The 72,089-nt window shown below is 44.4% G+C and overlaps 1 protein-coding gene and 1 long non-coding RNA gene across 2 annotated transcripts; both read left to right on the top strand.

Moving 5' to 3' along the window:
- Positions 1 to 36,068: 36,068 nt before the first annotated feature.
- Positions 36,069 to 44,504, top strand: LOC146172740 (ras-related and estrogen-regulated growth inhibitor-like). The gene is made up of 3 exons (XM_084583374.1): positions 36,069 to 36,389; positions 42,403 to 42,536; positions 43,234 to 44,504. Exons 1-3 carry the CDS (start codon positions 36,296 to 36,298, stop codon positions 43,666 to 43,668), a joined length of 663 nt encoding a protein of 220 aa, XP_084439500.1. The 5' UTR covers positions 36,069 to 36,295; the 3' UTR covers positions 43,669 to 44,504.
- A 12,848-nt stretch (positions 44,505 to 57,352) lies between these two features.
- Positions 57,353 to 60,627, top strand: LOC146172739 (uncharacterized). Its single transcript, XR_014701974.1, has 3 exons — positions 57,353 to 57,559; positions 60,190 to 60,270; positions 60,339 to 60,627. It is a non-coding gene; the product is annotated as an uncharacterized LOC146172739 (long non-coding RNA).
- The last annotated feature ends 11,462 nt before the right edge of the window (positions 60,628 to 72,089 follow it).

Below are 72,089 nucleotides of genomic sequence, written 5' to 3'. Positions count from 1 at the left end.
TTCATTCCAATCCCGGTGAAACTAAACTTCTCCGAAATTTACATTTTACGTACCCTGTATCAAACACGAAGGCTCTGAGTTTTGTAGTTTTGCGGACCTCATATTTCACTCGAAAGGGGGAAATGTCACGATAAGAAATCCCAGCGCGAACAGGTAACATACGTGTGGATCGAGAAACGAGTGAATGAGAGCTGGGCAGGGCAAAGCTTATTGCTCGACTTGCAGCAGCTCTCGATGCTCCCTAGCGGCATTGGGGCGCGAATCAGTCACGCTTGGAGGAAAGGGAGCGCCGCGGTTGTTACATTTCTCCATTCTAGCCACCTCAGCCTTGCTCTGTGGAAAATAGAAATCATAGATGCCATGGTTCTTATATAATTTCTTAAAATGCCAAATATAATCTATGAGATTTTTTTTTTTACTCATTGGTTATGTTTTGTTTTGTTTTGTCTTGGTGAAACTTACTTTGACCGTGTCCATCCTTCTGCCATTGATGTGTGACCCGGGGTGAGGCCTCGTCAGGAAGAATGCCATCAGCTTCTTCCTTTTGCCTCTTCCCGTGGGCATGTTCTGTGTACATGTTTCATGTCCGAATAAACTTATTATTATTATTATTATTATTATTATTATTATTATTATTATTATTATTATTAACGCATTGCTCAGCGGGCTATGCGCACACTCGGATTCGTTTGCAGACTTTCGAGAGAGTTCCATACTCCACTTCCGTTCCTAAAACTGTACCTGTCCATATGCCTCCCGGTCTTGGAGTATGCGTCGGTTGTTTGGAATGGCACTTGCAAATCGAACTTGGACAAGGTTGACAGAGTACAAAAAAAATTTTTACGGATATTTCATTATCGCTTTCCTTTCGCAACTTCCCCCTCTCGCTCCACCAGGAGCGCCCAACTGAATCTTCCTTCCCTTCACTACCGTCGTATCAGACTTGATATCATATTTCTGTACAAACTCCTTCATGGCCACATTATGTGCCCTCAGCTCTTAGAGTACATCCTACTGCGCGTTCCGCGAAAGAGCATGAGGGAATTCAGACCATTTCAGGTTTCTCCTCTTCATTCCCACTCCCCTCTGGACAGGATGCAGTGGTTATTTAACTCTTTTTGTCCTCACCTTGACATCTTCCAAAACTCGCTCTGTTCATTTACATTGGATGTTCGTAGCGTTGTATTCTAAATAGTACTTTATCACATATAACTCCCACTTTCTAGCCTTAAATTGTATTTACTTCACTTTTTGCTTTTTCTCCTGTTCAATGCTGTCTGTATCTTGAACTACTTTTTATCCGTTTCTTGCTTATATTTCAACTTTAAACTTTATATTCGAATCTTACTGTCCCTTGTTCAATTTTACTTCTTTATTGTATTATTCTGTATTTCTAGCCTGTGTTTTAAGTACCATGCACTTGTCGCGCCTGGAATGGTTGTTTATTTTATGTATATTTCTATATTACTATAATCAATGTCAGTCATCTGTTTTTTTTTTTTTTTTTTCTCTTCTACCTACCGTTCTTTTTTTTTTTTCTCTTTATTTCCTGGTGTGCTAAAAAATTCTCTCACTGTGTATATAAGTGATGATACTCATTGTTTGCTTAATTTCCGTGATACTTTTCGTCTCAGTTTCATTTCATGTATTATTTATTTCTTTTTTTTGTGTTCTCTCTGTGTGTGTAAACATGTTTGTGCTTTTTCATTTTTTTTTTGTGCTGCAGCACAAAGACCACATGGTTGTTCCTGCGCACATTAAATAAAGATTGATTGATTGATTGATTGATTGATTGATTATTATTATTATTATTATTATTATTATTATTATTATTATTATTATTATTATTATTATTATTATTATTATTATTATTATTATTATTATTATTATTATTATTATTATTATTATTATTATTATTATTATTATTATTATTATTATTATTGGAAAGAACAGATGGAATAGAAAGACTATGAACCTTAGCTGCATGCCCCTGTACTAGTAAGACACCCAAGAAAGCAGCGGCGAATACCCATCAAAGGAAGTGAAGACCTCGAGCCAATGAATTGCGTTTACTTATTTTCGCTTCGCGGCGTTTGAACAGTTATCGCGAACTAACCGGTGTATACTATCCTTGCTTACAACATATTATGGCTCTACAGCGAAGGCTAGGCAGGGAAGTGAAAATGATGAGTGGTTCTCCCTGTCCCATTCCTTTGGTGAGCGGACTTATACGTCATTCAACTCGGTCTTCATCCGCCGCACCTTTACGACGAACAATACACGCCATGGTGCGGTGACATAAGTGTACCTTCTCTCTTCTGCCTTCGGAGCCACAAAAGCTGCCGCCAGATTACCCACGATCATCGCGGTTGATGCGAATCTCTCGATGGCCTCCTTTGAAGGGCATTTTGCCGCGATGTTCTTGGCTTGTATTCGACTATACCCGAATCATGCTCAACTCCACAAATATATTGCCACGACTTAAATAACCCTAATAAAATAAATACATACAGGAGCTGCCCTCTACACCTGGCGCCTAGCCAAGTTTCCGCCACGACCCCTACTGTGGGAAATAAAGTTTTACCAAACCAAACCAAACTTAAATAACCACAACGACCGAAGATGATAATCTTAACTAATCATGATGGAATGATTTACACGACAGACACTGTTAAAAACAAATACACAATAGAGATGAAATGATTTCCGGCGTGAACAGAAATAGCGCAAACAAAAAGTAAAGCGCAAAAACTAGTTCCAACACGATTGATTTCATTCGAAACTGCAGCAGCCAAAACACATTTCATCCAAACAAGGTTTTAAACCGCAGTCCAGCATACCGGTATTCATGACAATCAAGCTTAACACTGCTCGCGTTACGAATAAAATAATGACTTCTTTCTATTGCGTCTCAGATTGTCGCTCCTTGAACTACATACTTTGCAGTATTTACTTCCGTCCAGGCTATGATGTGAGGCTTTGACTTTTGTCTCAGCTGCAGCTTCAAAATGACTAAAGCTCACGAGTGGCTCCGGTCAGTAGATGTCAGTCAAACTATACGCCTATCCATTTATTCAAGAAAAATCAGTACTTAACCTTATACACAAGCGTCTATTTTTCATTGGAGGTGGTCTTCCCAACTATTATTATTTATAAAAGCTATTTTGCTACATCCTGCGCAGATAACTTGTTTAATCAGCTTGCTGAATGTTCCGCGTAAGCCCCTTGGCGGGTAGCAGCGTGTAAAATATTACTACCATCACTACGACGCGTAGAACTGTAATTTATTCCTAACTTCATAGATTAGATCCAAGCTTATGCGGCGAGCTGCAGCGTATAAGCTCGGACCCAATCTACGCCGATGGGAATAAATGACAGGCCCCGCCGGGGTGGTACAGTGGTAAGACGCCCGACCACTGTCCGGAATACCCAGGCTCGAACCCGACCTCAGCGGCTGCGTTTCGATGGGGGTGAAATGAAGAGGCGTCCGTGTGCTGTGTGATGTCAGCGCACGTTAAAGATCCCCAGGTGGTCGAAATTACTCCGTAGCCCTCCAATACGACTTCTCTCTCTCTCTTTCCACTTTAACTCTCACCTTCCTCCCTTCCCTTACGGCGCGGTTCAGGTGTCCACAGAAAACAAGCGAGACAGTTACCGCGCCTTTCCTTTCCTATGAACCAATTATTATTATTATTATTATTATTATTATTATTATTATTATTATTATTATTATTATTATTATTATTATTATTATTATTATTATTATTATTATTATTATTATTATTATTATTATTATTATTATTATTATTATAAATGACAGCTTCACATGCGGCGCATGAGGTGAGTTGGACAATAAACAAAACCTGTCTAATGATGCAGCTAGGTGTCGTAGTATAGGCTGGACATAAATGAAGGACATTCCTATATAAGAGAAAAAATATCAGTATATAGCGTTTGCCATTAATTACCAATGACTTGAACGTAATTTACTAGTATTTTCTTCTCCTTTGCAGAAGCCCGGCTTAATCTGTTATGTATGCGACGATGGAACTACCGCATGTTCTGCAACCGTGTTTTTTCGCGTCCCAATTACGTCATTGTTGACGGTTTTTGAGGTTCGGGATCGTTTTGTAAGGTACTCTAGAGTGCAACACAAGCCCTCCGTTGAAAGCCTCTATAGGTGAGTGCGCGAAATAACTGTGGGTTACTAGTGCATAGTGGTAATCGATAGGCTGAACTGATTCTCCTCTTCAGTCAGGTGGGCTCCACTGCTGGACCGCGGCTTCGCCCGTTCGCCAGCCATGGCGCCCTATTCCAGGGTATCTTCAGGTGCCATCTGTTTACCAGATTCGCGGTGTCTAACAAACGTTTTTTTTTAATTTCAATACATTTCCTTGTTTTCGATTAACGTTTCAGTTAAAGAATCTAAATCACCGAAGAGGCGGAAAAAACATAGTAGAAGATGCGGTACCATGTCCACAGGTTCTGTTTTAACTGGACTACATATGGGCACAGAAATTTTGACAGCCGTTTTATTTTTTTTTTTCTGATTGTTGCACTGAAAATGTGTGATTTATCTGAACTCTTAGATTTGCCAGTTAAAATTTTGTTGTAAACAAGATTCTTGCTTTTTTTAGTGGTTCACTTAGTGTTGGAGATGTGCGATGGCAAAACAAATATTTGCAGTGGGAGAAATTCTAAGCAAATTCTCTAAAGGACGCACTACTACTGCACACACGACTCACTATGCAGCCAAATGTTCTTTCAGACTTTCAGTGAGAAAGACATAGAGAAAAGGCCTACCACAGATTGGTAGATTCCTCGTCAGTGAATAGCATTGTTTTTCTTCCCATTTGGGCTAAAGCCCCCCTCTGTTCACAATAATAAGACTACGTTGTTAAGAGTAACAACGCTGCTCGTCATGACACCTTGTCATCACAACTTGAGACAGAGGAATCGGCCTAAATGCCCTTCTAGATCGATGCAACCAATAGTGGGCTTTAGAGATCGATTTTGATGCCACACTAAAATGGCACAGTGCCTGTTACTAGAAAGCCAAGAGCACTAAAATGGCGTTTAGCACTGGCTATGTGTCTACAGCTTATCGAAAAGAAAATACTTTCTAAATAAGCTAGCATTGCGCTCCTTATGTAGGTTAAAGGTGAAACATTAGGGAAAGTTTTAACATGTCTAAACCTTAATAGACGCAGAAAACGCACGATTCATCCATGGATGTATGCGAACTTCAAGGACATCACAGGCAATGTTGCATATTTGGGTAGATATGGGCCGAAGCGAATGAAGGTTGCCAGGTGTGTGAAGAGGGACAAGCAGGTGTGAGATGTAAAAGAAGCGAAGCATCAGCAGAGGAAGACACGAGTGTCGCCTTTAAGGAAATGACTCGATAGCCAAGGCTACCACCGCACATATGACACCGCGCTTTACCCAAACAGTATGAACATGCCTTGGCGTGAGTGTCAGGGTTCTGCAGGGTTATTCTGATATCACCCTCCCGTATGAAAGGAAAGGCTACCATACTGTCAGCCAGTGCGCGACCATGTCAGCTGCCTGCTACCGCCTTCCAGCGCCATTCTCGTGCATACGAAACATAAGCCGACCAAGCAGCGTCAAGGCCTCAGTAAAGCCTTTTCCGTAAGTGCTGCTGCGTACGGGCAAACTGGTGGACATCCCCAGCATGGCCGAAATTTAGGCTCAGCTCGGCGTTAAATTCACTCAGCCCTCTTCCCTGATTTGAAGACACTGCTATCATAGTATGATCTTGATCATTGTGTTTTTGTACGGCAGGGGAACTTTTTCTTCTCATTTATAGGTTTTCAAGGTCGTTATAGGGATTGCCACTTCGTACGATAAACGGAAATATATAGAAACTGATATGTGAATGCACCACTACACTCAACATTTAGTCGGCCATTTTTTTCCTTGAAATAAAAAATGCTGCCTTATAAAAAGCAGCCGTTCAACAAAGACACACACTGCAAAAAAGTGCTGTTTGGTGAAAGGCGCCGGCCAATGAAAGTTGGTAAATGTAGTCAGCACGTGATCTCTGTTGAACGTTTCTAGTAAATGAACGCTAGCGAATCCTGCCAAAGAGCGAAGAATAGCGGTGGTGGCAGCTAGGTTAATACTATAGTGAACACTACCATCAGATAAACGCTCTCAAACACCAGCAGTTAGTGAACGCTGGGGAAAGCTTCCTGGAATTAAAGGCTGGTGAATGTTCTTTACAGCATATGTGAATGCTGCTAACGCTATAATTATCGAAAACAGGGTGAACGCCAGTCTTTCCTCACACCGTATGACGTCGACAACTTTTATCCCTAAAGAATTTCCTCTGCAGCATGTGAATGCTGCTGACGCTGCCAGTAATGGAGACAGGATGAACGCCAGTCTTTCCTCACAACGTATGACGTCGACAAGTTTTACCCATGAAGAATTTAATAGACATCCGTGCTGAAAGCAGCGCTGCCTATGTCTCCCCCTAGGTAATGCGGCTGCTGGTGATGGCGGCTGGCAGTAAGCTGATAAGTAGGTCCCACGTACTACTAGCCAGCTGTAATCAGCCGCGTAAACAACCTGCGTACACGTAGGCGACCCGCGGTTTCGCGCCCAAAACGTGTCAGTAACATGAGCTGTTTGCTCCGGTGCTACCTCACTATAGTTAATCACTCTCCCCGCACCGCAGCCACACATGCGCGCGCACTAAACGCGGTCGTATATTTGTCGTCCGTTGTTTTTCCGCCCTGAACACATCCGCATCCGTCTCGGGCAGGCGCTCTCTCTCTTTTTGCTCGGTCTAGACACCACAACGTCGGGTTGGCGACTCCGACAACAACGAACAAGGGTTCTTAATGCGGAAAAAGGGAGAGCTTATGGGTCTCCACTCTCTCCACCAAAGCTCTTCCCAAGATTTGTCAAGCAGGGCAGCATGGAGAGAGTCGTCTTACCGTGCAAGGCATATAACCTCCGCGTTAAACGGAACGCGGTTCACTGGCCCTGACCCCGTAGCCCGAAGCCGTGGGGCTGTCGGCGGTGGCGACGTCGACGGCGACTGCGAGGCGCCTCTTCCTAGCTGTGCCCATGGCGACGAGTCTGGAAGCGGCAGCCAGAAAACACGGGCGAGCTTGTTTATGTCGCCACAGTATACGGAGGACAGCGAGTCGTTCGTGGATGACAGTTTGCTGTCGTGGTTGTATGCCCTGCGAAAATAAGGCAAACAGCACGCGGCGATGAAGGCGCATGTCACTGCACAGTGGATATTCAGTACTGTACTTTGTAAAAAGCATAGTGTTCTGCTTGTGTGTACGCTGAAGTATACGCGCAAAGCGGGGGAAAAAAAAAGAAAAGCAGACATGAATAAGAGTCGTGCGCTGGCATTCATAAAAACAGGGAGCGGGGGACCACTGCTAGGAACGTCGTAGTTATATGCTTTCATTTGTAATTCCCATGTTCAGAACGCAGCTAGGGTCGGCCCCGTGACGGACAGCGACCTTTCACGCTTCTGTGTACGTAAATTATAGTGTGACCATTTGCGTCTTTCTTGGCTTACCATGTTTCACTATAGGAACCAGTCGTGTCGGGAGCCAAGTCATGACTTTCAAGAAACGATCTCTTTTTCTCTTTATATATATATATTTTTTTGTTTTTGCGTTCAACACATCATTTGGAGACTTTATGAACCCACAAGACATGACAGTAAGTGGTATATACAGAGGATACATATGGACCATTTTGGTAATTCTCTTTTAGGATTGTGCATTGTACCCCCAGAAAGAACAAGATACATGTGCTGCATTTACAGTAGAAATACCGCTAGATGAGCAAAACGAGACTAGGAAGAACATGCAAAGAAAAAGAGAGATATATTTAATGGCAGTAATCTGAGCCTATTGCAAGCATTCGAGTGAGACGTGAAATATTCAAAAGTAACCGAAGTCGCATTTGTCATCCGGGAGGCGAATTTGTCAGTTGGTAATGGCTCAACGGTGCGCTAGTTTTGCGTTTTCTGCGATGGTGGAGATTTATACGAACAAAACCGGTAGAGACAGAACAACGAGAATGTGCGTGCTCCTCGTGGATGTTGGGGTGCACCCTGCCTTCCTTTCCAGTTTCTAGGGCTAAGCATAAAAAATGCGCTTCTTCCTCGCCATACGAGACTTTACTCCTGCGGAATACTAATACCTTCTCTGTGGTTTCAAATATAACACTCTTGTGCCCTACGCTAACAACTTGTGTAAGTGTTTCCTTTCTTGTTGACGAGCTTGCTAAACCATGTAAAACCTTGCAAGGACCTCATTGCTAATCGACTGAGGGTTTAATAATCACCACGTCTTTCAATATCCTCGGAAAGGGATTAATTCGAGCTCGTGCTGAATGCTGTCCGTAGGCGACAATTAAAATGAAACCACAGATCCAAATATGCTGCTTAAGTAATCTAGCTTCCTCTCTGAGGAGAACATACCGTAGTACTGTTTGAAGAGTTGGAGCAAAATAAAGTAAACACTCGGGCACAGTAAAATAAACAAAAAAGTGTGTGGTTTTCCACAATAAGCCACTTGACAGCTCTTATCCATTTCACTTGAAACGTCGGCCCCAACCACTGCTTCGTTTTTCTGTACTCCAAAATCGTGTGTTAAGTGCCAACGATAAATCAGCGAAAAATGTACTGATGTTCTTTTGCAGTCTAAATTGTACAATGCACGCTCATCCCGTGCCTATTTAATGTTAACGCCAATCACTTAGGGTGGGTAAGACCATGAAATATGATTAGATTTTTATAACAGTTTGGAAATAATATAACTAGTCCATGCGTTTCCTCCAGGTGTGGGAACAAGGCCACCGGAGTGAACTGTTTTGACCCGTTCTTCGCCGTATTTGGCTGCAATGAATAGCGCTAACAATAAACATTCCAAGGACGACACGATACTGCCTAAGAAATTAAAGCGAAGCTATTCAAACGTTTTGGCGATACATTGAGGCAAAGAATTTCAGAAATGCTTTTATATGGGTAAGTGCAGTTTCAAAGCTCTCTATTATTCTCACGAGCCAAAAAGAATTTGCCGGAAAAAAAAAACAACAACAACAAGAGCGACGAATTTTGCGCCGCTCTCAAGTGGCTGTGCTTCCTCTTCTGTGAAATCCTCTTTGGCTCGTCACTCTTTTTTGCTCAGTTACGTCGGCAACGGCACCAAGGGCGACGCAGATCGACTGCCGAATGGGCGCTCAAGAGCTGCGTTCTAATAGAAAATGCTAAATGCTCTCTGCACTTTCTTATAACAGTTGGGAAACGGGAGCTTCCCAGGCTAGCACCTAAATACTCAATTTCAAAATTCTCAGCTGATATTGGCGCCCTTTCATCGGCTTTCGAGAAGCTCCGTTATTTGAAGAGGCCTTGGTAACTCGAAGCACTTTATACTCTCCGTTTAATAGCGATATCAACGAGGTGGCCTTATTTTCGTGGGGTTTCGGGAGTTCGACAAACCCACTTTCACTTCTTTCTCCAACGACCACGATTAAGGGACGGTGAATAACCTTTCCTTCGCAATCGGTGAAGACCAATGAGCGGTACGCAAAACTCAGTATATTGCGTGTAACTGATTTCACAAGACACCTTTACTGTGCTCTATAGAGAGGGAGTGAACAAGAGCTGCCTCTTTTCGGGGCGAGGGCTACTTTTCCCGGGGTTTATATAACGCCTCCCTCGAAGAGGCGCTCAAGATTTAAGGAGGGCATATAGGGTTTCATTAAAGGCCGCCCACGATGTCGCTCGCTCCCCAAAGTGTGGAGTCTGCCGCTCTGTGGAAGTCAACGACGCCTTCCTCACCGAGTGCTCAGCGAAGGGTCAAGTGTTTACTGAGCGCCTTTCTTCGGCACACGAAGGTGGATGAACTCTTTGTGGCGGGGTTCAAATCGGTCGTCGAAAAAAACATCTCGGCATCTCGATGTCTTTTCGTTATAGCGAGAATTCTATATAGGTTGCTGTGCGGTCCATATTGCTATCTTCTCGATTACAACAGAAGAATTGAAGTTATCCGGGTATTTTTACAATTTAAGTATTTAATATCTTGCTATGAGGGGCTCCGTAATTTGCATAAAATTAGTTAATGACTTGAAATGACAAATGGCCTAAGATTTTAAATTACAATATTTATCTTTTTTTTTCCTTTGCCACCAAAGGTAGTTTTTCTGCTCAGTTCTGACGTGTTGGCTGCAGGAAGCGCTGGAAAAGAGTAAACTATCAAATAAATCATTCCTGGCACTTGCTAAGCTCTCGAAAAAGTTCACTGTGCCAATAAATAAAAAAAAAATAACTCCTTCAAACGATATCTATTTTTTAAACTTAGCCCAAGGTTTTTAAAGTATTTATTTCATGCCCGTTTTTTTCTGTGCCGAAAAAAGGAGTGGATTTTTTCTGCTTAAAACCGATGTGTGGTTGCGGGATAGGAACGAAAGGACTAAAATTTTAGGCAAATATATATAGCATGTACAAAACGAAACTCTTTCGAAACTTTCCTGTTTAGGTTCCCGAAGCGTTTGATGTTCAGCTAAAAAGGCCGGCCGAAGTTAGTTATAAGCTCCTGAAAATTCGTCCATAACATGTGGTCTCGTAAGTTGACAAAAGGCGTCAGCCAATTTTTGTTCTACCGTATATATATCGCCTCCTGAAAACTTGGGCAGCGTATACGCTACGGTCCTCGTGCTTGTCTCGCATAAATTTCTATTTGTCCTTTTTTCGCACTGTTATAAGAAATTGGGAGGAGGAGGGGGGTTTAAGCATAGTTTGGTGTCAGTGATAGAACGAAAGCTGAGTGTTGCAGCGAATTTTTCTGCGGACACCTGGGCCCGTATTCTGAGTTTGTGTCATTATCTCACGTGACCTCGAGTCGTCTGATTGGCAGAAACGTCGGAATGTGATGTTGCCATCTTTTCCGGTTCCGTAGTGGCCACACCCGGTTCCGGCATTTTGACCAATCAGATCATTCGAGGTCACGTGAGATAGCGACGCTTCGGTAACTATACGCAAACTAGGAATACAGGCCCTGCATTTAATGTGTCGCCGTCACAAAGTTCGAAGGAACTTTCTGTCAACTAGGTGTTGTCGTTCGCCCCTCCCAACTACCGAATTATCTGTCTTCTTCTTCCTCGTCTTCTTCTTCTAAAAACTCCTGGCGAGAATGCCTTCGGCAGGTGGTAGTTAGCAGGTGACATGAGCGGTCACTGGTTGGTAGACCGTAACATGACTAAGCACTTTACAGAGTAACGTGATGTAAGGTGTACAGTTTCTTCTAACACTACGCATAGTCATGACTCAGCAAATCCCAAAGTAATGGGAAGTGTTTAAATGCTTTCGCATGCATTCTCACGCATAATCAGTCCTAAGTGTGTCCGCCGAGTTATTAACCTCGTGATGAAAAATGGATGCTCCGAAGGCCATTTTTACATGTTTTTGAATATTCATCTGAAGTGACGTAGGCTATGAAATGTCGCCTAATATATAGTATACCTCGAACGAGGCCAACTGAAGCAGAAATATTCTGTCATTTTGTGTTGTTGCTGCAGAGCAGAACCCCAAATCATGCTTAGTTTAAGTGTCCAAGTACCCTACTTTTGTTTATGATTGACAGTCGTCGAAGGCAGATTCAGCGCTGCGCGGGTAAAGGAACAGCATCTGGACATCGCCTTGGCAATTCGTATGTCTTTCATCAGCAACTGTAGATAAACATTCCCACGGCATTATAAAAGCAGATGATGCCGGAATGCTGTCGGTAGATCTTGGCAGGGGGGGGGGGGGGGGGGGGGGAAGGAATTGTAGACTGACAAGAGAGTCACAGTCTGACAGCTCGTTGTATTTTTGAAAAGGCCGTACATGAAACTAAAGATAGAGTCACTTGAGGATGGCCGCTTTGTGGTGGTGAACTATAAGTGCTTTCTTCGCACCGCAAACTTAACCATCACTTAACCACGAAACTACATTTGGTTGCATGCGGTCACAGGCCTTATGTTATGCAGATAGCAGGGCTGGAATTATTTCGGGAATGCTTTCCTTTGAAGAGCAAAATGTATGTTAATATGACGCTAGAACACAATGCTAGCTGCTTACTTAGTCTAGTTGTCAGTGCAGTCAAACCATATTCCTCAAGTCTAACTTTCCTTGTTTTTTTCCCCGCAGGCAATAAATATTGTTCCCAGCTGCGCTTGTGCAAATAACCTGAGCTCGTGTATTGCCTTTGAAAGACACTTTCCACCTGCAGGCAGTTTTAGTTTTTCTCCACGCGTGCAGCCATCTCAAGCTGTCAGGGTGTAGGAATTATCAACGTACAATAAAAAACGCTGTGGAATAGCAAGTGAATCTCAGTCGCCTGTCTGATCTGCAAGTTGGCAGTTAGGTAAGCAGGTAGCATGAGGCGCGTTTAAAAATTGTTGAGGTACTTAAGACCCCTTAAGAGCGATAAGGCGAAAGTATTGGGACTGGTTCTATTGTAGTTTTTATTCGGCAGAAGCCCGCCTGATTTAACAGTGCAGTAAAGAGGCTTCTTCCATGCCGGATTCAAGATGAGTAGCTCCCCTCGACGGCGATGGCGCTAGCTCGTAGCGGCGCTTGGCCGCCATAGCTGGTAATGGCGTGCGTCACGCTCTCTCCTGGAGACTGGGGTCAAGGCATCGTTGCCGGGCCCCCTGCGTTGCCACAGGGATGGCGGCAACGCTAGAAAAGGAGAACTGAGATATGTTTCTCACATACAAGGCAGCATTTTTGGGAATCCGTGTGTAGTGTTACTCATGGTTTCAAAACACAATACCCAGTGCCTGAGTGGCTTTCGAGAATGGAAGCGCTTATACACATGCGCGAATTTGAATGAGTCACGCAGCCCGAAGCGGTAGGCTTTTTTAACCCATGTTGTATGTTTCGCGCGTATTATTCTGCGTTTGTACATAGAGTTTTTAAGTTAAGAATAAAGAACAAAGGGCCGTTCTGGCATAGCCGATTAAAACACTGGGCCTGTGATTGAAGGGGTAGGAGTTCAATTCCCGGTGGAAGGGGATTTTTCTTAAAGGTTAGAGTGAACTGCGCCGATATACGGCGGACATATTTTAAGGACCGATCTCGTTCAAGGGAGGTTTTGATTATAGCCAAAAAAGGCTCGCGCCATAAAATGAGGTCTTCATGTCGCCGTAGCTAAGATAATCGCATCTGTCTGTACGCATCAACTTCATTCAGTCTTCGTTACAAAGAACTCCACAAGGGGCAAAAGGCACATTGCCTAATGTCCACGCTTCCACGTGTTACACGTGCAGACTGGTTTCCTGGCACGAATAAAAGGGAACTGGGTATGGCCTTAGCTTAAGTCAGACACTCCCCCGGCGCGTGCTTTTGCGCACGCAGGGATCTCTCAAAGGGTTACGTCTGCCTGTCTGTACAAGGCATTTTTTTTTTTTTAGCCAAAGCCACTAGAGTCATGAATGCAGGCAAGGGTCACTCCTTAGCCACGCGCTACCTTCAAATTCCCGCACGCGCAAATAAAAGGCTCTTGCGTCATAATCTATTTCGTACTCTTAGCAATTACGGCTAACACAAAGTATTGCATCGTCGGCACTGACTGCGCCCTCTTCTGAGAGTGTCATCTGATCTTGTGCGTCGCAGGTCGTTTTTCATAACAAAAAGCTTGGGCGGAGTTCGGCTGTCCGCTGGCTGTAACTAGAGTGCATCTTGGGGTGGTGATCGGATCACCTGCTTCCTTGCTTGCCTCTTTTTTTTTTTTTTTTTATCACGGTTAGAAATGACGCAGTCCGCAAAGCAGGGACACCACGTCATCTCTCATCCTTCCCACTGTGGAAAATTTCCCGGAAACTTCCGCGATGCACGTGCCACCGCCCAACACGCGCCAGATGACCAGCCACCGAGTTTGTTTCTTGGGTCACCGTGCACGTGCCAGGGGCAGCGGGAGGGGGGCCGTCCCGTGCCTTTTCCCGCACTAGCTCCGCTTAGGCTTCTTCTCCGATCCCACAACGTCTTCCCTCGGTTTTTCAGCTCCCACAAGCCGCGGTCGACACAAGGGAGTGGCTAACGACTCGTTTCAAAAGCAGGGAGCTCAGAGGAGACGTTTCTTCCTCCCCTTGCTCTCTCCCCATCTCTTGGAACGTGGCGTGGCGCCCAACCCAGTGGCGCGTGGCAGCACATTTGCACGGGTCGGAAACCAGGGTGGTTTAGGAAGTGGGTGGAAGGGCGGCCGTCAATGAACAGACCTTAAACTGTCCTTCTTGTGAACGCTGCCGCGTGGACCGCCCAGCGGGAGAGGGCGTAAAGCGCGTGCCCTATTCTGTCGTTGTGCGTATATTTATGCGTACAAACAAACCACCTGGCGACGCGTGGGGGTGTCTTCGTCAATGTACACGCGCTGCGCTTCCTTCTTTCTCAGCGGCTCAAGCCCGTTTCTTTGGCTTCTTATCTTACACGAGAATGGGGAGAGGAGAGTACGAAGTGGAGAGACCGAGGGGAATAGGCGCGTGGCATCCAGGTGTCTCCAGAGGTTCGAGGGACACTAAGAATAGACAGGCCTGGGGATATTTCGGGAACACAGGGAAGAATTGCATCTAGAGAGGAGGCTTGAAAATATGCTCCCATAGAACTTGGAGCAGCAAGCAGCTGTGTTGTAATGTGTCATAACTACATATTGATATGCTACTTTTTCCGCATAGAAGATAATTCCAACATGCCGCGGGCAGCGCCGCTGTGACCAAAGCGATTATGGTGGTTGACTGCTGAATTCAAGGACCCGGGATCAAATCTCGGCTGCGGCTGTCGCCTAGCCCTGAGGGCCAAATGTAAGGCTCCTGTGCGCGAATTTTCGGAAGGCCTGCACTACGGTATTCATTATACCCTCAGTCGCGCTTGGGCGCTAGGCCCTAGAATTAAAAACCAACCGGATGCTGAACCTTGGAGGGATGTGTGCTGTGTAGTTGGTGGTGATGAGAATCTGGCGCCTGCAGTCACGTGATAAAGAAAGGCATATAGTCGGTGACTGCATAGAAAAGAATGCAGTTGCCTAAGGCCGTCGCTGTTTCTACTTCCGCATGCGAAAAATTTGCCAAATTTTCCTTCCTTGGCTTTGGCAGGCTTGAAATTGCGTTATATTATTTGAAAATAAAAATATTATTATTATTTGCCTTTCACGTGGTCAGCTTGCCCTCGCGCCGTGTTATTCGTGCGAAATAGTGCCATCACGAGACCATTATCACTGATGTCATTTCTATCAGTAGGTCATCATATGAAACATCAAATGCCTTTATAAAGAACCCGACTCGCAGCTGACTTCGAAACACTTGCCAGGCAACGGGGATGCCACTGGATATTTTTGTTGGAATGCAAACAGACTAGAAGATATATTTCATTTTAATGCTATCTTACCCTGACAGCTCAAACCGGTAGGGAAACCAGCCCCCTTACCCTGATGTGATCGAAATGGTATTGCATCTTTTGTTGCAAAGCTTGTCTGTTCATCCAGAATGCGATGTTTTAACTATGACTTTCTAATTTCGGCACTGTATGAATGACTGACAGCCTTCAGAAATGGGGCATATTTGAATCGAATGATCCACTTTTACAAGCTAGAACGTTCAGGGTGCGCGATGTGAACTCATTCACTTTACCGCTTCTTTAATAACGGACTCTGAGTGGCTACCTAACGGTTGACTGTTAATGGATGATGGATCTATGGCAACAGCCTAAATTATTTCTGGGACTATGGCCACTAAATCCCGCATTGCAGCTTAACTAGATATTTATATATTACCTTGCATCATTTTACCTCATGACACCTCAAGTGCAGAGAGATAAATTTTGAGGTCACTACTATTTTCGACAAGGTCACTACGGCGGTGCTTAAAACGTATTAAAGAGAGATGGTCAGACATAACACCTGAATTTTTCTGAGGCGTACACGGGAGTGCTCAGAGTAACTGTTATTGATTCATAGCGGCTGTGATAACAGGACACGTATTTATTAAAACGTGGTTTCTTCTATTAAGTAGAAAATATTGATATGTCGTGTCCGTCTTCCGAGTGGCTGAACACAGATCGTAAGGCAGAAAAACATCATTTCTTGTGTCACCAGCTGAAACAAAAATAACGCTTCGAGTTTGTATGTTAATTTCAGGAGTCATCATTAGAAAAGAAAATAGGGCTTTTTAATGAATCAAATAATTTATTTCTGAAGTGGTTGTAGAGAACAAACCAGAAAGAAGATATTCCGTACGACTTGATGTACTTATTTTTTCTTCCGACAGGTTCGTCAAAGTAACTGCAACAATAATAAATGCTCCAGTGTCTTTGCAGTACTAACACGTAAATTCATTTTACTGCTCTCATTTCAGATTTTCGAAAACAACAGAAAATGCGAGAATATGACTAATAATATTAAGCTCATAAAGACAAAAATATATTATTACATACCGAAGCATGATAAATTTTATAGCGAGGCCACAGATATTCAAGTAGCTACTGTCCCATTGAGACACAATAAAATCATTTATTTTACAGTGGAGAAACTCGCAGCCTGCAATACCCAGTAAATGAAGAATGGATTGTCCACACTCAACTTCAAAGCTCTTTGCAGCATATGATTAAGTAGATATGAACTAGACCTTTCAGCACGTTGTACGCTACGAACAATGCAACTAATAGGGCTACAATGATATAAGTTTGACGCTTACTAAGCATTTTTTTATAATGTTGTCTATTACTATAGGGCATAAAGGAATATGTAAAAAGAAAATGAAAATGGTAAAATCTGAAATAAAAAAGGTTGGCTGCTCTAATTAAATTCAAGAGGGAACTCTGATAAGGCCCTTGCGCTCAAGCAATCTACGAAGATAAGTTGTTCAGCGAAAGGCCCACTGCCGTCAGGTGCCGAATTCTCGTCGGCTTCAATGCTGGTCAAACCCACAAGTGGCGAATATCTACCTCCCTGTTCTGGGAGTTACAGACAAGATATCCTGGACGCATGTTCCAACACTTCGTCACCGACAAAGCCCTCCATGCTCGAGCTTTGAATTAAACATTGCTGTACAACTGGTGTTTTCGGGAGAAAACGTGGCTCAGTTCCATTATTCGAAGTTAAATTCCCTAACCACAACAAATCAGAGTGATGGTATATATTCCAAAATACTGGTAAACCCTAGAATTCTGGATAAATTATCTGCTTCGAATAAGAAGTTCTATCCGCAAGCAAAGCTACAAATGTAGTAGGTTTACGCATATATATATATATATATATATATATATATATATATATATATATATATATATATATATTAGACAATAGAAACTGTAACAGGAGATCGAAGCAATGCAGGTTCAGAAATTGTGGCAATTGAAGAAGGAAGGTGGTTCCAGTCATATGACGTGCGAGGAATAAAAGAATACAAAAAAGTTTTAGTTTTGCATGCAGAAATGCCTACTTTACGTATGTGATCAGTGCGGCGTGAAATATATCAAGGGGGAAAGAGTAACTCCTTGCGCATGGACTCACTACGCCATGTTAGCCAAGGTCAAACGTGTGGCTGACCATGGTACCTCCTATGATGTACCACCACAGAACATTTGACCTTTGGCAGCGTCACGTGTTCTCTCTTGTTGTTATTGACGGCGTCCTCGACACCATTGCCTCGCCAATTTAATCGCTACAAATAATATATGCCGATATGTGTAAGCCTAAACCTAATCAAACCAAAAGCAAACGAAGCTTTCGCTTCGCCTAATTAGGTTTAGCAGTGTTAAACGACAGCCATCTTTTTTTGCATCAAAACGCCTGGGACATTTAAGAGTATGATGAGATATCATTGAAGGGGGTATGATATGGTCTCTTTTATGTCCCCTGGCGTACGTTTTCGCAAACATCGGCACGCTTGTTGCCGCTAACTACTGTTCTAATCATGTCGAACGAATGTGACTCGAAGGCGCAGGGGTAGCATGTCCGCTTCCCGACTCAATGGCCACAGGTTTGATTCGACCACTTGGCTATGCATATTTCATTTCTAAACGATTCAACTGCGTGCCACGAGTGTCTCGACCAGTAAGCGTTTTCCTGTCCCAACGCCGACAAACACCGGGTTTCACGTCAAACGGTACTCTCTTAATGCTTGCGCATTAAAAATGAAACAGCAGAAACCATTGCACCTTAACGTAAAGCGTATTCACCCCTATTCGAAAATCAAACCAAAACTTCAAGAGGGGATCAGGCAACGTTACGCGGCAAAATCTCTAATAGCAGGTTCTCGAGAAATTTTTGCTGTTTGGTACTTTCGCTTCCGTGGCGAAAATATCAGCGTTCGCGCATAAATAACTAGCCATATTATCGTATTGTTCAGGTGTACAGAGAATTTGCGGCGCACACTATGAAATGAGGGAGTATGTAGTTCTTTAAACAGCGGTAAACACTAGTTCAGTGTTAGACGCACACCACACAACGAACCCAGCTTAGCCTGACCGTCGTCTTCTTCACTACACCACACCAGCACGTGGTCGTCGTCTCGATGCTGCGGTCATTAACAGTATTCCCCGCGCCAGAGAAGCACCGTCCCGGTGCGTCCTACACAGGAGAGCTTGAATTATATGGTTTCAAACGGGCGACATGCACGAGTTCTGGATGAGAGGTTGTGGAAGGATACTTGCGCTGTAGAGGGGCGATTTCATAGGTCACATCGGTCACTTGCCGCAAGACGGAGTAAGGACCCACGTAACGATGCAGAAGTTTCTCACACATCCCTACACGACGGGCCGGAAGTCAAAGAAGTACGAGGGAACCAGCAGGGTAGTGGACGTCACGGTGATGAAGGTCATAACGACGCTTTTGAGAGCGCTGAGACGCTTCAAGCCGCTTTCGAGCAATGTGGCGGGCAGCATCAACCCGGGCGATGGCATCCGAAGCGTAGCTGCAGGCATAGTCGCCAAGAGGCTGCAAGGTGTCGAAGGGGAGTAATGGGTCACGGCCGAAGTGTAGATAAAAGGGAGAGTATCCGGCGGTATCATGGCGTGAGGAGTTAAGCGAACGTGACGAAAGGTAAGGAGACGTCCCAGTCACGATGGTGATCGGACACATACATAGACACCATGTCGGTCAGTGTGCGATTAAGGCGCTCAGTAAGGCGGACCACCCACGCATCATCGTGTTCATCGTCATCGTAGTGGCAAGCGCATCATTCTCTTCTATCTTTTCTTGAATACCTACACCATCACGTCACCATCGACTTCAACGAAACGATCGGGACGATCGCTCGGTGGCCCCGGGAAGTGTTGCGAAGAAAAAGATTGGCAGTGGCGCGAGAGGAGCCCTCGCGCTAGGCCTGACATTAAATCATCGTTCATTCTGACACCATGGTGTGCCTTCTCTTTGCTTGTCACCACGTAACAATATATTCATGGCAAAATGGCAATTGAAAAGTTATCAAATAACATTACAGATTAGGAGAAATCGGACAACTGCAATTCAAACATTTACTGCTTACGAAATGTATATTAACATTACGCAATTTTGCTTTTAAACTTATTTGAAGTTTCAGGCGTACTTAAAAATAAGCACGTTAATCGCTGTCCACGCAAGGGTTACAGGCCATGATTCGCCATGATTAATAGCCACTCTTGTGACACAAGTGAGGGCATCCATACACGAGGCTTTTTCCTTTTGTTTAGTCTTGGGCATAGCTCAAAAATCTTGAAATCGCTTACGCCATTCGATGAAAAGGGGTGAGTTTAATAGTTCCATGTCTTATGCAAACTTGCCTAGTTGATTTCGGAGGTTTCGTCGTTTTTTAACGCTATCGCGTTAAAAGAGGGAAGAGAGAAATATAGTACCCATAGTTTATTCTTTAAGTGATAACGTTAAAGACCCTGTTCACCGGAAATTCCTGTCGGCGTCGTGGTCGTACATTTTGAGTAAGACATCGTGAGCATGGCGCTGGCGTAACTGGCAGCTCACATGAACGCGCATTGATTAGACGTATGGTTGCCTGATGTTACGTTTGGCAGGAGCTGCCAACTTGGGTCTCTACTTTTATGCGGGAGGATGATATACGAATCAGCCTGCTAGGAAACATGCATTCTGAGTCAAACACTTCGCCCGTATGCCACACAGGCGCGCTCATACGGCATCATCATCATCATCATCATCATCATCATCATCATCATCATCATCATCATACCCACTGCAGGGCGAAGGCCTCTCCCATATTTCTCCACTTAACCCGGTTCTGTGCTAGCTGCATCCACTTGACCCCTGCGAACTTCTTGATCTCATCCGCCCACCTAACTTTCTGCCGCCCCCTGCTACGCTTTCCTTCCCTTGGAATCCAGTTTGTTACCCTCAGCGACCATCGGTTATCCTCTCTCCCCACTACATGTCCTGTTCATGCCCATTTCTTTTTCTTTTTTTTTTTTTTTTTTTTTTTTTTTTTTTTTTTTTTTTCTTAACTTCCACTAGAATGTCGGTAACTTGAGCTATTTCTCTGACCCACTCTGCACGCTTCCTATCTCTTAATGTTACCCCTACCATTTTTCGTTTCATAGCCCTCTGGGTTGTCCTCAACTTAAGTAGAACTCTCTTGGTTAGCCGCCACGTTTCAGCCCCATAGGTGAGTACAGGTAAGATGCATGTATAATGCGGGGCTTTATTTGTGGGCTGGTATATCGCGCCATGCCCTTAAAGGTGGAGTTTAAGTGTGCCCCATAATTTTTTTTTGAAGCATAGTTCTTGAAATTTCGACAACATCGTTACAAAGTTATAGATTACAAAAGAAAGCACGTCCGGGCGTTTAATCGATGTTTGTTTTGGATTGGTTTGTGGGGTTTAAAGTCTAAGCGACTCAGGCTATGCAGACGCCGCAATGGAGGGCTCCGTAAATGCCGATCAGCTGGGGATGTTTAACGTGCACCGGCATCGCACAGCACACGGGCGCCTTGCTGTTCATATCCATCGAAAAGACGCTGCAACGACCAGGAATTCGATCCCACTTTATTGGGTTCAGCAGACGAGTGCCGTTATCACTGAGCCACCGCAATGGGGACTTAATGATGTTCTTGTATATATACATGCATAATCCTATCGAAATGTGAATTTTATTTCTTTTCTTCTTCTGCTGGCTCTTACTAGAATTTTGTTGCAGCTCGTTTTGTTAACTTATGTTTTAGAGCCGTTTTATTTTACGTTCAACGAAATATATTGTAACGCCTCCTCCAGCGTGGCGTTATGTTCCAAGGTTTTCTTTATTAGAAATATTTATTATGTAAAGGTGTTTTATTTTTAACTCCGACGTTGTCACTTCGATGTTGAAAATATTTTATGTATGTTATTTATTTTTTGTCATGAGGTCCCCTGACAGAGTAACTTCCTTTTGTGTATTTTTACTAATGTAAAATGGAACGCACTTCAATAAAACTTCAAAACCTTAAAACCACGAAAGCACCTTGCTCGTGTTCCGGACTCATTTTGAAGTCCGAAACGCTCAGTCTGAGCCTAAGGCGGACCAAGCTCTAACTTGCTACTTGGAAGCACTTGCGATGCGTGCCTTCCTGCGGTTGCACTGTCCTAGGCTTTCACCGCATTATTCCTGCTTTCGGCGCACCGTGCTATGCACAAATTAGAGCAAAGCTTTCATAGCACGAACAGGCACTAGAAATTTTATAGCAAAAATTATTGAAAAAATTTGCATTTACGTTTGCTGCTACTTGACTCATCAAAAGTAGCTCATGGCACTTTTAAATTCCTAGAACGATAAAAAAGTAATGCATTACGTAAACAACTGGCCAAACAGTGTAATATATTATCTTTTGATGCACTAATTGAACACGCGTGACGTCTGCTTGACATCAATTTTCATCTTAGCAGCCTTCACAAACGCGAGCTTGACCGAACGGGAAACATGCACGGTGAAGGCGACGATATGTAAAGATTAGTTAGAGAGTCTGTCGTTTTAATACGTCGTGCGACCGGCAGCGGCGAGGAACATAAAACGTATTTAATTGCAATAAACACACTGATTAAAAAAAAGCCTGGCGACAATCTGATGGTATAATAAGGAAGCAGGAAATGAAGCTTCTCTGTTTGCACCACCATCAGTTGGAGTGCCGCTGGGAGCTTCAAGTACGGCAAGTTCTTTACAGCTCACTACCACCGCAAGATCTCATGTTTATCTTTCGTTTTGCCTTCGGTTTACAAAGCCGGCCAATTTTGTTTTGTTTTTAATCATGCGTGTTAATCCGATGTACACAACTCCAATGAGGAAATTCACAAACTCCCTGGTGCAGCACGCGTTCAAGGACGTCACAAGGACAGAGCGCTCAAAGGATGCGTCATTAGCCGTCATCGCTACGTCACGACGCAACAGGCTTCCCGAGTAAACCATCTTATAACGCTGCGCGATCGTCACCGATACTTGCTCAACCAAAACAAAAGAAAACCCGAGACACAGCCCAGGGCTAGACATTTCTATGCTTCGTGCGAAGTGCACGGATCGATGTCATAGCAAATCAGAGTGACAAGCGGGAAGCGCCGCCGTTACAAAATGACTCTCTTTACATAAGGCCGCTGACCGGTAACATTTGCAAGACAGCAGGCAAGGTTTAGCGAAGTGCTTACGTAAAGGAACAACTCCGCCGCCCCTCAAATAATGTCCAGCCTACTATGACAGCTTGTTCTTTGGGTTTGAAATTTAGAGCGTGCAAGCAGAGAGCTTAGTGGGTTTCTCAGTACGGTTATAAAAGTTGTTTTTCGGGACGAACTATAGGCTCCCAAAGCATCGCTGGGCGGCGCTGCGGCTCCTGATGGGCAGCGCCATCTGTGGCAGAAAAATACACAGTGGGGCGCCGCCGGCTTGGCTCGCTGCCTTTGCGGCGTGCGCCGCGCGCTTTCTCTCGCACGAGCACGCGCCCTGACGCGCCCCCGCAGGCGCATCGCGACATGCCGCTTGCATTCCGTCTTGATTATTGGACAACCTGCCGCGTATTTCCATGGAGGAAGCGTAATTATAGGGGAGAAAACTTTTATTCACGTTTGTACTGCACAGCAGACGACAGACGGCAATGAGTAAATACTGATTGTGAATGCGTTTCCCACGTTAGCGAAAACGTAGGAAGTGTATTTCGACGTAAGTCTGCTATGTAATTATATTATTGTATATAAAATGTTTAAAAACTGCAAACGTATTATCAGTACTCTGAAATAAAGAGGCTCGCTCGTTGATCATCGTTTTGGCCTGTAGCATTAGATCTGTATACGGTTTTGTTTTTATTATAACGACGTTGCTAACGCAAATCTTGCAGTAGAAGAATGAGTTATAGTCCGAAGGAGGTGTTTCTTCAAAGGCACGAACGCTAGCAGTCTCAAAAGCACATGTGTGCTGCACGCGACATAACCAGCTCGCTGGCTCGGAAGGCAGGTGAGATCCAAGCTTGTACTACATAGTGTTTTATTTCGGTTCTTATTAAATGGTTGTGCTTCATTTCTATTTGGTTTGCATTAACGAAACCTATGACGTGAATAGGGTGCTCCGCGCGAGTATTGTCAATCGAGCCATAACTAGGATCGCTTTTGTATTGCACTTCCGACATATTTTCGTTATGAATAATAATAATGTTGGTTCATTTATTGGCTAATTTGCGGAAATCTGTAAAAGAGTTTCAGCTCAGCAAGGCATGTCCCCCCCCCCCCCCTCCCCCCTTTCCAAGAAAAAAAAAAAGGTCTCGTTCCTAGATATTGTCTTGGTCTTAGGGTACATTCACACAACATTGTCGATCGTGGACGTCGCACGCTGGATATCTGTTGATTTGGTTGCTTTCAGAGCACTCGCAAAGCAGGGAGAGAGCACAGAACAAAGCAAGACACGCGGGTAGCGAAGAGCTGGATATTCCTTCACCCCCTTCGCTTTGTATGCATGGTGTTAAACCACTGTACTCTTTTGATGCCTCTCCAAGCCGTCTTTACCAACTGTCGACATTTCTGAGTTTATGGAGGAGGAAATTAGCTCTTTTCGTTTCCACAAAGAACGCAACACTTCTTAGAACGCTGTCACGCGGTTGGAAAACAGGTTTTGTGGAAACGCTTCCAAAGGAATCTGCAAAGTTTCACACATGAGCCTCGTCTTTTGGCGCTTCGCCTACTATTGTGGCTGCCAATAACACAATGCTACTTAGTACCTCCGTTTCGCATCAGCGGAAGCGTTTTTGTATCGCCAAATAACCGCCAGGCGCAACTCAATCGCCGCACGCGCACAGGAAGCTAGCGGAGCGTCTGCTCCGGCGACGTCCCATCGTTTCACATTTCGCCACCATGCCAGGAATACGGCGCTGCCATCGCGCGGCGAAACTTGAGCTTGGGTTCCCTATAGTGCTAACTACGCCTTTCACGTTTTAAACGAATGTTCCAGCACTATCAGTTCGGGCCATTGTCTTTAGGGAGAAAAAATAGAGTAGTTGCACATTTCTAAGGCTAAATATCATGAAACTTTTTCCCCAGCTCATTAGATGCCGCCAACAGTTTTCTCCGGGATACTCATCCTGTGGAACACTGACGGACAGCATAAGATACATGCATGTTTTTAATAAAAAAAAAAAAAAGAATTCATGCTCTTCGCTAATTATTTGCGTTGCCCTGTATTAGTGCTGAAAAATTTTGATTTCAGACGTTCAGTATAGCTTTGCAATGTGGGTTTGTGTCATGGTGACAGCTCTCGATGGCATATCCATAGGTGAGATCAGAGCACGCCTGGAGTCATACTCACCACGCGTTCATCACCAGGATGATAATCACCTTGCGAGCTTCCCAGGGGGTTCCACTTACACTCGAATAAAGGTGGCTGGTAGACCCCTATCAAACTGCTATGTATTTTTGCGTGATGAGGGGGGGGGGGGGGGGGCATGCTACTGCCGCGTTACGATCCACTCACGCCTGACTGGCGACCGTTTTGGGCCCGCTCCGCAGCGCGGCTAGCCAGCCCAGTTTTCCACCTGTCTCTTATCTAAGAACGTTGGAGGAGGGGGAGAAAGAGGAGGCGTATAACTGGGAAGGCTTAGGTAAGTTCGTCAGAGATGCGTCATCTCGTTCCACAAGGGGACGATGGAACAGAAATCAAGATAGCTGCAAGCAGCAAGGACGTGTTTGGCGTCGTGCGCCGTAGATGCACTGGAAATTATTGTGACTGCCCGCAATACGTTATTTTGTCAAAATCTGATGCGAGTTCTGCAGAAACTGCCCGGCAGCACACGGGAGGACGAACGAGACGGTGAGTACCTTTATGCGGACGTTTACCTTATGGTTACTAATGTAGTTTTATACTATAGCACGCTTGTTCGTACGTGAACAAAGGGGTGAAATTGAGCGTTACTATGCACAGCTTGATCCAGCGCCTTCCGTCCACGCGTATAGTGCATGTTTCGCCAGTGCCTATTCGCTGGCTGTCGGGATTTCTATTGGTTCAATCACGAGGGGTCATCGCATGCCATGCTGAATATAGATTGATAAATTAAATTTAAAGATCATTTATCTTTGATATACACCTTGTGCTTTCATAATCTTCTTAAAACTCCGCATAATAAGAGATAAAGCGGTGGAACGAGAGTACGAAAAAATTTCTTGCCTATATGCCACTACCACACCCCTTAGAGCCATATTAAACTGCGTGATATGAAAGTCGTTTATTCCTGTCTATATCAAGCATCTCTTCCTTTTTATCTTTTGTAGATGGCACTGCCGGTAGGTGAAGTACAAGTGAAAGCGCCTCACATCTACACTTGCACGGACGGAACGTTTGTCTTTGCTGACAGCCTGAACGAAGTCATATGAGTCTCCTGTGGTGGTCTGCACCGAGCAATAATTATTTGTCTTCTCATGTATTGCATCAAGACCTTGGAGTATCCCTTTGCTTTCTCGTAAATTCTTTTCCTAAGGCAAAAAATAGTGCTGCCGAGGGACACTATTTCTAAGGGCCTTGTTTCTGCACGCCTGAGGAAGTTCGTGACTGTTTTGAATAAGATTTTGTAAGACTGTAGAGCCAGCAGCGAAGGTCAGTTAGTTATCTTTACAGAGCCAAAGCCAGGTTTGTTCTCATGATGTATATCCTTTTCAAGCAGTGCGGTTAAATAAAACAAATTGTTTGTTTCTTTTTAACGCGACAATGGCATAACATTGAAGCACATATTTCACTACTGTTCAGTACACCTAGCTTAAAGTTGGGCCAGTCGGAGTGATTTCTTGAAACTTTCACCAGCCGTCATGGCTCAGTGGTTACAACGTGGGACCTCGGCTACTACGCCGAAGGTCCTAGGTTCGAAAAAGGCGCAGCGGCCGTGGTTCAAAGGAGGCGAAACGTAACTGCGTCATTGTGGTGAGCGATGACAGTGCAAAGAACTCCAGGTGGTCGATATTATTCCCGAGCCCTCCATTATATAGGCACCTATTTTTCCCTCCCATCTTCCTTGCCTCCATACAGCGCCTGCCGGGTGTCCACCGTGATGTGAGGCAATAACTGCTGCATTGCGTTACCTCAAAAGGCAACAAATTCTTAGCCGTATGTTGTGACGCGTATTTAATGACGCAGTGCATTAAATTTCGCGTTCAGTTTCGGTTTTTCTCAGTTATTTAGATTGGCTGCAAGTTATTTCAGTTTCTTTTTGAATTACATCTATAGAAAGACAATTGTTTACAAGCAATTAGTCTCATTGTGGGTGTAGTAGCTTTGTCGGTTGCTATGCAATTGATTACTGCTGGTAATATTTTAGTGATTAACTATTCATTTTTACAGTTTACGCAGACAGGGCATGTGTAAATCCACAATTACTCAGCGTAAAAAAAAAAAGCAACGAATAGCTGGATAGCCACTTCGAAAAACGAAAAACCAAAACAGATCACCCAGCAAGAGGTGACTGCGTGCAGATAGCCAAAGCTCAACGTTCACACGAGGCTCATTGTAAATACGTCTGTGTGCACGAATGCATAAAATAAAAGGAAAAATGACAGTTAGCATGTAACCTGTAAAGTACTAATACAAAATGAAGGTTGCAATGTAACGTGCAAAATATTCACAGCTGACGGTAAGAATGAGGGTTACCGTTTAACATATAAATTTCTCAAAATTAAGGTCAAAGATAATGGTTACGGCGTAACCTTCATCTAGTTCGTGGCTGACAGTAAAGTAAAGATACAGGGTAACTGCAAAATGTATACGGTATGTTCTATATTAAAGGTTACCACGATTAGAGTGTAGTAGTATACGCATTTAGCCGCCTCTCGGCTGGGGGTCGAAAAATACCTCCTAAGACGAGATTGCGTGAAGGAGAAAGAAAACCCAGTCAGAAAAAGTACCAAATATTTTCTTTTGTTACGACAGAATTTGTGTGCCATTTTTGATAGTTAACCTGTTATGACTACAAAAATTTCTGTAGTAACATGCATAGAATGTACATTAGTAACAACAGAACAGTACGGCACAAATGCAGACTATAGATAAAGTACTTATACAGAAAAAAGTACAGTACAACAAGTACTACGAGACGCCAGAAATTTCTGACGTTTACGACGTAACTACAGAATGTGTTTTCATTTTTTTTTTTGCACATTTCTGTGTACCTTTGACTGCTGGTGAAAAGTGGGGCGGGGGCGAAGTAAGAAAGATGCTCCTTTAATCCTTGAAAGAGCGAGTGTACTTTGAGGGTGCTGGGGCAGCACACTGGCGCGCGTGCTGTGATCATTGTTTCTTAGTGCAAAACCACAACGGGCGTATCCTGCGGCTATATTACCGTATACGTAACTTTTTTATTCGAACCTGTGTGACATGTCTCCCTTTTATCTCAAGGCGCGGGAGCCTTAACACAGGCTCCACCCGAGAGTTCATGTAATTTAATCTATTCTAATAGCCTGGTTATAGTAGAAATTCGGAAGCCAAGTCAAGGCCGGTTAAAAGATAGAGAACATGAGAGAAATACAACAATAAGAGAAGCGAACTATGAAGAAAATAAAAATCGATCTAGGAGAACAGAGGAAGAGAATGCAGATACAAAAAAAAACAATAATTATGAGCGCGAGAACTACGAAAAATGAAAACAGTTACGTGAATAGGACAATGAAAAGTAGGGTGGTAGAAAAAAAAAAAGAGATGAAGACATAAGTCAAGCTGACAGAGACGATGACAACAAGCAGAGACCGAAGAAAAAGGAAAGAAAGTTTCGAAAAAACGAATAAGAAAGAAGTCGAACTGGGAGGAGCAGAAGTCCGGGATTTCATATTTTTCACGGAAGGTGTAATCAAGCAGTTGCCCAGTTCAGCCACCATTTTTGCCTAAACCCACTTTATGACCTAATTTTGTGTTTAATGTAATCTGCTCAATATAGAGGATTTTGATAATAAACTTAGTCGGTGCTGAAATTTTCTACTAACTTGTCGTGTAAGAAACTGGTCACCGCCTTTGAATGAAAACAGAACTCCAAGTGGCAATTGAGATTCAGTTAAAGTCTCTCGATTCATGCTATCGAGCGGAAATTAGATGCCAATTGAACAGGAATTGGATGTGTCATTTTCTTACTATACTTAGTTGTAGTAACAGAGTAAAAGAGTTTACATCGTGTTACTGAATTGTTATATATTCTCTAAGGTAGAAAAGTACTAAAATATATATGCTAACATTGTGAAAAGGTCCCCCAAACGCTGCAACTAAAAGCATTTAAGCTTCCACGAAACCAACAGTGTATAGACGCAACTCTTAAAGAGCATTTTATAACCGGGTGCATGTTAGGGCAAATATCATTTGTCGGAGTTGAGGAAGCAGAACGTAAAAGACCCGGGGATACGATTTTACAACATGGCATAAACGTAATGCATCTATATTTCATTTTTGAAACTTAGGCGATCTTGATTACATACTCATCTATGAAGGGTGTGCAAACTAGCACTAGTGGTTCGTCAGGAGTAACATATTCAGAAAATAAGTTCAATTCAATTTTGATAACGCAATTTGCAGGTGGCCGGAACGGAGAAGTTTAACTGCAAAGTTCCGCTAGCCATGCTCAGTCCTTACCGCTCAAATAGAAAAAAGGCATAATTCAGGTTGTCAAATCATGACGCAGACTTGTACATGTTTGGAATTCTATGGAACGGTAGCGCACCAGCACAAACACGAGGGAGGAAGAGGCAAGACACAGACGCAAGTTTGGAATGTTCATTATTTTTTGGAATCAATGTTTCAAGGATTCAAGCCAATTTTCATAAATAAGCGAAAATATTCTGCTTCACTAGCCCTATTCCGATTTTACACTGGGGTTGGTTGAAAGAAGTTAGCTTAAAGAAATATATTGCAGAACGAAGTTAACTTAGCTTTCTTTTGACAAACATAAATGAACGTGCACATAGCTGCAATTAGTCGATTGGTTCTTGTTAGTTCACATTCAGATGTGTCAGTCGACCTCTCAGCGATCGGGTCCAGATGGCTTATATCAGTTAAAGACCGCTTGTCCTCTTAACGCGCTAGCTCAATCAAGTTAGAGTTTTTATATAGAAACTTTTTAAACTCTCCAAGCAGTCCATAAGCGGACATTTAAAACCCATTATGCATTTCAACAAAGGGGACCATGGCGTATTAATCATAAAAATTTGGCACTATATTAAAGCAGTGTTCTCCTTGTTTGTGAGAAGCAGTTAGCTATATTTCGAACGCCATGCACAAAACTGTGCCCCCCCGCCCATCAAACTCACCCGGTATTCTCTCTCTAATCTATTAAGGTACGAGCTCTTCCTATATTTTCGCTGCCTCCAGCAGATAAAATGCATCATACACACAGCGCCACGAGTGAACAAGGACTTAGGGAGAACGCACACCACGAATAACTGTTTGATGTGTGTTCTGCCTGTGTCCTTGTACATTTGTACATTCGTCGTGTTGTGTGCATGGATGCCTGATGTACGAACACACCCAGCAACTGGTATAAAAGAGTAGTGCGGTGTTTCACGGGTACTTTTTTCTTCGCTTTGCATTGTAAAGGACGGTCAGTTCTAGAGTAGTCCACTGCACACGTTAAGGTTCATACGCGACAGCGATAGCTTCTTATATCATGCGAGACGCACCGCAACGATAATATTAGTGTGTTTGACTCACTATTGATACGCTATGTAGTCTCCCGACGTTTATTTCCGGGCAAACCTCGTGAGCCTCTACAGTCAATAAGTGACAAGAAGGGTAATGATAACTGGGCAAATCTTTCAACCACAGAAGAGCTATTACAGAGCATAGTGTCACGACCCAGTGACCATTTCGCCATCAGCTAGTGTTTGAAAATATTAAGCACGAAAAAGTTTTTTTATACGTCTCTCATGTGAGTACGAAATATAAGGCAGGTGTAGCAAGTCTCCGTTCACTAAGAAAATATTTTAGCCCAATAAGGATGATATTAGCAAAGATAATAAGGGTGCGGTTTGTGATAATGATAATGCTGGTATATAGTAGCGATGACAACTACGATACATTTAGTTTATAATGATGATAGTAGCGACAGCAATGAGTATGACAGCAGGAATGACAATGACGAGGCAGTTATTGAATACAGTCCTGTAAAGTACCTTTCGCCTTTGCGCTCTTATGCAGACTTATGTGCAGTGCTCCAATTTATGGCACCGCTGCTGATCAATATTTCCCTTCTGACCAGTACTTCCTCCAACATGATGTCTTTTTGATCCTCCCGGCCTTCCTTCCTTTGATCGCGCTTATAATCGTCTTACGCCGGAACCACGCAATATCTCATCACAAAGGCTGCGTTATGGCAACTCATATATAACTCCCGCGAAAACCAATAACACCAGTAGGACTAGGCACGCCTTCTTACAGACAGATGAAGAAATAGAATGGGACACAAGCTGACATTTTATATCATGACTGCTTTTTAGCGTTAGTAAAGCAAGCCGCGGGTCGGTGCTTAGTGATTGCTGAGTCCGAGCACTACGCTTCCATCCTGGCGGCCATGCTTAGATCGGGACGGAATACAAGGTACTCGTGTACTGTGTGAGGCCAGCGCCCCGCAAAAAGAAAAAAAAAAAGCGTGATACAAAATAATCCGGAGCTATTTTCTAAAGAGCCTTCCTTTTTTATGTTGTCTTAGAACGTTAAGCCTCGTGTACCGATATAACATGCCGTAAACTACAGAATGGTGCATGCCATTTCTCAAAACAGCAAGGGCAGTATGACGTCACAGCACAATACTAAGACATCCATACAGAATCCAAAGCGATATTTTTTCTCGGTTTCTCGCGTGAGTTACATCCTCAACAAATAACTAAGCGACTGGCGTTAACGAAGTACTTCACGACCTTGACTATTTCGCGGGTATTATTCTTTATTATTCTGAGGCAACTGTGTGCACATGGCTGTAGCAAATTAACATGCCATATTTTTATTAGACGAGGACGTAAAAAAAGAAAGATTTTTTTTTCTTCAATAATTATGGTTTATGAAGCTTGAAAAATTCAGAGCTTCATTACCTAAGTGGAGAAAGGAGCTGTACTAAGCGAATTCTTGAGGACACACATAACCCTAAATCCGCCACCGTTTGGGTAAGTTAATGACTGTTTGTCCATATATTACAAGTCTATTTTTTCCTGTGTCGGGCTTCATCAAATCAATCTATTAACCATGATGACAGACAGTAACGATACTAGTGGCCATACAGTTTATTTATCCTTAAGTGCAATAAAAAAGCGGTCGTATCTAATTAATCCGAAGCTTATTGTCGGACTTTGCACAAGAGGTAGGTGGGTCCGCGAAATCTGCAGAATAAGAAATTCAGCAACTCTAAATTCTTACATTATAGTAAACATTAAAACTCCACAGCTTCGAAAGAAACTAGAAGCGAGTATTGAAAGGGCATTGATGAGGAGTATATATTACAACAGGAAATAATCAAGGAGACCAAAACATTACTACTGGTAGTACCAACGACAACATTGACATTCATTCGCTACTGGTGGCGCTAAATGTAATAATAATAGTGATACAATTAAAAACAAAGCAAAAAGAAGTGGGGCTCAACAAATTCTTCGCTAAATACGACAGCCTCACTCGACTGGACGGGAAAACAGCAAATAGATGCAAGCGTACCTTAATATGCCCTCAGCGCCAAAATCTCGTCATGCACAAATCTCAGCTAACCGCAGGACAATTAAAGAGGAGGGCGAGACGCCCCACCCACTCAGCGCAGCATTGAGGGAACGTTTTTCTTGGGCTTCGTATACACACAGAAATTTCCGACCACCAACCGCGCCTGGCGTACAAAAAGCACGAAGCGGATGGTGACTTGGAGCCAAAAGTTAGCGGTTTAATTAGGCACATTTGTGTGACCACTAGAACTCGCAATTATCGATTTGTCGCGCTCTGCGTGTTGCGGCAAAGGTCGCATTCAATTAGGCGCACTCGACGCAATATCTCTGCTGCAGCGCTGAGAAAAAAAAAAAAAAAAAAAATTCGATCTGCATATATACACGGTCGCGCACATAGCCGTGCATGCACTTTGTGCTTCTTCCTTGTGTAAGGACTTTGATAACGCTTGAGGCAACCGGCGCCGCCGCACTGTTCTTTCGAGCCTGGCAATTACGTGCGTGCGTGCTGGCCCCATACAACGACGCAGAGACAGTTGCGCCGAGTCCTGCGGCTGTTGAGGGTTTTCGCCGGCGTTATATACAAGAAGCCATAAGGCAGCCCTTGTGATGAGCGATTATGCGTGGTTGCGGTGTATAAGGCGATTATGAACGAAACCGATGAAGAGAGAGGGAGGGGGGTTTGGAGAGGTGTTCTGCTACAAATTACGAATTTCGGAAGTTTGATTCCGAGCTAACAATCTAGCATGATGGTAGAAGGGGGATTCTGTATCTCATCAAGAGGGCACAAGACGTAATCTTCAGCGCCTAAAGTTAATGGCATACACTCCCTGTTGTAACACCGCATATGCGATGCTGGTAATAAAATAAATAAAAAATAAACAAAATGCGATGCTGTCAATAAAATACAAAAAATAAACAAAATGTGGTCGTGATCGACGCTAGAACTTGCGCACCGGTGGAGAGAAAGACCGATATTTCACCAACCAACCTTGGTGATACGCGCCTTTCTTGCCTGCCTCTTCTAAATGCGTTGCAAAGGGCTTCTTCGGTGAACGGAGATTACCTACACCCGTTCTCTGTTGAGAGCTCATATGGGAGATATCTAGGCATTCTTCAGCAACAGAAGTACAAATAACATTTTCAAAGCTTGATGTATTCAAATATTTCCGGCTAGTTTGCTACAACAACAAAATGGCAATAAGTCCCTGCCCCGGAGCTCCTGGAGTTGAAAAAGCACTTTTGAGGGATTAGAAACGTTCTTGCGATTTTCAGAATTGTATAGTCCGTAAAGAGAAAACGGAGCAATAAAGCATGGTTAGTGATTTTTCTACACAAGCAAAACAGTCGTAGAAACTGCCTTTAGGAAGAGTACGATCAAAAGCATGCTATCAGCCTTCCATAAAAATGGCTCTAGCATGTAAAAAGAAGTTATAGGGATTATTGCACACGCATCCTTAAGTAATATACCGAAATGCACTACTTTGTAAGAGCCGAAGGCGTTGCTTAAAATGCGAACTTCAAATGACTGAGAATTCATTATTTGCCCCTACTTTCTCAGGAAATGGAGGCAGTAAAGGTTGAACTACCGAAAACTGCATGCATGCTCAAGAATCTAGTGAAGAGAGCCAGAGTGAAGAGCAAAAAGGCATTCTAATAGGTACTAAAATTTAGTAAATGTTTATTGTGCGTGCTGATACATTCCAAGAACGGTGAGTTGACGTGGCACTAAATTTGTTGATATTGGTAGAATAAAAAAAGCGATACGTTCGATGCGCTGAGCGTCGGACAGCCGTCATATACCAACGGTGTACTGGTCCCAAATTACGTTTCGACTAGATGTGGTGATCATTACGTGTACAAGTGATGGAACAGAATGGGCTCGAACAGCCGTACCTGGCACATAGAATGTCTCAGGAATGCGGCCGGAAAGCAAGGACTAGGAAAGGGTCACATAAGCGGGGCAGACTCATTGAGCCTGCAGTGTAATTGTTTAATCGCCTTTATACCCCAGGAATCTGATCCGCAGTTAAGGCTGCAGCCTCTTTTGCCCATTCGTCTAAAATACCGGTCTCAATTAAGAACTTCCGGCTGAAAGTAGGCTAATATACCTAATCTCATGAGGCTAAACAAATTAGTTACGAACGTATTTTACTAACAACAAAGCTATAGTTGTTGATTCTTATATCTCTTCGTATACATTAATTAGGGTTTAGCGAACAGTTGCAGACGCCCAAAGAGCAACAAAAGGAGTAAAAAGAAAAAGTTGGGGTGGTAAGGGCCGATCCTTGCTGTGAACTTTCAGTAAGGTATTACAAATAAATAAAAGAGTAGGTAAAAGTAGTCAACATTAGCGACTGCGACACCTATTGCCTATTTAAAACCATTATTTTAAGACTGTGGATTTGGTATTATTTCTCAACTACTTATTTTCGCTGTATATATTTTAGCTAAAACGACTTTCTACATTATCCCTCCATGTTAATTAATACTAAAATCGGCTCCTTTCAATCAACCGGTGACACTGAAATAAAGAGCGAGGAGGCCCGTCTCTTAAACTTTAATTTTACGGCCCCATGTCCTGTTCTTCCCAGCGGCATTTTCCCCTGGATGCACGTAGTTCACCGCAAGCAGATCGTCCCATTGGGCTGCAACAATTGTGGCTCCCTGAAACCCCTTTCGTTCTGAATTCCGAACTGCCTTCGACGCTGACTCAAAGTAAGGTGTGCGAGAGGATGAACTTCATAAATACTCAAATCAACAGGGAGCAATACCTCTTATCGTCAAATTGGGCACAGCTAAACTAAGACAAAATGAGTACTTTATTCTCTTCTTGATAAATGTATCGAACTCTGGCGTCACGCGGTCTCACTTTTCGCCCAACCTTTCCTTGTCATTTTTGTTTTATTTTTGATTGACACATGATTTAAATGGACCCTAACAATTCTTCCACTGCGGATGTGCGGTTATGTGAGTTGACATTTTTATTATTGAGCGTCACTTCATCATTTTCTTCAGCTGCTGCTGCTACCTACCGGGTATTCTGCCATTCTAGCATCTTGTGTTATTACAGAGGCACTCTTCCTTCCCAAATAGGACAATCTACACACAACTTTAACTTTTCACGGCGAAGATGCTGTGAAAGCCACTGGGCCTGATGGGTAAAAGAAAGTGCTAGAAGTAACTGCTACTTCTCTTCGAACCTTTCATATTGCGTAGCCCGTGTTCCTCACACAAACAGCCGCTTCAGCACCACTTTAGTAATTTCGTCCGCTCGTAATTGTCTTCGGAAAAGCCATGCTGAGTCGAAATGGAGGTGGAGCAATCGTGCCGTAAAAATGTTCCAGCAAAAGAGAAAACTAAGCAGGTACCGAAGGTAAGCAAAGACGGCATCGGAACCTCAAGGCTTCCGAAGCTCTAGAAGCGTGCAAAAAAGGGGTTCGCTCGCTGACATGGCACAGCAACAGCAGCAGCAGTGAGAGACCTATTCAAAAGGACACGCGAAGACCTACACGGGAAGGTCGACTTTCACAGCCAGGCTCGAACAGATGAAGCACGCAAGAAGTCGGACGGTGCCATTGCCGACACTTTCGTGTGCACTGACTATCCAATGGCAGACGAAAAAAAAAAAAGAAAAAAAAAAAAGAGAGATATATACCCAACGACGTCTTACAAAAGAGACTGCAGCTCCCGGGCCCGAACACCTAAAGAGCGGGGAGGCGAAGGAGCTCGAACGAAAGGGGATGGCAAAAGAACCGACAGACGAAAGAAGCGGGAGCAGGAGCACCGCGCGCTCATTCAGGCGCGCACGTGTAGGACAGCGTGGACGCTTATTGGCTGAGACGAAGAGCCACGTGACTGAAGAACGCACCATAAAACGGACGCTGCCCCGACGCCAGGGTTCATCGTGAGGCCGTTTGCCGCCGCGAGAGCTAGTTTCGGTTTTTCTTGGCCGTCGTCGGTCGCTCGCTCGACCGGCTAGCTCTCTCCCAGAAGCAGTTACACAGCCGTCCGCTCTACGTTCTTACGAGTGTTGCGAGCGATTTGCTTTCGGCCGAGTGCGAGAGGACTTTGCTCAAACCAAGGACCCACTTGTGAAGTGTCTGAAGACATCGGCATCACTGTCATCGTTGCTGCTGACCTGCGTCGTCCTTGCTCGCCCAATGCCTCTTGCAGCCGTGGCAATGACCCGCAAGAGTAACGGACTGTCGCCCATACGCGTCATGGTCATGGGAAGCCGGAGTGTGGGAAAATCAGGTCAGTGGAAAAAGGCTTTCGGCCACTTCATTTTTTGCGTGTCCATCGTACGCTTGTTGGTCCTTGAAAGGCGACACTTTGTGGCATCCACCACAGCGCTCAAGAAAAGACTTGCATCAACATGCCGTAACGTCTAACTGTTATGATTAGTGTTGTTTCTGCTGGGCAGTATGTTTAAGACAACATACGCCGGAGTCTCCTGCAATTTAGCAGCACGCGTGAGTGAAGGAAAGGAAGAGAGGTGCAAATCGCAGGCTGAAACGCTTGTTTGGGAGAAACAGGCAGCAGAGAAACAATAGCAAATTATTAGAACGCAAAGCATGTTTTTTAGGTCCAATAGTTTCTTATGATTTCAACTAGATTAACAATAGCATTCTTCAAGATTCCTGTTCAAAATACTGTATCAATGGAAAACAACTGAATGCTCCCGTGCCTTCTTATCCCTACGTGGGTATTCTTTTTTTCAGCATTATATACTTGGTCACTGCTAGCCGTGGCGAAAAGCTGAAGTTTAGATTCAGTCATTCGTTTTAGGACCATCAAAAATCTAAACAAAATAAAACAGATGTTTCGTTTCAGCATACAATCACATGAATAAATGGAACTGATCCATGATAAATGTGAAAGTTTGGGCGGAATGCAAGAGATATGCGTGAATGAAGGCGTTTTCACCATCAGTATATCTACTCGCTAGAAAACGGGCGCGGTGGAGTTGCCGGTCCCAGCATCTGGACGCACCGCTGTTTAAAAGGACGCCGGGCAGGTGATAGAACCACGCGCCGGCAGCAGCTGGTGGCCATGCGGGGTGCGCCAGCTGTCCGACGAATAGAGGGCGCGTGTCAAGACGCGTGGCTCTTGGTGAGAGAGAGAGAACTTTTATTTCGAGGTCCTTTGGAGGGGCAGGCAGACGCCGCAGGAGCAGGCGACTGGCATCTGGGCTGGTCTTTGGAAAGAAGCACCACCTGGCCAGCGGCGACTCTTGCTTTTCCGCCTTCTTCTTCTGGTTTACTTCACCTTCAGTCTCCTCCTCCATTTCGCTTTGTGTATTTGTTGTCACCTTCTCGGGCTTGTTTTGAAACTTGTCGGCGGCTCCTCGGCAGCTCCCTTTTCGCTCCAGCACGTCTTGGCTTGGCTGCTGTTGTGCAGCGAAAAGATGAGGAAGGGGAGGGCGGAGTAATTGTTAGTTCCGCCAGTTGCCCGGGACGGAGGGAAGAGAGGGGACACAAGAGCTTCGGTGGAAACGGGATTTTTTTTTATATATATTTTGCACCTGATGGGTGGCGGTTCATTCAAGACCGATGTTTGGGTGGGGGAGAGGGGGGAATGGGAGCCTTGCTTGGGCTCTTTTTATTTTTATTTCCATTTTACCTGTCGGCCACCGCCCCCACCAATGCCAGACGCGGCCACTTGACCGCGCTGCTCGGCTGTCGTCGGTTGTGCCCTTTGAAAAATCCTCCTTGTCCTCACCGCGGTGTTTCTTCTGAAGTGTGCACCCGCTCCCCCTTCTTTTCTCCCCCACTCTCTTTCTGGTTATGGCGCCGCAGTGCAGCTTGCTTTCACACTGCTCTCTCCACTCGCTCCACATTCCGCAGGCGCCTCGTCGCTCGTGCGCTCTCAGCCGACGAAGGCCGGGGCAGGATTTGCTGTACAGCCGGTGTTTCTTGAAGCCCGCTCGAAGAGCGTAACCAATTTACCGTGGTTGTCTTCGGCTTTGCTCTCTTTTCCTTACATTTACTTTACCTTGGACAGTTGAAACGCTCCTCATCGTGGGGTCGAGTGAAAGTGCTCTCTGGGAGGTAATTTCGTTTGCATTTCTCTGTTTACTTTTTCCCGTGCCCTTCCGTCGAGATCTGGAACCACCAGGGTGTTAGAGGGCACTGTGTGCGCAAGCAAAGCATTGCGAATCGAATCGGATCCCTCAGCAGGAGCAGAGCATGACGACCACGCAAATTCCACAGTGAAATGCGGAGAGAAGTGTTACGAAATCCGGCTCTATGATTGGCAGGGGACGGGCGAGGAAGCACGAATTGTCCATTTCGTGTCGCCTCTTCTCTTGCGTCATGTTACTTCCAATACGCTTTACGATTTACCTCTAGATTCCACCGATGTTGGACGGCCTCCTCTTTGTGTGAACAGGTGATTATATCGCCCTCTGTACGCTGGCAAGGAAGGTTCTATCAAGATAGGCTTTTGGCGTGTCGCAATACCTGAAAAACGATCACGAGGTCTGGGTTGCTCCAACTGATTTGATGACGTAACGCGTCTTCGAGAACCAAGTATGACGAAGCGCAATGCTTGCGCTCAGGCGCTCAACAACAACCAAAAGATGAAAAGCGAATGCAGTGGACACAGTGCGCGTCTTTTCTTTTTCTTTTTTTTTTTTGCTGCGGAATGATACAGCAGCTTGTCTATCCCTAAGTAAATGAAGTTAGGAAGCAATATTCTAAACTGTCACTAATGAAATCATGCTGGAGCTGATTGGCGACACTCTGTCTTTAGTCTTAGTTAATGCATTGGCTCGCTTATTGTGGCATATTATTCTTGCGAACTTGGTGTTAAAAGTACTGTTGTTATTTAAAGTACCCCACAAAACACCTACAGCATTTCTAACCGTTGGAAGTCTCGAAGAAATAACTAATGCTGTTCTCTGAGAGGCCGGGGCACCAAGTTTGTTGAAGAACTTTTAGGCCTTCCTCTCTTCACGGTGCTGTGGTGGCGTCATTGGTGTTGGAGACCATTAAAAAGCTCAATTCTATCCAGTCAATAGCAAGACGACGCAAATTATGAGTCAAAAAGCATAGGACGAGGCCTTTGATATGTTTTGGGACCGCACCCTAAGTTCAGCACGAATAGTCGTGTAATCCTCTGGCTGACAGACGCACTACACTAGAAGTCATCGATGACAAAACAAGCCGCCACATTTCGGAGAGATAATGGGCGTTGTAAAGTCGTGGGTTGCTCTGCGCCCCTCGTCGCCATTTGGGGTCCCGCTCATAGTCTCACGACTTTTTCAAAAATTACAGAGCTGCGGGAGATTCGGGTGGTTCAGTCGTTGATGGACGGCGGGCTGATAACAGGCTTAAGGAGGTGGCGGAATTCCCAGAACCAAGGTTGCCAGCGCTGAAAGTGCTTTGGGTGTTTCTTCGTGTTGAGCGTTTCCATCATGAAGGGCAATCTACGAGCCATGCTCACAGCTCCATGGGAAGCGGCTTCTCGAGTTATCCAGCTGCACCCGTTCAAGGCAAGCAGCGGTGCTTTGAGAGGCTATTCCTCCCTCTGGGCAGAAATTGGACACTGAAGAACGTGTGAAGACCAAGCAAAAACAGAAGATTAAAGAGGCTAATTTATTCACATGACTGACGCGGCAGGCAGACAGCTGTGGCAGGCGGAGCTTATTAGGCGCACTTCTCGGAAATTGCTTTCACAGGTCGAGTAGTGAGCGGCTCCAGCAATGGCGATGAAATTTTCTCTTCAAAACCCCGTTCTATTTTCACTTCTTTCAAATGGGTGAACACTTGCATAATAGAAGTTGCTCTACTATTATCATTGCTCTATTCTATCTATGTCTGCCACTTTCATTCCATTTATGCTCGTCGCAGTCCTACATACGGAAGAGCAGTTTGTGTTTTGGTGAAGGTGAACAGGTAAAACAGACTTGAAATAGCCTCAATGAATTCGCTGCACACTGACTTCCTAACTAAAGGCTGATCATATTGAATGGGTGGAAAACCTGTAGCGTATTCAGCTAGATTTGTTTCCAGCAGCTGACTTACACTAATGTATCTACGTTCCTTGACTTTGTGTGTTCGAGTAATCTGCACGTCGTAGAGAGACATCCGACAGAAGAGCTTCACAGAACTTCTTCGGCCCTCAACGCTTCACTGCAGACGAAAGAATAGACGCGAGAAAAAAGAGAAGAAAACACCGCCACCCAACCCTGTCATCTCTTCACTCGAGTATCTCGCACTACTGCGCATGCTTCATCTCAGCACGGATCATGCAGTCTGGCCATGTGGGAAACACCAGCTCTCGCAGTAGACGCTCCCCTCAGCCTCTCCCAGATCCTAGCCAAGCAAACTGCGTAGCCATATAGCGAAAACAGCGGCTGCTTCGACCTTGCAGAAAATAAGCAGTGAGAGCAACCGCGTTTCTAAAGTGCAAAGGAATGAAATGATCCATCAAGGGAGGAAGCCGCCGTGGGCTGTCATCTCTGGTAGCCGTTCCCAGCCGAATTACAAGAGTGACTGGACGTCGGCGGGACACGTGATATCCTATTGAGGTGGCTTGCGTCGCTGGCCGTGCCGCCGTCATCACGTAAGGGTGGTGGTGTTCGTTGCACGGTCCGCCGCCTTTCCTCTATGGCTCCCACGGAAGGCCCCCCGGGGCGCAGCGGGGCCGACCGACCTGGAGGCCCCGTGAGCCGGCTTCGCGAGGGGATGCCCTTCAACCGGATTAAGGTGGCGGTGGCGGCGGCGGGAAGCAGTTGCTCCGGCCTGCCTGCTTGGACATTGTCGGCACAAGACTTGCATAAAAGTGTGTTTAAACAGCACTTCGGAAGCCTTGTATTTACACTACGAAATTGAATAGTCCAGCGCACGATAACGGTCGCAGCAGTTCCAATTAGCTCTATATCTGAATTTTTCTTGGTACCGGCCCATTACAGAGCTTATTTCAATGCTGTTCGGGCATTGACTCGTGCTTGTAGAGCCACATCGCGAGAGGCGGCCTTCCACTGTTAGCCAATATACTACACAGTTAACGAGCAGGAAAATCTTACCTATTTTAACAAGTGCACGTTAAAGAACCTCAGGTGGTCGAAATTTCCGGAGTCCTCCACTACGGCGTCTCTCATAGCCTTAGTAGCTTTGGCACGTTAAACCCCACAAAAACAAGATATTGTGTACAGCATAGTCATCCGTCAACAGTAGAAAGTCGTTTATGTTCTTACTAAGCTAAGTAAACTGAATATATCGTTATAGTTAACTACCAGAGGGCAGACGCATTAGTATTCAAGCAAGTGCGGTCTATGGCCGTAGGCAGGTACGCCCCACAGATGGCGTGCTAAGCTCTGCCTACGTCTGGTACTGCCATCTCGCGTGCAGCGTTGTCGATACTGTCCCGGAGCTGTGACTGCAAGCGGCGTCACTATAAGCGTCCGTCCTTGCCGCGGGCCACCCTGCCGAGGTTGCAAGACAAGGAAACGTCCGCGTCCCGCTGCGATCCGCATTCGCTCGATTGAAGCTCTGTGGGTCGGCAGGATTCTTCTCCTCCTGCAGGGCGCCCGTTTGGCTGCGCTGCAGGCTGATGGTGAAACCCGATACGCCGATCTGGCGCGTCTTTCGGCTTCCTTGCGGTCCTGCTGCGCCTTGTCCTCTTCACTTTTCTGCCTCGATCAACCTGGCTGTCCGGGCAGCTGCTTTCGTTTGCTTTCTTTTTCGCTTTCCCCTTGGTTCCGTACGGCTGCCGCCCAGCATATCAGGGCATCGCGCCTTGAACTAATACCTCTGCGAATGCAGGTCTTTTCAGATCACTCACCTCTCTGTTTATGTTTGCGGTGTTGCTGCGTACGTGTACACTAGGCCCCCCCCCCCCCCCTTCCCATTATTACTTCCCATAAGATCTTTAGGCCAAAGTTCTATTTTTGTATCGTTCAAAATGACAACCTTGTTTTTCTGACAAAAAGGCGTTTTTGTGTCTATTGTCTTCGACGCTGAGCCAGAGTAGGAATTCATGTAGTATATGAACAGGTGACGCAGGCCTATATCTACTCCCTAAACTGCTTGTTACGTAATTAGAACAGGCGCTGCTTTATATTTATGTATTTATGTGGCATACTGTTTCTACGGGTTTATTATTTTTATGAGCAACGGGAGAGTTGAGAAAGCTGAGAGAAATGTTCCCACCTTCTTCTAGCCCTGAAACGGGAATTTGCTGCGTTCAAGTATTCTCTGCTGCGCTTAAAATGGACAGTTTGCTTATAAAGTTTTCCTTTCCACTTTTTGTCTCTTTGCAGCCGTCACTGTGCGGTTCCTCACCCGGCGATTCATCAGCGAGTACAGTTCTATGAAGGACCTGCTCTACAGGCATACTGTTCTCGTGGACAACCGGACATGCGAGCTGGAGATCCTGGACACGTCGAGATATCAGGTAGAGGCTGCAACATTTTAAAGTCGTAGCGTTAAGGGTCGGTGTTCCCTGTCAACGTTGTGACTCAAGAATCCTGACTGGTCCAGAGGACTGGTAACATAGTCAGGACGTAACATATAATGACATCGCCGAAACAAATAACAACGAAGTGTAGCCACTCTGTAGAATCAAACCTCTAACGCTTGGGCTGCGATTAAGGCACGCTCCATCTACGCCACTGAGGCACGTTTCTTGGACTGGGTTAAAAGCAATGTTTGGGGGAAACCGCCGCGTCGATGTCTAAACGGTGACTCCAGAGCAACCGGATGCATATCGTTTACGTTCATAGCGTAGGCTCTTAAAGCGCACTTAAGTGTCCACTGAGTTCTTTCTCTTACTTGGGGCAACTATGCCTTGCCAAACCCAATAGGCACAGTAGCAATGGACTTTGCTTTTAGGCACTGATATGGGGAAATCCAGACAATACTATAGCGAAACATACTATAGGCGCCTAGGGTACGGCGTACATTAAGGTTTTATGAACTCTCCGGGGTATGTTGTAGAATGTGCCGAGAGGAGCAACTTGCAACAGGGCATAGTTTAATGAGTGATGTTCCAAGCAGACCCTTTGAAAAGCAGAGGTTAGTTGGTTATCATACGGTTGAGTATAGCTTCTCTTACAGACTTACGTATGTACGTTTTGTTTTGTATTCTTCAGGAGAACAAATTTCCTGAGGACAAGATGAGCTGGGCAGACGCCTTGGTCGTCGTATATAGCATCGAAGACAGGTGGAGCTTTGAGGAGGCCAGCATGTGCCTGGAGAAGGTGCAGCAGCTCTGCCCGTTCCTGCCGACTATCCTGGTGGCCAACAAGCGTGACCTGTCCCATGTCCGTCAAGTGGACGTGGACGACGGCCGCCAGCTGTCTTTGCGGCTTCATTGCCAGTTCTACGAAGTGTCCGCCGCTGACAGCTACGCCGGAGTGAGCATGGCATTCCAAAGCATCCTGCGCGAGGTTCTCGCCACGAAGATCCTGAGGTCTTTGACCCCTGTTCGGAGGCGACTCACCGTTGTCACGGTGTCCAGAATGTTGGGAGCGGTGTTTGGCAAGAACACAAAGCGACACAAGAAGAGGCCGTCTCTGTCCTTGTAGACTGCTTGAGTGAGACAGATACTTGTATCGTGTACATAGCAAACAGATGTACTGAAGGAAGTGAAATGGACACTGCTGTATATGTTTGTGATTCAACGTTTATTTTGGTCTTTATATTTCCTGTACATGTCATGATCCAAGATGTCGACTGAATATTGCTCGCCGCAGTGTCGTCGTCTGATAGTACCTGTCTTGCCACGAGACTGCATACCTACTGAGCGCTCTGTGGTCCTTTAGTGACAGAGTGTTTGTTATTAAGAGAGACCGGGGTGGTCTTCCATGTAGTTCACAGTTCTATAAAGTTATTTTGAGCTCGTACTGCGACCAGATAATTTTAGGCTTTGGCAGATCACCAAATTATCAAAAGTCGTGTAGTCATGTTTTTCGGTTTAATTGAAGGAATGGAGCAGAAGCTGATGGGTGCGGGAATTGCGATGGGCGATACAATGGTGGTCGAGATCCGCTTAGTGAAGAAACTGGTCAAGTATTTAGGTTGAGTATAAAGGCTAGGACAACAATGACGATAGGCGCGACAAGGTTGATGCTGGGGAGCCACGGGAAAAGAACGGTTTTGTCAGTCTAGAAGCTTAATTTAGATGGGGGTGATGGTAATATGCGGACGACAAGTAATTGAAATGCCAATGAATGCAGAGTGATTATGAATGGAGTCTATTTTCAACATGATTACAACTAACTGTCATACTGCAGTACCTTAATTAAAGTTCGCTAATGTGAGACCATATATTTAAAACTTAACCATCGAAAGGTTCACGCGTGCCTTTCACAATGCAATGACGATTAAATCAATGCTTATTACACGGATCGTGTCACATATTCTCGTGTTTTCCGTTGACACTAATTGTGTGTTTCGTTGTCTTTTTTGGAGGGGGGGGAGGGCTGTACATTTAAAACATGAAACAAATGAATGTCAGGTAGAGATGCCAAGATTCTCGTATTTTGCACTTGCTTGAAATGTCCTCTATCAAGATTACAACTGAGTGCCAAAATATCGACACAAAAGACACACACGATTTTTTCAGGCATTAAAGGGGAAGAAAGCTTTCTAGTCGTAACGCAGTATATTTTTGATGTGCACCACATCATTTCATATGGCAGCGGTCACAATCGCTCAGTATCTTCTTCGTTTACGTTGACTCTATGTGCCAAGAATTGCAGTGCTCAATCGTCACTGCCAAACTGTGATATATGCCTCGTTGCAAATAAGTTGTCATTGTCTTGTCTTCTATGCTTTCTCCTTGCAACAGTGGTTGACATGTACCTGCGCTAACAAATGGCTGTCCGGGAGTTATTCGTCTAGCTGTGGTAGCAATTTGCGGCCAGACATTATTTTCAAATGGGAACAAGACTTACGCCGTCACGTGTTCGCGTGTCATTACGTTACGTACTCGTGCAGTTCGTAAATGCATAAATTATGAATTTCATTTTTCGCTTAGTATTTATAATTTAGAAGCCATCAACACGTTTTGTGCTGAGAGATCGCGTCCTTTTTTTTTTTTTTCTTTTTGGCCAGTTGTGTGTACTCCGAGCTCACATTGATGCTCAAAGTTCCTGTCTTTGTCATTTGTGGAGTAACTACTTGTGACGTCATCAATAAAATGTCATTGTACTTCTTTTTGTACAACAGCCTCTGGTTTTGTTTCTGGTGAGTGGTGAAAACTTTTTAACGCTCAAAGGATGGTTTCGGAAGACCTCCCGCTACATTGTCAGTATCCTAAGTCCAGGACACTACACGACTAGGCCCCTCTCACGAGTGTTTTACTAGAGCCTTTGGGCCTCCAGTGTGGAGCAGTTGTGGAGGGCAGTCTCCCATGCCTCTCGGTTAGTGTTAAGAGAAGATGGAACGAAGGGATTCTAAGTGCATGCACACACCATGTGATGGATATCGCAGATTTCTTCCAAAGCGCGGGAAACGCCCATAGATGTTGGGATTAAAGCGTTCGAGTACGGCAGGACAGGTAAAAGTTCCTGTCTGCAGGCGCCGAAGAATTCGCTCCTTCACCTTATTCATCTCCTTGGCAGGGGCCGAGAAGAGGCGGTGATTGTAGTAGTAATGATTTACGGTATCTCGGAACCGCAGGAACCGTTGATGAGCCTCAGAGCCAGATGCATATTTGTGATAAAAGGGCACACGGGTAAATTTTTTTCTTCAGATGTTTCCAGGCCAAGCGAGGCCTCTGCACATCAAAAACTCGAAGGAAGGGCACAGGAAGGACGCTAGCCCTACTTTCCATGAGGGCACTTGGTACTATGAGTACCGTAATTGAAACATCATGGGGTTCACAGAAAAACTTCGAGTATAAGTAATGCAGAATACAAAAAAGAAAAAAAAAACGAACTTCAAGCTGCGATGTCCTTTGGTCGAAGCTGTGCTGTTGGTGATCAGGAAATTGGCGACACTTCACAGAACTGGATATCACGAGGTGGATAACGCGATGCAAGTTTTATCTTTATTGCTCCGATGAAAACACCAAAAGTGTCGGAAGCGTATTTGCTTGTACCGTATGACAGTGGCGATTACATTTCCCTTCCTGTCACATTTCTTGACTGTAGCTTTTCTCAAAATCTCTGACGTAATTATTTAGAATATCCCGGAAAGAAACCTGGTAAAAACGAAAATCTCAGTGCCTTAGATGAAGAGCTACCAAGCCTGTGTGCTTATAAAATATCCCTGTCTTTGTTCGACTCTAAAACTTCCATTATCTTTAAATTATTCTAGATAATTTTTATCTTCAAATTGTTTTAAAGAGGATATTTTTCTCGAGTGAAAGATAGTATAAATGTGGCGATGTGCACATCAAAATGCCCATAGCCCTGCATGAAACCACAAAGCAATGAGGTAGGCAATTAAAAAAAAAAAAAAAACAAGTGAAACGAAATGAAGAAAAGTTGAAGTTGGAATAGTGCGTGGGTAACGTTATGTCTGTACGGACAAGAACTCTGTACGCGGTATGTTTGACTCAACGGCCCGATCACTTAGGATAGGGTCCGTAGGCATTTTGTTACACTTGTATTTTGTTAAACATACTTGTAGAAGTAAATTGCATTATGCAGTCTTTTCCGGATAATACGAATCCCAAAGTATAAATATTAGTGTGAAATATCAGTAATAGGATGCTTAAAATATGCCAACATTTATGGTTCTCTGCAACCTAGAAACAGGCGATCACATAGCGCAGAGGCTAATCACGGACTTGCTGTGACGGGCCCCACGTCGATGTGTTGTAAGGCATCGTTAGTTATGCATTGCTAGGTCTAACCTGATTCGCATCGAAGCTGCAGCGGACGGCGTTTCGGAACTAGCTAATATACATCAAAAGAATATAGTCCTGGTCGGTGTATATCTTGCTTAGAAAAGTGTTATTAGATTATAGCTATGTTGGCTTCCCAGCAAAACATCGTGTAGTGGGAAGGAAGCACACGGCACCGAATGCGGCCTATGCTCGCGCACATCTCAAGTTCACCTCATCATTTCGCAGTAATAGCGCCGCTCACTTCTTACCCGAATGTGAGAGTGAAAAGTGATCGATGAATGTCATGATAGTGCCTCGCCTATCGATGTATTTGTTGAATGTTCGTCGGAACCGCAGTTTGAGATATGCCAATAATGGGCTATGACCTTGCATAAGTTTGAAAGGATGCTATGGCTGTAAGATATATATGAAAATATTTCGATATAACCTGGCTTTAGAGTTTTTCATTTCAACTGAAGCAAGATAAGCCTCAAGTGAACACCTTGTGGTTGTTTCAGACGGCACGACGAGATATTAGCTCAAGAGAGCTGAGCTGACTGGCTCTGGAGGCAACCTTGGCTTGGATGCGAACGGCCCTGCGACCGCCACCGGGAGCGAGGTCACATTGCTTGAGGTCGTCGGCCGTTGTAGCCTCAAGCTGAAGCCTGGCGTCGCTCCAAGTCAGCGCAGAGTGCCCGTACTGTTGCGGTGCAGCATCGGGCTTCCTTGTTTTCGCACGTGCGTGAGAACGAGGCATGAGAAGCGCAAGATGAAGTTCTACTCTAAACTATTAATACAAGGCTCAAGAGTTCCAATTATTTTAAAATGCGAGATGTCAACTTTACAGAAGGGAAAAGGTCGAAATTGCTTTGGTTTGTTTCATAATGATATTCTACACTTATGAACATCCTACAACAGTATCGATTTTTTTCTCTTGCGAAAAAATGCACTAGCTGCCTTTAAATGTGAAGGCAGTGCAGTAGCATTCTCCAACATCGAATTCAAACGTTTTTCATAGGTGATGACGTGTAGTGATGTGCTCCCTGTGTTCGAAAATCCCACGTTTTAGTTTTATTTTCGCATTCACGGTTTAACAAATAATTATTAGCAGTACGCTGATGCTCGAAAGTGTGGATTTTCGATTTTGAGATCTCTTCGCAGAAACGTCGCTCTTGGCTTCCCCGGAGTGCACGTTTGAGAGGGGCTGGTGGTGACAACACCAGTCTTTCTTTTATCGCTTTTCACTAACTTATGGCAGTTAAGTTTTAAGCTAAAGTAGCCTCTCTACTGTAAAAAAAAGTGCACACTTATTCGGAGAGATTAATGCAGCATATAAGTGAGATCATGCTTTCTAGTACAGCATACTACGTGAATACGTTCTCGACCGGGTAAAGTATTGCCGAAGATATTAGCGCTCATTTCTCATTTATTTATTGCGCGCTGGCTGTATCCTCTTAGGCGACCTAGACCGCATGGGATATCCTATAGGTGTCGACATTTCTTTCGTGGGAATGTTCCAAGCTCAATAAGGTTATAGTACCCTTGTCGTCAGGGAAGTTGGCAATTGTCATCCCACCGCCCGGAGGTATGGTGATGACTTTTAGCGATGAGAATGATTAAAATAGGGGTTGCAAGGTCCTGGCGTGTTCCATTTCCATCAACCCCCTTTTCAACATTATATATGGTGCCCGAGCTCGCAACTACTTCCAACTTAACCATTTCATCTGTAGTCTCGTGGCTTGACAAAGCCTACCGACGACTCTCAAGTCGAGCGACTTCTATGAGCAAGAAAGAAACGAGCCCTGGCGTGCCATGGTACCTCCAGCCCATCAGTGACCGGCCATTTCACATGCAACCTGTCAGTGGAGTGCACTTAACTTTTCGAGTCTGTGAGGCTTCAGACACCCCTCCCCTTGTGAACCCCTTTTACCATCTAAGCCCTGGCAAAAACATGACCTTGATTTATCAAGGCTGCGAGCCTTTAAATGGCCGACGCTGTCGCTGGTGGATAATTTTTTTTTTTTTTTGTACATGGAGTACAAACGCTTTGCAGTTAAATGCGATCATTCATCAATATTGGTCGTTTAAATGCTCGTCCTGGGGCCTACAGTGAATCTTCACTTGAACGAACTTCAAGGGACCTTAGGAAAAAGTTTGTTAAAGTGAAAGTTCGTTGAACTGAAATAAGTGCGTAGATGCTTGCTTTCTTTAGCTCCACGAAATATCGGATGTGGAAACCATATCTGAACCCATTTGCTTCTCGCACCACTAATTTAATATAATTTTGTAGCACTTTTCAACGTAGGAGTCTTGAACTCGGTCACTATGTAGAAGCTCTCGTGAACCTTGCCTGGCACAATTAACTGTGTGTTTGGCAGACAAGACCTTCATTTTCTACAAGTGGATTATTGATTCAGCAGGTTATGGTTAACCAGCATGCATACGTGCGCCTTTCTTCGGGCTAAACTGACTAGTAGAGCTGAAGCTCTGGCTATGGCTGGTTGTTGCTGTGAAGCCTATTAAGCGTGCAAAGCCAGCTATGGATTTGGTTCGTTGCAAGTCTGTTTAGATATATTCAGCTCAGTTTAAAACTTAATCAGCGTTACTACGGGGTTCCCAATGTAAGAATATACAATAAAAAGTGCTGGCTGATATTGCTGAAGTGCTCTACGGAGGAGACACACAAAAATTCAGCGGAGAATGTTCGTAGTACTGAAATGAGGAATAACTGAATTTAGTTAAAATGAAGCGAGTTTGCTTGACGCTCAATGGAGCTTCGGTGGGGGGATTTAAAGAAGTTTGTACAATCGAATACTTAGTTTAAATGACGTTCGTTTAAGTTACATTCTATTTTATGCGTTTTTCCACTGGCATGGCCAAAAGTTGGCATAAAATATTGCAAAGAAAAAATGCGATTCATACATTACGTAAGCATTGGAGGGATTTTGAAATTCTTTATATATAAATCGCTTAAATGATGCGTAGGACGTAAGCGACCAATAATAATACAATGTATGTAAGAGCAATAAAATGTGCTTGCTGGAATGCTATGGTTTGCTTTGTTAACAAGATGGGATAAGAACAGCTGCTCAGTTGCAATAGGAAGAGCACTAAGCTGGTTGTTAAGGTCAATGCTGGCTTCAGTAAACTCGCAGAAAATCTCCATCCTATCTACTCCCTTAAAACAACACTATACGTAATGAACTTTTCACCTATTCGTCAGTTTAGTCTTTTATAAATTATATATATGTGGTCACCTTTTCGATCGCACCTAATCGCTAATTCTTCTTTTGTGCTGTGCTGTGTTTTTGGCATTAAGGTAGGCACCTAAAGCCATCACGCGCAATTGCATGCATAATGCTCATGTCGACTCATCATACTAACGATGATGGCCAACCCATCCCGCATGTCCTTATCTTTCGATGCTCCTCTTTTCACCTTTCTGCGTCTCTTCCATTGTGTCCATCCATTCATAACATGTTTTCGACATCCCTAACATTACCCACCTGGCACATGACTGTTCCCGATTTTCACTTTTATTGTCACTTCTCAGACGCATAACAATATCTCACTTCTATGTGATTGAATATGCACTGAACATAACTCCTCTGGTTATTGTTCTTAGTAAAAATTGATTTCTCTACGTAAAGCTTGATTCCTTTCTCGATGTATGTCCAAGAGAGAAGAAAAATGCACTTATCGGCCGAAAATTTCATTTAATGATGGTCCCGCCCACTCGATTCAAGCTCCTGATGTCACTACAAGAAAAAAAAAAAAACATTACCGAGCGGTAACGCGCTGAAATCAGTATTGACGCATGCAGTTTAATCATTCCATAAAAAAAAAAAAAAAACACAAAAGATTTACAAAGGGAATGGAAACTTTTCAGGATATCAGGTTCTATCCGGGGAATATAAAGGTGGGGGATACAGAACAACAATTTTGAATCATGATAAATTAGCATCTTTATGGGTACAGTAAGGGCTGTGGCGTACAATAAACATCCTCACACTGGCCTACTCATATCCTTAGTCGGTTTCAAACGTTCAGCTTATAAACTCACTAATAGTTTCCTTTCGCCTTTTGATTCGGTGTTTCCCTCCACATATTTCTTTCAAAGCGAATTAATCACGATCGATCTTCTTTTTCCCAAGAACATCACCTTGTGAACAGGCAAGTGCACGATCGCATATGTCAATTAAGGACTGTAATAAATGAATTCGTCATCACAAAAGAACAATGTGTCGGTATCAATGAAGCTTTAAATGAACAGGTATTCCAACGAATAGGGCTAATTCTTTCCACGCCAATCTTCGCAGTGCCTAAGAGTTCTCGTTTCTTCCTTTTGCTATTTTACCGCCAGCGCTGAATGAACAGAGAGCAAGCGCGGGGATCCGCAGCCTAAATAACAGCGCAGCCGTTCCGTGGCATACGGTCAATGGGTGGGTGCTGTTTATCAGCTGCTGGAAACCGCTTACAAGGGAAAAGGAATGCGAGCTTCCCGCTCCTTGGTGGCGGTAAATATTTGGGCTCGCGGCCGCCTCGTTCAGCGCTAGTAGCGCCCTCCTCTCCTCCTTCGCTTTCTTCTGAATTCACGCTTGGGCATGCCTGAAGTGGAGAGTGCTGCGATGAAGAAAGACAGTTATGCTGTGCTGAAGAAACGCCCTCGGGTAGTTTCTTTCTGCGTACTTCTCTTCCGTGGAAGGTGAACGCGCCCTGCACTTCGGATATGCGGTGCAAACACTCGCCCACGCCAGCTCAGGAAGCGGATAGCAGAAGCCGAAAAGGGTTTCGCTAAATGATCTATCTTAAAATGGGCAACGCGGCTAATGGCGGAAGTCGGGAGAAAAAACTCTTTCTGCTTAGAGGGTAGGGGAGAGTTGCAGTGGTGGTGTGTCGGGCGAAACAAGGCGATACGGAAGAGGGTTAGGGACAGACACTGTGTTGGGAAACCCAAATATTTTAAGTGAAACAGAAGTAGTTACATTAGCTGCGTTGTGCTCTGCGGAGCATGAAACGAACGCATAAAACAGCATTTTATTCGTACCTATATGAATATGATCTCACTCCAATAAATCAGACGCGACTGTGAAGTATGGTCGACGCCTTTCTTTGTCTTTAGGTTTTTGAACTGGGTTGCCCTAAAAACACGCTAGTTTAATTGAACGCAATGCCATAGTGAAGAAATGTCACTGCTAAATGTACATCAACACTGTAATCTTGCGTTTGGTCGGACTTACTTTGCTTTTTGATTTACTTGCCCCAACGAGTGGACCGTGTCTGTATACTTGAGAAAAAAAAAAGAAAGATGGTTTAGTTGGACATAAATCTCCTGCAATAAGCGCCGTCCGATTGAAAGATAGGTTAGTCTGTAAAAGGCACAAAGTTTCCGCTTTGAAACACAGCCTGTGCGCTCACTTTGAGTCTGCGTGTTAATATTCCTCAATCATATGAGCCGTTCATAATAAACTTTTTACAACGGTACATGCATTAGAGCTACCGACACAGGCGGAATTGATCGAAACTTTCTTTGAAATCATACGATAAGATCAGCGCACTGAACAGCCTTTATGTGTTCAATGGCTGACGTGAGAATCCAAAGCTCTCACGTCATATGCGCTTTAAAGAAATGCTTGAAAAGAAAAAGGAACGAATATGTACACTACATTGAGAGTACCAACTAAAGCAGTCCACAAAACACTGTCAGTTTTCCAGAGGCACTGTTAAGGTACAATTGAATCCAAAGAGCGCAGCTATGCAAACAGGATGTTTTTACTAGTGATAACACCTACTTAGGGGCTTTACGAAATCTAAGGCTTACTGAGACACTGTTGAAAAAGAAAGCAGCTTTTGCGAGTAGGAATCTCAAAGCAGGCGTTAAATGAAACGATAAATAACGCTTATGCATTACGGCAGAGCGTGTCATGTATGGATTCATGTCAATACTATTTAGAAAAAATAAAAAAAAAACAGAAAAAGACCTCAGGACTGCGCTAAAGTTCACTTAAGAGAGGAAACGGCGAAAGCTTCACCAACTATCACTATTACCATCACTATCACTAACTACTGTCGCCATCGGTACTATCAGCATCATAAGCACTATGCCTATAGCTATAACTACAATTATCAATAACTACTGTCGCCACCTGCATCAGCAACAATATAATTAGCTATTACTATCACTATTACTATCTCCAAATATTTTATCGTATATATATATATATATATATATATATATATATATATATATATATATATATATATATATATATATATATATATATATATATATATATATATATATATATATATATATATATAAAAGTGAAAAATTGCTTCATACTGTTTCCAAGTTTATTTGTAGTCGACGTTTCGACAGGAGCCCTGCCTTTCTCAAGACTGAAGATGTTTTGTCTGGGAGTCTCCAACTAATGCCCATGTTGGCGGATGGAGGGGGTATTTCCAGGAAATGGTAGAAGCGTTGCTAGCAGCCATTGAAGAAACTTAGGATAAGTAAATAGACGTACTTGGTTGCTAGAGGTTACATAAAAGTGAAAAATTGCTTCATACTGTTTCCAAGTTTATTTGTAGTCGACGTTTCGGCAGGAGCCCTGCCTTTGAGAAAGGCAGGGCTCCTGCCTTTCTATATATATATATATATATATATATATATTATTAATATTATTATTATAATATTACTACACCTATACCACTATCCATTCCTACTATATAATGAAGGCAGTTGAAGAGAACATCTGAAGTTGACGTTTTTGCTGATACTTGCGACCGTGCCACCCATGAGCAAAGAAGGGCTTTCGTCTTAAAATGTGCAGTGCCATCAACAATCTGCTCAGCACAACTTGGCACGATTCGCCCTGTACAAGGGGAGTCACCAACGCTCTTCGAGAACGATTCAGTGAGGGAATTGCAGTAAGCTCGACTGACTAGTGTCCATGACAAGTTTGAAATGACAGAACATGGGGGTAAGTTAGTTCCTGCGTATCATAGTGCATACCTCAGGAGTATGTACAGGGAGGCTTAAAAGAACAAGAAAAAAACCTCCTGTCTCTGCCACTCTCACATAGCAGGATGTATGCTTACTTCAGGAAAGTGGAGCTACAAAAAAAAAAAAAAATGTTGTAGAATCCTAATTTTGAATTTAAAAAAAAAATTCAAGCTGTCAAAGCTCAATGAGTCGGCGCCCTCGAGAAAGTTTCTCCGAAATTATACATTCATATTAGATTGTACAATAAATCAATAAGTAAACAAAATAATAAGCAAAAGCTTAATAAATAGATAAATCAATAAATAATAAGTGATCACAACAAAATTACTTTATCAGCCAATCAGATTTAATGTTTAACAATTAAATGATGAATGCGCGTGTCCAGTTTTCTGTTCGCAAAGTTAATTGATCTGTTTACATACCAATTACCTAGTGAACCAAGCAAAGTACCAACCAAACGCTCCGATGAAGAAGCCAGAATGAAGCCAGGGCTTCTCTGCGCTATGCTGAAAACATTCTAACATTGTCTGTTTAGGAGCTCTACGTCTTAGTTTCAGAAATACCGTATGACGGAGACATATTCTTTAAGGTTAAAAACCGGAGCCTGTGCGCCATAAATAGAATGCAGGCACCGTGAGAAGAAAAGCGTCCGCGGGTCACTAGCATCTGGTTGAGTGGGGAACAAGGTGAGATTCCGAGGCTCGAGGCGAAACAATAAAAGTGTTTACTCTCAACACAATCGGCCCGAAATAAAGTATCAGGTGCAGACAATGGCTTGCTCAGCGTCTCAGACTAAGCCTCTTGGTTTGAGAGTGGCGCCATCGTGAACAGGAAGTCGATGAGCGCTTGGTTTGCCTTATCTGAATCGACCAGTCATCAGCGAGGTTATTTGCAGCCGTGGCCAGTCAGTCACCTGTTGATGAGTTTATGATTCGAGGTGCGTGAACAGAACGGCCTTTGTTCTTGGACACCGCCTCTCAGCTATTCTTCAATGAACCCTACGTCCCTTTCTCTGCACCACCCGTAGCGTGCTTGGTAGCTCCGAAAACAACGACGTATCTCGCGTTTTCTGGGATTGCGCAAAAAACGCAGCGCATGTATGCATAAGAATTGAGTAAAACAGCACTAGGGGAGACGAAACACGTGAACGACTGACACATGCATTTACGTGTTTCGTCTTCCCTAGCGCTGTTTTACTCGATTCTTAAGCATGTACCAACCAGCGCCGTATTTTCCCTCTTCTGGCATCTATGCATGTATGCACGGCCTTCGTCAAAGCTAGGCACAAAGGCCCCAGAAGGGCTGAGATCAAGGGGCGAAACAAGGAAAATGAAGAATTTCGGAGGTTTAGCGTAGCGCACGGGTTTTTTGTACGAAAGCCTAGGAGCCGTATTGCATCTCGCCCCGTGGCGGTGGTGCAGTGATTAATACACACGAATTCTGTACCCAAGAATGCGAGATAGAATCCCGGCCGCGGCGTCCGCTTTTCGATGGAGGCGAAAAGCAAGGCGAAAAGCAAGCAAACACGGGGTTCGCGTTGAAGTCATGGTTTGCGCCATAGGCCGAAACTTGGCAGGTTTGCCTCTGTTCCGACCTGCTATGCGGGGATTAAGTCTCGTCAGGAGACATCAAAGTCCCCATTAGACTCTCCCCGCAGGCACCCTGCAATGTTGTCCGAAATAGCATGATTGTGATGATTATGATTATATATCACAGCAGTGGGAAGAAACCTCTCCAACTTTGAATTGAAACATCTCAGCAATAAACGCGTCTTTTGCTGCTAGACAAGGACAAAGACTGTCAAGAAATACCGTCCTATCAGAGTTTGATAACACAAAAACGGCGCTAGAGGCTCTCGTCAGCGTTCCTTAAATGCGGCCTTTTATAGTGCTAAGCCACTCCTAGACTCATCTTTTCTTGAATGCGACGCTATGATTTGTTTAAAAATACCTGCGAACAATTGGTTTCTTTCTGGGTATCGCAGTAGAATCGGGCATCGCTGTTCACTATGATAGCGGCTGAATCTTGATGCCTACTTTTGGCAATAGCCGCAGGATAGGAAGAGTTCCGATATTATAATGCTCCCAGTACTACACTCTTAGAAAAAAGGTTAGTAAGAAGCTAGTAAATGCAGCAGTTACTAACTTCGAATGGGTTTTACTACCTTTTTACTAACCTTGAACTAACTCGCAACTTGAGGTAGTAACGGCTCCCATTACTAACAAGTGAGTTACTGTTAGTAGTTTTGACGAGTTAAATGCTAGAATCCCTGGGCAACTCTACCATGGTATCTTGCTAGCGTAACTTTACCAATATTTTCAGAAATTCATGCTTTGGCTGTTCTTGCCAGTCATACATTAAACTTATTCTGAAATTAACGAGATACATTACTTTCGATCATTTAATGACATCCGTTTTAGTTGTTGTTTTTTTTTTTTTGAAATCTATGTTTTTGTGCACACTTCAAGCTAAAGAAAAAACATTACAGAATTTGAGTTTTCTTGCCCCATGCGAGCTCCTGACAGTGTAATGCGGTGACGAAAAAAGTCACAGCGACACTTAGCTCTTCCAGGAAAAGCCTGCAGTATAGTGAACTGGGACGCTTTGTGGGAACGACCTGCAGTCAGTCACGGACAAACGCTCAAGTGCGGATGGCGTCATTTTAGCAATAAGACACTTAAAAAAAAATTGAAAATAATTTGTATTCACGTTGCATAGCACAAGGTTTTTGCGTCTACTGCTGTTGTTTTGTTCATCTTAACATTGTGCTTTCCACCAGTGCAACAGAAATGCACAACGACACGAAATCAATACCTTTCCACCTCGCATGTAGTTGCCTGCAATCAACTTTTATTCCATTTTCTTTTCGTGTGGTCCAAGCATCAACACCCTGTAAGCAAAACACACACACACTCACACACAGAACGGTGCCGGGGGGAATGCGCGTGGGCTAGACGGCTGGCACGGGCTGTGCCGTCGACATTTGATCCAGGCATCCAAACCGTCCAAACGTGCCAGCGCTGCAGGTGGCCAAAGTACGGCGGACGGTAGACGCCGAAATATGAAACGGTTTCACGCGCGGCTATAAAAAGAACAATGGGGCGATGGCTAATACTCGGGCATATTCCCCTCTCACTTTGCTTATGCTTTCCGCTTTGCGAAACTGCGCGCTGTGGACGGGAGCGTCGTCGTAGTGCTGGTGGAATGGTGGTTCTCGAGTCTCACACTTTCGTAAATGTCTGCGTGTCCTGGCCCACATATTAAAGTTCATGAGCGCCATCGGAAAGTCCGCACATCAAGCACAACGTAAATGTTGCTCTTGCAAAAATCGACTCCAGGATCCCATCGTTTTTGACAGCAGCGCCGCCGCTCGTTTGCCGCGCATCGTGCCAGCAACGACTTGTCAGACTGGCTTATTTTCATTCGTTGTGCTTCGAGGTGCTCGCCGTCTGCCACCGATACTGATTTTGGCGGGAAGAGTGACGCCGAGGCGCTGTGTTCGTCGCCCATGTCTAGTGATTTGGAAATACCGAAAGAGAGTTATTCAAGCCAGCGGGCAGCATCGGCAGGAAGGTCTGATAAATGCTTTGCTGGATGGCGATTTAGGGATGGTGCAGAAAACGTGCGCTTCGAGGTAAGTTGCCCGTTTTCATCTTCATTGCTTGGAATGCAAAGACCTGCGTATTGCATACGTAATTATTTATCGCCATTGTAAGTAAATTGTTGCCGAGTGTTTCCTGATTCTGACAAGAAGTAAATGCCGTAGAAATAATGCCAACACTGTTGAAGTGAAATTGAACAGAGTAAGCTGTAGACCCATTTGCTACAAACATTATGCTCAACGAAAACGACATGTCCTGTTGTCGCCTTTCTTTTTCTTGTGAAAATGCTGTTTTTATTGAGCATAAACACCGCTGAAAGTAAACCGAACCTAACACAGTAAAAATTATGCCTCGTACGAAGGAAAGCATGTGTCCTTTTTTTTTTTTTTTTTTTTTTGAAATCAGGTTTGCACAAGTATAACTAAATCATGTTTTTTCGCACGTGATTACATCGCAGTTCTATCGTGTTTTTGTAGTAATTTGTAGGTTTCTAGTAAACCCAAACCTTGTGGACATCTTTGTTATCTTTTGGCACCCGCAGTCCTAGAATATTTTGTAGCAAACTGTAGGTTTGTAGTAAATTCAAACTTTTGCTGGCATTAATAGAGTCGAACGATGAGCTAGTTGGTCACACATCTCTTGGATGAAGGCAGCAGAGCAGGTAACACCAACACAAAGCACAAGAGGCACACACACGCACACAAGGACTACGCTGCACTGACAACTATTTCAACTGGAAACCGCACATCTTCTTTCACTTCTTCCTTCACTTTACGTCTGCAGCCAACTTCTTTCTTGTCGTTAACATGCTGCCTGTATGCGCAAAAATTCTACTTCCTTCTTCAACAAAACCACCGATGGCATGCTGACACATTGGTCTCCCAAGTCACAGATTGCATATGCTTCATAAATCTCTCTGGCTAACTTGTTTTTCATCCTTTTCATAACCTTAACATTGTGAAGGTCAGCCGGACATTTTTGGTCTCTACAATCGACGCAGTCTTTGCAGTGCACAGCCACATTTGTGCCAGACTTGTCCGATATTGCCTTAGCGTGCTCTCTAATCCTTTCATTGAGGCATCTTCCTGTTTGTCCAATATATTTCTTTCCACAATGCAAGGGAATCTCATGAACAACTCCCTGAATACACTTTGAGTACCTAGTCCGGTGCGAAGTTTTGCATCCAGAGTTGAAGTCCTGGTTATTAACCTGCATTCCGACGGCACCAAAACAGGGCTAAAGGGATGTGTGTGCAGGTTAATAACCAGGACTTCAACTCTGGATGCAAAACTTCGCACCGGACTAGGTACTCAAAGTACCTAGTCCTGACATTTTTGTTATTTGTCGGGAACATATAACTTGGTCACGAACTTACTTCAAGACCGTATGAGCGTAGTTTTTCTGCTTTGTTTTGTATACAATTATTGGATCCTAGTGCATCTGTTCGAGCTACGCGCGTCTTTAGAAATATGTTTCTGTAATCTGTACGCAGTCCGAAAAATTCCTACAGCCTTGTCAAAAACTGGAAATGATTTAGTCAAGTGAAACCAATTGCTGGGCTAGTTGGTGCATTTCACAGAAAAGGAAAGAGTCACAGCGCTAGCAAGTACGGACACATAAATAGACACACATAGAATGATAGAATAGACGCCGACTCCAACTTTTTTCTTTTTCGAAACGACAGCAAAATGAAACGTATGTTTTTTTTTTTTTTAAGAAGTTTGGAGTCAGCGCCTGTCCTGTTTGTGTCTGTTTGTGAGTGTGTATTATTTAGCGCTGTGAACCTTCCCTTTTCTGGAAATGATTGTATAAAATATCCATCCCAAAATTTATATCTGTGTGTTTATATCTTTTTGGAAGAAGCATCGTTTTGGTGAAAGGCACTTACTAGCTTAACATCTGGTGTTACTTGACTAAATCATTTCCAGTTTGCGACAAGGTTGTAGGACGTTTTTGAACTGCATACAGATCTTTTTTTTTTAAGAAGTTTCATTTTGATGTCCTTTCGAAACAGAAGATGGAGTCAGCGCCTTTCTTGTGTGTGTGTATTTGTGAGTGTCTATTTGTTAGTGCTGTGAATCTATCCTTTTCTGGAAATTATTCTATAAAATATCCATCTCAAAGTGTATATCTGTGTATCTACAGTTATTTTTTTTTAATTTCATTTTGTGAAATGAACCAACTAGCCTAGCAATTATTTTTACTTGATTAAATCATTTCCAGTTCACGACAAGGTTAGCAATTTTTTGAACTGCATATAGAATTCTCTTTTTCAAGAAGTTTCATTGTGGTGTTTCGAAAAAAAAAAAAAAGATATTCAGTGCCTGTCCTATGTGTGTGTATTTGCTAGCGCTGTAAATCTTTTCTTTTCTGGAAATGATTGTAAAATATACCCATCCCAAAATTTTTACCTGTGTGTGGTATCATAATTCTATGAATGTTGCTTTGTGTTTAGCAAAAACAAAACAGCCTGTAAATCTGAAAGCACCGGAATATATGAAATAAAGGTAATAATTTTCTGTGGAATTTAGGCGTGTTCAGTAAACTGCGGACTTAATTATTTAAAAAAAAAACAATTTCATAAGTTGTAAGTCTTTATTGCTCCCTTTTATTGTCATTGAAGAAGTGGTTTTAAAATATGTCAATTCTGTATTACTTGCAGATCACTTTGCTATTGAATGGTGGAACTTTTGCCTCTGCATGGTTGTGAAAGAATTGAAAGCCACATTTCCGGGTGAGGCCAGTAAGTATAAATTTGCTATAAATTCATTTGTGCCTTCTAATTTAATTACTTTCTATGTTGAATTTTAGGACATCTACCCAACATTGGAGTGCGTCCGGATGAACCCTGATGACGCCGACGCAATATATGCTGGGTTTGAAGATATCAAGGTCGAATGCTGGACATCATCGTGGGACTCACGCATGTCATTGAGAGCTACTGGATATTTAATGTCAGGCATTCAACGCGCAACGAAAACGTTTGCGCAGTGCTATTGTATTTATGCAGCCTAAGAAGTTCACGCCACTATGCATTTCTGCCATTGAAAAGGGCATAGCCACACTGCCTTTAAATACGAATAAAGTGAGTATTTGTTGTCCGCAAGTTTTGTCGTCATCATTGCTTGGAGACTGGTGCGTACAAGGTAAAATTAGTTAGCATCTTGTTTGTAGATCAGCTCAATGTTGCACCGAACTTGAAGCCGATGACAATTTACCACATATTACGAATAATACAATTAATTTTAATTACCAAATCTTTATTAAGATATTCAATATTTTCAGAAATAATTTACCTATCGATGCATATATTGGCTCAATACAGGTAGCAATTGATACTAGGTTTCTGCCGCAGTAAGCACTAGGACCTATGTAGTGAGAACCTCTAGGCCATGTAGTATATTATACTAAAGAAAAGGTTGCACATTATACTACCTTTTCAATGATAACCCATAATAAGAACTAGGTATATGTTGTAATAAGTACTACGACCTATGTAGTACGAATCTCTAGGTGCGGTAGTACTGCGTACTACCTAGAAGGTAGCATATTCCACTACCCTTCAAAGGCAAACTATAATGCACGAAGGTGTTGGTATTCACTAACCTACTACTAAGTGGCGCTAGTACTGTTCACTAACTTCCTGGGGTAGTAAATTTCACTAGCTGTATTTTTACTACCTCGAGTTACTAAGAAGGTAGTGATCTATGTGACAAGTAAAAGGTTAGTAGTTACTTAGTGAATTCACCAACCTTTTTTTTAAGAGTGTACAGAGTACAGCTCACTCTTGATTTAATGAGCGCCGTGCATGCTTTATTTTCCTATTAATGCGAGCTGTCCCAGTACCGGAAGCCAACGCACGTAAGTTCATAAATTTCGAGCGGATCCAGGTGCGCTGCTTCTGCTGTTGCCGGCCGCTTCTCGTCAGTGCTGAATCTTCGTCATATTGCCCAAAGACATGCGTATTCGGCAAAGTAGAATGAGTGCCAAAAGAACTAGCGTTGCTGAGTAAGAGAGCCACTCTCGGAATCAGTAGCCGCAAGAAAAGTCTGCAGGCAGCATGCCAGCCAAAATGCATTTGGCGCCTCGATCGTTCATCGATATGACGACGCGTAAAAAAAAACTGGCAACAGTGGCAATTATAGCTACATTGAAGGCGGTTAGGAACACTGGCCCAGCGTAACGAAACGATCCCATAATCGTTGTGACCTCTGGGGACCTTTAGGCGGTGAACTCGTTTGCATCGAATCAGAGCACACATCCTTTCGAGGGTGACGCCAAGCCCGGGCCTGAAGTAAACAGCCGACAAGTCGTGAACTAGGTTCTTGCTTTCTGGGATGGTCAGCGAACGTGCGAGAGTTAGATGTAACCATTCCGAGCAGTCTGGGACGGAAATAAACCCAACCTGGGCCGTTCTATTTTCTTTTTTCGTTGAGGTTTTCTAAACAGGGAGACACAGACGACAGTCCGTAGTTTACGCTGTAGACAAGATGGTTGCGAGTACAGTGCAATCTGGAGCGAAAGGGGGGCGGAAAATGATGCATGCGTTAAGTGCGCGCCTGCGCTTTTCAACATAAACCAGATCTGATCGCTATCTACATACTCCAACGCGACTTGGCTCACTCAGACAGTTGCACGATCTGACCGTGGCGGTACTTAACGCGTACACCGAAGATCTTTCCCGGCGGGGCGTGTAGCGCCACCAAGGGAGTTGAACGTGAGTCAATAAGCGAATATAATGGTCTGAGATAAATAGCTAGTCCGGCAATCAACAAACCTCGATATACAGTTAAGTAGAATAAAAGTGCTCGCGGAAAAGCCACTCGTGCAGCCATCACAATAGCTCGGTAAGCTTCTGAGATTATTAGGGGCCCCGAGCTGCATGTCGTGAGGATGACACTTCCTCGATCAGAAAGGAAGAAAGCTGCGCTTACCTTTCGTGAAGTGGCTCGCGCAGTTGCTGAGCTCTAGAAACAACATGGTAAAAGTCAATAACGAGTCCTCGTCGCTTCCCAGATATGTAGCCGGTTGCAGGGAAGAAAAAGAAGGCAAGAAGAAGAGGGACATTCACCAGTAAAGCAAAAATTAATGAAGCCGACTCAAGTTTTCAGCATAGGATCACCCTCGAGATGCCGCAAATTTGGTCGCGTATAGTTGGCACATACATTTGGCCCTAAAGTGCATGGTAGCTCCACAAGCTTGCGCAGATTTCGTTTTTATATTTTAGGTAGGCAGTTATGTATAATTTCAAGTAGGCACTATCTTGGAATCTTGATATTCAGTACTGCATTAGGTCTAAAAACTCCGAATTATATGCTAGATGTACTTAGTTCAAATGTTATTACCACTGCGAATGAGCTGCTATTGTAGTCGGTACAGGCAGACACTAGCCACGTGCCCGTCTTCCTTCAGGGTGATTCAACCCGCGTGAACATCGGTCGCGTGTCGGGTCGGCGTTGCATTACGTACGAATGGGTCTTTCGTGCCCTATTACACACACCGTTAGATGAGATAAAATCAAGGGTGTCTCTGGGCAAGGGCAAGTACACAGCATTGGTGGTTTTATGCTCAGGTACAAAGCGAAGCGCTGAATAGCACCGCTTGCTCAGCCATAATAGAAGCCCCGCGATTTAGGTGCATACAGAGGAGCTGAGGCGCGGCCGCATTGCCGTGTCAGCCACACAGTCTTTAAGCAGCAGAGCCCGACGCACCCAGGACCCTTAGATGGCCCTAAAGACGGCCACGAAGTGGCAGATCGCACGAAAAAAGAGGCCCTAAAGTTGCAGCGAAGAACTAAGGAACAGTCGGCCCTCAACGTCTCGCCTTTCTTCGCGGCTGTGCCATGCGGCTCGACGATTAGGCCATCTTAGCAGCCTCTCTGGGCAAACCGTAGTATCTGGATCATCATCTCCTCGCCCTTAGAAGGAGTGTTGCACAGCGTATATACATGGCATCCGCGCTTTCACAAAACGGGTCCTAGGAGAGAAAGTATGCGAGACAGGTTCTAGCTGAACGATGCGTTGTATGCGTTATATAAAAGAACGCGCCGTGATTGCAATGTTGTGATGCCAAGGGGGCGCCAGTTGGGGCAAGACTGCGGAGCACTTCATCATACGAAGAGCACGCATTCCGAAGCGGCATATACGAAGGCAGTGAGACTACAATTAGGGTGAGAGTGCTGTGGGTGCTGTATAGAGAACAAATTTTCCTTCGCCGTTACGTGGAACCTTCAGGGTATGTTTGCTAGGCGGTATGCGAGTTATGAAGATTGCAAAATGCTGACTTAATTTGGGAGCTGTTTTAGAAACACTTTATCATACGTCATGTGCGCAGCACGTGTGGAATCAACAATGGTGCGATATCAAGTTTCGATATCAGCATGATAGCGACTTGTGAATCAACCTTTAAATGCACAGGCCGTTGTCGTGTTGTTATGTAGTTTGAAAAACGTAGTTTCTTGGAATTGACCTTGGCTTGGCAAGGTTACGCGATGACAAAATGACAATTAATCCGCTGTTGACATGCGGGAACCATACTTCTGGACCCATGACAAGAAACGTTTGCAGAAAGGGAAATTTGTTTAACGCATACAATCCAAGGAGGGCTTGATGCTTGACCTCACTGGATATTGGAAACAGGACTTTGTTAAAATGATACGTTTCCAAGACATATTGATAGAAAGGCATGTAAGCGCCTGTCGAAAAAGTGATGCCGCGTCAAGCGTGCGCTTCTAGGTTTTCAAAAGAAAATTAGAAACTACTGACGTCTTCAGCAGTATATCCAAGAAAAATTGGACTTGTTAGTTTACGATTCAAAAAAGAATACGGCGTGCAATAAGAGGACAAAAGAGATGCACAAACGACATAACCAGTTGAGCAGTGCATTCCTGTACCATGCAACGCACTGTGAAAAGTCTAATTTTATTAACGCAGGTCCAAATGCTCTCACGGCTGCTAGGTTGCGTTAGGCTCTGCTGTGAACATTCGACATGACCTAAACCATTTTTGAGAGTGGTAATCCTTTGTTACAAACGCTCCCTCAAGAACAAGTATGGAATAAAGGATACGTGAGCTTGAAATTCAGCGTGGGTTGATTATTTTCCGCGGCAGATGGTCAAACAGTGCTATAGCTTGTGCGACAAGTGATGTGAACACAGAAAATCATGGTCTTTGTGAAATTTAAGCTGACAACGGTTTTTGTTTCGTCGGCCAAGAATGATGTAATCATGTTTAAGCCTTAAGGATAATGGTGAGGACAAAGGTTCTCCTTACCACACAGAGGTTCAGGCCAGCTGAGATACAAGATGCTGCACCATGTTTTGCATGTTCGTAGCCCCGCTCCACCGAGCGGTCAAGATCAACTGGATTGTTTTGGACAACTAAATCTTCCGTCTCCACTACAAGGCTACCTCGCTGCTGCTTAAAAAGTGCTACAAGTTCGTCCTTACACCTCTAAGATACAAACCCCACTGCATGGTTACTTTTGCAAAAGACTATACCTGCGGTTCCCAGCGTTAATAGAGCAGAGACGGGTGTTATACGCTGGTCCTGGAGAAAGACTGTAACGTGGCTAACGCGAATTTAAATGCGTCATTCAAAGCGCACTTCTACGGAAAGGTGGACTGTGCGGAGTAGGTTAAAATAAGCCACCCAAGACGATTACAGAACAGCAAGCCATATAATATGCACAATATTACGTGACGCGACAAAGACACCGTAGCCGCCTGAACGTCCGGTGAATGGGACTGCTTTAAAAACATTGCCTAAAATACTTTGAAAAGCGACATCCGGGAATACCTGAACGCACAAACGTTGAGTCGAAACCAGTAAGGAGACCCGCAAAGGCTCGCATAAACACATGCACAACTAACTGTAGGGTTCGCAGTGCGGGAAGCATGGCTGCTCCCCTAGTTTGACAAGCTTTGGTATATAGCGTTTTTAGAGTGTGGAACAGGCTGTAAGCTTAACGGTGCCTATTAAAAAAAAAAAAAAAAAAAAGTCGACACCCAAGAGTCTTTGCATGCGTTCAATAACGACTTTGTTTTGTCGTGCACTATGATACTCCGGATTATATATTCAGATATTATAATGGGGACATTAGGCAAACCTTTAGGAATAGCAGGAAGAGAGGTGTGGAGAGGACATCGGAAGTTGACCTTAATTGTTTTGTGCTCGCAATATCGAAGTACTGGGCGGTTCAGTAGATTTCAAATTGTGCCGAAAAAGAACGCCTTCTGTATTGACGGGCTGCCGCAGAGAGTAAGATGGTCATGACTGTTGCCCGGCGTGCAGTCGTCGTCTGTATGTTAGGCTCTGAAATGGCATACTGCTGTTCCCTCTAAAAGAGAACGCTGCTGTAAGCTGGGCGCTACTTCAAATGCGGACCGCTGTATCCCGTCTTCTTTGGTCACGCCCAACTGCATCATCGCCAAGCCATGCATTGCCGTCCAGCATAACTAATAACGAGGTTAAGTAACGTGTTGAGGGAGATAGTCAATCTTGAGTCGCGCCCCCACTTCGAAGGCGCGACAGCACGGGTCATTGAAGCCCAGAACAATCTTCCGTTTAGCGGGTCAATCCCGCCTGTATTTTTCGCGGTCCGGACGCAACTCAACGATATCGCGTCCTTGCAGTGGCCGACCATTACGAAGCATCATCGATAACCTCGCAATCAGACCGAGAAACGGACAGCGTGGGTGCGAATGACACACATTTCGTGCCATTCAGCGCCGGACCTCCTCCGGCCGCTCTATGCGAATTGTTCGCTGCGCCCATTTGCGCTTTGTCGAATGAGAGAGACACAACAACCGGGTGTTTCCAGCGCGTCAGCGATGACATGATTTACGAGCGCTTCGTGATTGGTCCGAGATGTCAGAAGGAGCTGTGGGTCAGCGGTCGCTCTGCGGCCAGCTAAATGGAGTACCGAATTTTCGGGAGTATAAGGCACCACTTATTTGTTCAAGCTTGTTTGGTAGAGTAATATGACTCTGTGGAAACCATGGGTAAAACGAAACTGAATGAGCTGCGTTGTAGTCTTGGCAACAAACTTCTATACCATAGAGAAACCACCTGCTCCTGATGTTCTTCTTCAGTCATTCTACTAAAGGACGTAATACTTGCTACTTGAGTGACTGATATTTGCTGCAATGCAGTAAGCCCACATAGAATTGAACCATACAGGTAGGTGTAGTACCTGTAGGTTGGTTTGTAATGTTCTACTGAGCGCCAAAAAATGCTGCCTTTAGCCGCTAAGGCGATAGCATCATTGAGCTAGGCGTATCCTTGTTAGCTGACGCCAGCCATGCGAAGCTTTTGACGCAGCGTGGGAGGTGGTGCCTGTCATTACAGGTAGGGGGTGCGAAGAACCATCATGTATGCGTCAGAAGTTTGCCTGCTCCGCTCACTTGGTGAACTGCGCTGCGATCAGCATGACACACGTAACACTCTGGCTGCCTATAGAAGTGTCATATGTGTTTGCTTTGCAGTGTGGAAAGTTCCAGTGCAATCCAAACATCGATTATCGGCTGTTGAGCGACCTTGGCAAGTTCAACGGGGATCAACAGCTAGATCGCGAGCACTGATAGAAGTGTACGTTTGTACTGTTATGTAAATTGAAAAGTCCCTTTGCAATCAGGCGGTATGACTGACAAGTAACAAATAAAGTGACCAAAACCTTTTTTTGTTCTTTAGGCTATAGTAATAGGCATATGACGAAGGGGCGAGAATGCCGCCATGTATTCGGATGGGAGTAGATCTGTAACTGGTCTGCGCGCCATGGCTTCGTGATATATGAACCATGAATGAAAACAAAAAAGCAAAAAAACAAAAAAAAAAGAAAATGTTTGACACCGCTAAACCTAAGTAAATGAAGAGAAAACATGCTGATTCTCCATTGATATTTGCGAACCTCAAGGATGCAACAGTTGGGTCTAGCCGACACTAATGTGTCGAGGGCACTTCAAGGTGAAGGTTACGCGTAGTTACTAACCGTTCCGCGACATCATTGAGAACTGGCACTCCAGGCGCTGACGGCGGATACTTATGATCACTGCTAACGTTCTATAGCGTGGCTTTAGCCTTGAGTAAACTGTCCTTACCATACTATTCTAGATGGCACGAAGGTTTTGAGGCCATTTTGAAGAGGAGGAAAGGTCCCAGAAGACAAGCCAGATAGGCATGCGGTGGCGGCAAAGGGTAGGAAGGGGACTAGAAGGCTCTGTGGCACTTTGTGAGGCAATGCTGTATATATGGGGAGATTGCACTGGTGCGATATAAGTTTGACAGGTGTGTGAAGAAGATGTGCGATGATATAGAAGAAGCGAAGCAGAAAAAGAAGTGACCAGCGACGGCTCCGTGCGTGACACGTGCGAAAAAGAAGACGGCGCAGGGGCCGCGCGCCGCTAGGCACGTTCAAAGCCATAGGAGACACGCGCCGACCAAGCTACGGAATGGCGTAGTGAAGGACTCGCTTTAAATATTATGAGGGAGTGAAAAAAGGTCAATATCACCGCACAGAAACACGCGCGCTCTGTCATGGGTAATACGTGAGATGCCTGTCAGGAAACCAGTCTACAGGCTTGAAGACCCGCTGACGTGGAACAGCTGTCAGCACGGCAGCCTTGTCGTCGAAAAATAATCCGCGCATTTACATCGTAATAATCGTCAGAGATGAGTAGCGTACGGTAGATCGCTGTGCGCTGGGTCTCATTTAGAACGGCTAAAACACTGCTTAAAGTTAAAAACACTGAGATGACTGTTGAGCATCCCGGTGGTGCTTCCGCCTCTCTCCCTTTCACATGTCTCTTTTTTCCCGCTTAGCGAACCACAAAGGCGAATAAAAGCTACCTTCGAAGCATTTATTGTCTCGCAGCATATTAAAAATTTGCAGTCTATTGTGCCACCGATAGGTGTATGTAGGCTGGTGTAATTAAGTGCGAAGTGGAACGCAACATAAATATTTTTTTTTTACCTCCTAGACAAAGTACTCGAGTAAAGCATGAAATTGGGCTAGTCGGTGAATATAGTTTCATAAAATTCAAAACTGAGCGAAGAAGACGGAGCAAAAAGAGACGCGAACGCGCTATGTGTGTGTGTGTGTTCGTGTCTCTATTTGCTCCGTCTTAGCCGCGCATTTCTAATTTTTCTAGACGATGGCTGCGCAAGACGGTATCGGATAGGGCCTTTGGCTTCTGAGCCTGCCCCCGTCGTATCCCGCCTCTGGCGTAACTGCAAAGCAATCTCGTCCATTTCCTCCGCACAGTTGCTAAGGCAGATTTGTTTTCTTGATTATTTCCACCAACATTGCATCAACGTTCATCAGAAAATCTAAGGATGTGCACTGAAATATTTTGCAGAGGCAAGTCTGGCGCTCCAAAGTTGCAGCCATTCTCAGTTGCCTTATTATTCTTTCAATATCTCTTTGAATACCTTAACCTAACACCGAGCGCCTATGCTGTGCTCTGCAAGTCCTATACAATTATCCTTTCCAAAATTTTCTCGGTTAGACTACATTGCCGGTTGTCTGAAATTCATGTTACGTGTTTTCCAAAGTTGCAGCCATTCTCAGTTGCCTTATTATTCTTTCAATATCTCTTTGAATACCTTAACATAACACCGAGCGCCTATGCTGTGCTCTGCAAGTCCTATACAATTATCCTTTCCAAAATTTTCTCGGTTAGACTACATTGCCGGTTGTCTGAAATTCATGTTACGTGTTTCCGAGGCATGATATGTTTCCTGACAAGGGTTAGCGCTTCGGAGTGCCACATTCGGCAAGGCAAAAAACAAAAACAAAACAAAAACAGCAGTCAAATGTTGAAGCACGTCCGCCCCCTATTTCCCGTCGCTAGTCCGTCTAACGCCAACATTTATTCGCATCAGGAAGTGTGGTCAAGCGTTCACGATGCGGCGCTGAATGCGTTTTCCGGCGCACCGGCTATGAGGCGCCTCACTCGCCGCTTACGCAACCACCACCTCAAAGAGCAGCACCCCAAGTACGCGAGTGACAAATGAACCCGCCAGCGCAAAAGGGGAGTGGACCGTTTACCGAACGTTTTATTGAGCTCCTAACGAACCCGCACGGCCGAAGAAGCGAGGAGCGCGAACCGAAACACTCGCGAATTTTCGCCGGCCGATTAACAGCTGCTCGCCTAACGGGCTCTCGCCAAAGCTGGGGAAGCATTTCGCTCTGAGACGATGCGGCGGTCAGGCACGGGCAACATCCCTTCACATCGTCCGTCTTTGAAGCGGTATGGTGTTTACATTCTGTACATAGGCTACGCTTGCTTCGTGGATGCAACAGTGGCGCATAGCCTTTCCTGGTGTGAAGGAAGCCGCATGTTAATTCACTTCTACGGCGTGAGATGCGGTCCGGTCGGCAGTTTCTTAGGTGCGGGCGGTCGTAGAAAAAGCTTCATTACAGACTTCCGCAATTAATCGCCGTTAATCAGTTGGCGTGGAACTAGAGCTTAATTCTACTCGGACACATTGCCGAGGAGATTTGGGGGGTGTAGTAATGAACCTGCACTCGACGCACCTCGAATATGACCGCACGAGAAATGCATCGTCGAGCTTCACTGCAGATGTTGATAGATGAAATTTTTGCCATTTGTGTAATTGTCCTTGTCAGAGCCAAATTATTATTTTTTTTCTGTTTGTGTTTCGTACGCGAACAAGTATTGAACTTTCTTTTTTCTTGGTTCTTGGACAAATTCAGGTATAGCACAATAACATAAAGGTAACATTTGCGGCGCAACCCACACTTGGAGAAGAAGACAGTGATTGTGATTGTGCTTCGTGAAACCCATACGCAAAAAAGTGTATTCTTTCTTTCCTCACGTTTTTGGGTCAAGCGAGTACATAACAGGGAAGGAGCTGGACCACGCAGCCCTAGTTTCTTCAGAGCCCCAAAGCCCCGAAAACACTTGTTTCGCTTTTTTCTTTCTCAGCGAGAGCATGCTCAGCGGTAAAAAAAAAAGTAAAACAAAATTGCGGCCAGAGGGTACAAGTCGGCCCGCTTCACAGCGGTGTGATTGGCGGACAGGTTGCACCTGAACGGACGTATAGCAGAAGTTAATTTTTATTTGATGTGTAAGGAAACTCTAGGATGCTTATATTTCAACACAAATATCACCAGTATTCTTTAACAACTTAACGAAATTCCCCTTATTCTTGTTGTTTCCAGAAACTCGCAGTTAGAGGCAACATAGCTGAACCCAATATACCATGCGATGGAACCTTATTATAACTTTTCTGCTTCGATCCTCTCATAGGGAAGGAGCTGATGATGATCTGTAAAGGAGGGGGGGGGGGGGGGGGTTATTGTGCTTTCTGTCTCCTGGGCGAAGGTGCACCCACCTGTCCACCTGAAGTCATCATCATGGGAGATGTGGGGCTTTAACAGATAGTCATTTGCATCAAGCCTCATTAATGCTAGCGGTCCTTATTCTTGCAGTACGAACCTTCTCTGTCGGAAGGCCGATGAATTCCCCCTCCCCCTAAAAAAGTACTTCGACCTACGGCAGTGGGTGGCCCATACGAGCGCATCACAAAAGAAGGCGACTAAAATGGCGTCATTATTTCGTTACACACAGTTAAAAAGTAGAGATTTACGCTCAGGAAACCCTATAGTGTGTCCTCGTTCTGAGCCAAGTTTGAGGTTAACTTGAGGTACTGAGGCACCGCGCCGGTTTAGCCAAGCGACTCCCACTTAGACTCCGAAGGTCATGGTGCATATGGAGAGACTACAGTGAACCAACAACCGAACAACTTCCGCAGCAGCCATGCATAGAAGCTTCCGCTGATCTGACGGAAGCTTACCCCCACCTATATTTCACCGACGAAGATGGCGGCCGGCTAGGTGTGTGTATCCAAAGGCGCACACGCCCGCACGCTACGAAACTCCTCTTCCGCAACGCTAACAAGCCTCTCCTCGTGGCCCCGGCCGAACACAGACCCCGCGCGAGCAAAGGCGGCGGTCGGACGCTTTTGCGGTTATTTTTTTTTTTCTCCTCCGCTCTCCGGCTTTGGCTTAGGCTTCGACTCTGCAAGCGTGAGCACATGGCTCGCTGACCCAGTGAACTGCGGCCGCTGGTGTGTATATCCGCTCTATGCACGTGCGGGTGGTTGTGGAAGCGATGACCACGAATTTGAGACGGCGATTCGGGTCCTTCTCTTTATACGAGTGCTAATAATGGGAGGCCACGCGAACAGCTCGGCGGCTTGACCTCGTGACTGAGGTCTCTGCCCAGCCCCCGTATCAGGGGCAGTGCCAAGGTCGCCGCTTCCTGTTTGACTCGGTGTGTTTACACGCCAGCTGCCTGTGCACTGGACGGTGCTGGATTAAGGGACATCGGAAGGCTCCTTTGTGCTTGTAACAGCTTTTTCTTGCTTCTCTGAGCGTTTCAAACGCCAGCTTAACCGACAATCCAATAGGGTACTTAGCTCTAGCTGACTTAAACCTGTGTAAGCCTTTAAATTCCCTTCCTTGCTTCGTGTTTTTACAATACGGGGGGTGAACCGTGAATACAAATGCTTTTTCAGGATATATATTGAGCATAGGAGG

Source organism: Amblyomma maculatum, chromosome 11 (genome assembly GCF_055883805.1).
Source record: "Amblyomma maculatum isolate TAMU_Amacu chromosome 11, ASM5588380v1, whole genome shotgun sequence".
Taxonomy (NCBI): Eukaryota; Metazoa; Arthropoda; class Arachnida; order Ixodida; family Ixodidae; genus Amblyomma; species Amblyomma maculatum.
Note: the sequence above shows the minus strand (reverse complement) of the source record. Positions and strands in the feature narration are given on the sequence as shown.

Coding starts and splice junctions, on each gene's coding strand:
- LOC146172740 (XM_084583374.1), top strand. CDS start 36,296: ATGCCTCTTGCAGCCGTGGCAATGACCCGCAAGAGTAACGGACTGTCG. Junction 36,390..42,402: donor CCGGAGTGTGGGAAAATCAG/GTCAGTGGAAAA, acceptor GTCTCTTTGCAG/CCGTCACTGTGCGGTTCCTC. Junction 42,537..43,233: donor TGGACACGTCGAGATATCAG/GTAGAGGCTGCA, acceptor TGTATTCTTCAG/GAGAACAAATTTCCTGAGGA.